The 72089-nt window shown below is 33.8% G+C and overlaps 3 protein-coding genes across 9 annotated transcripts; all 3 read right to left on the bottom strand.

Annotated features, from left to right (window-relative positions):
• Window positions 1-21380: 21380 nt before the first annotated feature.
• LOC129898621 (uncharacterized) lies at window positions 21381-33354 on the bottom strand. 5 transcript variants are annotated; one of them, XM_055973231.1, is made up of 14 exons: window positions 33102-33354; window positions 32853-33017; window positions 32036-32134; window positions 31829-31963; window positions 31646-31714; window positions 31388-31484; window positions 31148-31250; window positions 28645-28855; window positions 28372-28485; window positions 27648-27779; window positions 23708-23788; window positions 23305-23421; window positions 22981-23133; window positions 21381-21608 (listed from the first exon to the last, which is right to left on the bottom strand). In XM_055973231.1, exons 1-13 carry the CDS (start codon window positions 33207-33209, stop codon window positions 23023-23025), a joined length of 1542 nt encoding a protein of 513 aa, XP_055829206.1. In that variant the 5' UTR covers window positions 33210-33354; the 3' UTR covers window positions 21381-21608; window positions 22981-23022. The 5 variants fall into 5 exon arrangements, with proteins under 5 accessions (XP_055829206.1, XP_055829205.1, XP_055829209.1 ...); XM_055973230.1 differs by lacking the exon at window positions 21381-21608 and adding an exon at window positions 21646-22443; XM_055973234.1 differs by lacking the exon at window positions 21381-21608 and having other exon boundaries at window positions 22910-23133; window positions 31829-31930.
• Window positions 33355-40098: 6744 nt separating this feature from the next.
• LOC129900470 (mini-chromosome maintenance complex-binding protein) lies at window positions 40099-46678 on the bottom strand. Of its 2 annotated transcripts, XM_055975453.1 has the most exons (15): window positions 46571-46678; window positions 44911-45050; window positions 44712-44825; window positions 44514-44627; window positions 43771-43902; window positions 43611-43655; window positions 43324-43434; window positions 43079-43237; window positions 42422-42496; window positions 41831-41944; window positions 41529-41731; window positions 41298-41433; window positions 40862-41089; window positions 40514-40581; window positions 40099-40431 (listed from the first exon to the last, which is right to left on the bottom strand). In XM_055975453.1, the coding sequence occupies exons 3-15, from the start codon at window positions 44757-44759 to the stop codon at window positions 40308-40310; spliced, it is 1557 nt and encodes a 518-aa protein (XP_055831428.1). In that variant the 5' UTR covers window positions 44760-44825; window positions 44911-45050; window positions 46571-46678; the 3' UTR covers window positions 40099-40307. The 2 variants fall into 2 exon arrangements, with proteins under 2 accessions (XP_055831428.1, XP_055831427.1); XM_055975452.1 differs by lacking the exon at window positions 46571-46678 and having other exon boundaries at window positions 44911-45235.
• Window positions 46679-47504: 826 nt separating this feature from the next.
• On the bottom strand, window positions 47505-52102 carry LOC129901200 (uncharacterized). 2 transcript variants are annotated; one of them, XR_008769789.1, is made up of 2 exons: window positions 51703-52102; window positions 47505-47942 (listed from the first exon to the last, which is right to left on the bottom strand). XR_008769789.1 is itself a non-coding variant. In XM_055976321.1 (2 exons), exons 1-2 carry the CDS (start codon window positions 51879-51881, stop codon window positions 47614-47616), a joined length of 369 nt encoding a protein of 122 aa, XP_055832296.1. In that variant the 5' UTR covers window positions 51882-52102; the 3' UTR covers window positions 47505-47613. The 2 variants fall into 2 exon arrangements, 1 of the variants encoding a protein (XP_055832296.1); XM_055976321.1 differs by having other exon boundaries at window positions 47505-47803.
• Between the last annotated feature and the right edge of the window lie 19987 nt (window positions 52103-72089).

Consider the following 72089-nt stretch of genomic DNA (forward strand, 5'->3'; position numbering starts at 1 on the left):
TTTGCTTAAAAATTAAGTGGCGACTCTTCGTTTTTTAAAATTGATTTTTTCTCTAAAAGTTAAAATTAATTTTAAACCGTCTCTTTTCGACATAACATTGCTTAACAGACAAGAAGGAGTATCACAGGGGAGGACTGCAACGAATCCGGGTATTTGAAGTTACGAAGGTGTAGCCGGAGCACATATTGGTTTTATGGCTTAAAAATATTATGATTCCTAGATTCAAAATTTAATTATATTGTTATTTCCATTGAAGAGTCCAAGGACCTGGACACCATGACCATAGAAGAACTTACGGGTTTCTTCCAAGCACATGAAGAAAAGTTGAAGAAATTAAAACAAGAGTCATTGAACAAGCCTTGCAAGCAAAACTTTCTTCGAAAAAGAAATATGAAAGGGGTGGTTCACAAGAAGAGGTCATGAGCGTGGAAGAAGTTGTGGTAGAGGAGGAAGAGGTGGTAGTCAACCTCCGACAAAAGAAAATAGAAGTCAAGACTCCAATCAAGGAAGAGGCCGCGGAAGAGGTAGAGGATGGATGTCAAATTAAGGAAAGTATGATAAATCAAATATTGAATGTCATACTTGTCATAAATATGGTCTGTTTTTCTGGAATGTAAAAATAATTTGGAGGAGATAAATAATTTTGTGGAGCGCAAAAATGAATATGAAGATGACACTTTACTCATGGAATGTAAAGAAGAAAAAATATAGAAAAAAATAAATGATACCTTGATTCCGATGCAAGTTGCCATATTTGCGGGAAGAAGCATTTATTTGTTGAGTTTGAGGAATTTAATGGTGGCAACATCACTCTTGGAGACTCTTCAAAAGTTCAAATCAAAGAAAAAGGTATGTGTTATATCGAAAAAAGACAATTTAAAATTAATTTCAACTTTTATAGAAAAAAATTCAATTTTAGAAAAAGAATCGCCACTTAATTTTTAAGAAAAATCAAGAAACCTTAATTTTAAAGACCCTAACAGATTTAAGTCTTAAAATTAGAAAAATTGGATAATGGTTCAAATTTTTACTTTGAGAAGGTATTAGCATTCAAAGTGGCTGCTAACATGCGGTTATTCGATGATTTGAAAATTATTTGACTAACTTTTAAAAATATTAATTTCAAAGGAAATAAAGATTTTAAAACTATTTTTGAAAAGATGATCAAGCTTATACATTGAAAATAATATGAAAAGAAAGTAAAGTTTATCAAAATGACTAAATAAAGGTAGAAAACCATTTAAAAGTAAATTAACAAGAAATGGTTTATCTTTATGGGAATCTAATTAACTTAAACTAAGCTAAGATTAATATCTAAGCAATCATAAACAATATAGGTAAATCAATTATTACAATCCGAATCAATAAATAATAAATAACATATGGAAATATGGTCGAACACTTAATTTTTGTACGCCTGGACTAAGTTATTGGGTCACCTGCGTTTTGGGCTTTTGGCCCAATTTTATTGTATATCACAACTGTATATACATTGTATATCAGTGTATACAGCCACTAATTTTCTTGTATATCAGATATACGTGTGCTAAATATCAGTAGATTTTTGCTCCAACACCTATAAAGACACTTAGTAAACATGTTAATAATGAATAAATATTATTAATAATAATAACACTAATAATAATAAAATCCATCTTATAAATATGAGAGGCTTTGAAATTCGACGGTAATTTCTTTATTGGCCAATTTTAACTTGTGATACATAATATATAATGTAAACTTAAACTAAAATTTTCGTCTTTTAAAATTGAGAGACCTCGAAACCGACGGAGATAGTTTTTATTGGCCATTTTTAATAGGTGTATCTACTTACTATTAGTTATTATAGCAACAAAAAACAAAGATTGGCACAATTATTTTCAAGAAAAGTTTAGAAGAGCAACAACCAATCAAGCAGTGCATATATAATCATAAGTATAAAATAAATAAATAAAACTAGACAATGTAATAAAACAAAATCAGATTGTAACATCCGTAACTCACATCACTTAGATAAGCAACTAAATTTTTTTAATAACAATCCAAAACAAAACAATGAAGATTAGGGATAAATAAGGTAATAATTATTGATAAAAGAAATTGTAGAAAATCAACCACCAAATAACAATAATCAATTAAACAAGTTACTAAAGAATTAAAAATAAACAACAATAACAATATGACAAAGACTTAAAGAAACTTTAAAGAATAACAAAATTAAGATAACAATTATAACAAAATTAAACAAAATACTATGATGGTAAAATAACACTATGACAGTAAAGCACAATAAAGAAAATGAATTTCAATAGAAAATTACCAAAGCATCATAAATGAACTAAATTAACCTACTAAACATATAACAAATTCAGCAACTAAAACACCAAATCAAGAACTGAAACTAATTTAAGTATTGCTAAAAACAAGGCTAAAAATAAATCAAGAAAAACAACAAAACTTGTTGCAAAATAGATATAGAAAGATGTCAAAATAATGACCTGCAAATTACATTAAAATGTGAGAATAAATAAGGGAAAGGGAAGTAGTGGCCCACGATAGTGTTGTGTTGTGGTCTAGAGGTGTTTCTTATTGGAGTTTCGGATGGATGAAGATCGCTGGAAAAATTCACCGGAAAATTTTTCAATGGAATTTTCACGTAAAACTTATATCAAAAAATCGCTATTGAAGAGCTCTACACATTTATACAAGGGGTATATCATTGAGATGAGCAAAATTCTATAGATCTAAAAAAGAAAGTGATGATTAATGTTTGATTTTTCTTAGATCTATAAAATTTGGCTACAAATGGGGCTAAATAGTTTGTGGATTTGTGTAGAGGAGGGCTGAAGGAAGATGTGGTGAAATTTTGAAGAAATTTTTTGACGTCGATGAAGGCAAAGATCGCCGAAAAAATTTCGATGGAGTTTTGACGTAAAAATTAAATCAAAAGATCACCCTTGAAGGGTTCTACATGTTTAGACAAGGGTTATATCATGGAGATGAGTAGAACTCCGTATATCTAAAAAAGAAACTGATGAATAATATTTGATTTTTCTTAGATCTATAAAATTTGGGTAGAAATGAGAGTAAATCGTTTGTGGATTTGTGTAGAGGAGGGTGGAAGAAAGATGTGGTAAAATTTTAAAGAAATTTTTCGGCGTCGTAGCGGTAGCGGCCGCCGACGGTGGTGGCGACAGTGATGCAGCTGCTGTTTGGAGAAGAAGAAGAAGATGGAAGAAAAAAAATTGGTTTTCTCCCTCTTTCAAATTTTTCCCCTCCTCAATTTTATCCATCCCTGTCTCATTTTATAAAACTATGGTCTCGAAATCATGTGCTCAAAATTATTAGCTAATTAACTATCTGGATAAGAAAATATTTATCTGCGTTCCAACATATTGTTATATTGAGCTAAAAAATACTAAAATAAATAGGAAACAAATGTAATCAACGACACATATAAAAAATATAATTTAATTAAAAAATAATGATTTAACAGACAAGACAGCATTAAAAAATTCGATTGACTTTGAAAAAAATATTAATAATTAAAATTAACTAACATTCAAAATTAATTAATGAAAAATCCTAATATTTTGAAAAATAAGGATAATTATCGATAAATTATTCTAAAATTGAAGAAAAAATATATTTTGATTTATTTAAAGAATAAAAACTTAAAAGTATTAATTTTACAAAAGTCGGACCAAAATTGAGTGTCAACAGCTATCCATTTCTTTTGATAGAATATATAAAAGAGATCATGAACAAAGAAATTGACCAATCCAATTTTGGTCGTTCTCATGAACTTCAGATAAGGATGTGATTTGATTGAAAGTTCCACATTATGTTGCGTCCTTGTTGACGTGACCTTTACTTATGGTTGAATTGAGAATGCACCCTCTTGGTTGTTCTCAAAAAAAACTACGATAAAACTCATTAGTAAAAACAAAATTAAAGAAAAATGTAGTATCTCTTACGATACTTTCTGTCATCTTTTTTGCATATTTTTGTGGATATGTTGTTGTCTTGGTGCTTCAAAATCATCCTTTCTTCAAAGTCATGCATGCCGACAACCTTCATCTGATTGTTGAAGCATGGTGTGAGTTCGTTGAAAGGACAAACAATATCCATCGACAAAATATTTGGCAAAATGAGTACATTTCCATTGGTAGGACATTTGACAATGATCCATCAGTAGGATACAAATACATGTCCAACTGTAGGACGAATGAAGATCCATCGATCGAATGATAGTGATCCATTGGTAGGATAATGAAGGTATGTACATCGATAGGACTAATGACGATCCATTGGTAGGATGATGTTGCATGTCCATTGATAGGACGAATGACGATCCATCAATAGGATGATGTTGCATGTCCATTGGTAGGACGAATGAAGGTCAATAAGTAGGATATGATGTATGTACATTGGTAAGACGAATGAAGGTGATCCATCGGCAGGATATGATGCATGTCCATCGATAAGACGAATGAAGGTATCCATCGGCAGGATATGATGCATTGTCCATTGGTAGGACGAATGAAGGTGATCCATCGGTAGGATATTTCAGCAAAATAATTTTCTGTCCATCGGTAGGATGAATGAAGATCCATTGGTAGGATATAAATACGTGTACATCATAGAACGAATGATGATCCATTGGTAGGATGATGTTGCATGTCCATCGATAGGACGAATGACGATCCATCGATAGGATGATGATGTAGCCTCAATAGCCTTTGCACATTGTCACATTTGGTATCAATGTGACTGAAGAATATTCTTTAAATGTCAATGTCTCATCAATTTACGGCATGACAATGGATATTTGGCAATTTGCACTTCAAATCTCCTCTGATATTTGATGTGTCTTACGTGTGCCCTTCAGACGTTTATAATGCTGGAAAAATGTCGATGTTTCTCTTTGACGAAATGAACATACAATGACCCAATAAAAATGCAATGTCATCCAATTGGATGATTTGAATGATGTACAACCCTCTTAAGCTCTAGATGAAAATGCAACGAACACTACCACCTCTGGTAATGTAACATGAATGACCCTCTCAGAAAATAAAAAATGCAATGTCATCCTCTTGGATGATTTAAAAAGTATACGACCCTCTTGGCTAATGAAAATGCAATGTCATTCTCTTGGATGATTTGAATGATGCACGACCCTCTTGCCAATGCAATGAAAATGAAATAGCCATCTCGGTAAATGAAAAATACGATGTCATTCTTTTGGATGATTTAAATGGTGCATGACCCTTTTGGCAATGCAATGAAATAAAAATGAAATGGCCCTCTCGGTAAATAAAAATGCAATATCATCCTCTTGGATCATTTGAATGGTGCACGACCCTCTTGGCAATGCAGTTTCATCCTCTTGGATAATTTTAATAGTGTACGACCCTCTTGAAAATACAATAAAAATGAAATAGCCCTTTCAGCTAATGAATATGCAATATCATCCTTTTTGATGATTTGAATGATGCATGACCCTCTTGGTAATGCAATAAAAATGAAAGGGCCCCTTTGGCAATACGATAAAAGTGAAATGAACATTGCCACCTTTGATAATGTAACATGAATGACCGTCACGGTAAATAAATATGCAATGGCTTCATAACAATCCAACTATAACAAGGGTATGGCTTGATGATTGTCCATTGTAACGAGGTGGATGACTCGAAGATTGCCTACTGTAATGAGGTGGATGACTCAAAGATTTTTCACTGTAATGAGGTGGATGACTCGAAAATTGCCCACTGTAATGAGGTGGATGACTCTAATATTGTCCACTGTAATGAGGTGGATGGCTTGATGATTGTGAAAGAGTCATCCTCTCGATGCTTTCACATGGTAGTAGTAGTGGTGGTGGTGGTGGTGGTGGTGGTGGTGGTGGTGGTGGTGGTGGTGGTGGTGGTGACCATTTGAATGGTGATAATCTAAGGATGATGAAAAAGAAAAATATGGTGAAAGAGTTACCAACCATTAACCATCCTAGTCAACTTTGTGAAGGATGTATTTTTCAAAATCAATCAAGGAAAAGCTTCCCCAAAGAGTCATTGAAAAATGCACAACGTCCTTTAGAGTTGATTCATATGGATGTGTGTGGACCTATTAAGCCAACCTCACTTGATAAAATTAATTATTTCCTTCTTTTTATTGATGATTATTCTCGAAAAACTTAGATATATTTTTTGAAGAAAAATTTTGAGGTGTTTGAAAATTTCAAGAATTTTAAGAGCACGACGAGGAAACAAAGTGGCTACCAAATAAAGTCACTTCGGTCCGATAATAGTGGAGAATTCACTTAAAGTGAATTCAAGGCTTTTTGTAAAAATAATACAGTATTGTTTGATCGTTCTAAGATTGCCTCAACAAAATAGTGCGGTAGAGAGGAAGAATCGAACTATTCTCAACATGGCAAGAAGTATGTTGAAGAGCAAAAATAGTCAAAGGAGTTTTGGGCTGAAGAAATTGCTTGTGCGGTGTATTTATCAAATCGATGTCAAACCAAAAGTGGTCGTGGAAAAACACTACAAGAGGCTTGGAGTGATTTCAAACCAAAAGTTGCTCACTTGCGAGTGATTGGAAGCATTGCTTATGCACATGTGCCGGATGAGAAGATATCTAAGCTTGATGAAAAAAGGGAGAGGTATGTTTTCGTTGGTTATTCACAAAGATTTAAGAGGTTGTTTGATTATTGGATAAAGGTTGAGTTATTCAGGCCTAAAATATTGCATAAGCTTTACTATGTTTGATAGAATTTCTGTGTAAGGTATAAAATTCAACATACATAATACTATGTTTGGTTAGAAAATTAAAAAATCACATAACTAATACATGTATAAGTTATGAGTCAATTTATGTATTATTTTATGCGGGGTAGAAGATGAAATAAGTTATACCTGAATAACTAATACCTACATAAAAATATAAATTAACAATTTTATCTTTCACTCTCAATCAAATATAATCCACATCTTTTTAGAAAACCACCGCTATGCCTCCGATGATGAACGACAGTTCTGCCGCCAATAGAGACCATGTCGCCGCCGCCGAAAACGAGTGGGAAATTCGACCCGATGGAGTGTTGGTCAAGAAGCGTAACCCCAATTCAAAAAATTGCACTCCTCCACCTCCAATTTAGATTCGTGTCAAGTATGGCTTAATTGATCATGACATCAATATCAGTTATGTTCACATTCAATTCAATTGGGATTTACTCTGAGAAGAGTAGTAAGTCTTAGTAAAAAAGTTATCTTTGCTTATTAGTTTTGAGGGGTTGTGTGGGTGTGAAATTTCTTCTTTTCACAAGTTGATTTGGGTTGGTATCTATTCTGCAATTCTTTTTTGTATGTAGAGAGTTCTGTTAGATTCCCCTGTTTCATATGATAATATCCACTTGATCAATAATTGGGAGTCACTACATAAGGTTCCATCATGCTTATCACCAATTTCTAGATTGTAATATTTTGTCTTGTTGATAGACCATGATATTAGTAGGTATTCATATGTTTTGTCTGGACCTCGTGAAACTTCGTAATCTAAATTTTTGATTCAAGGATATAATGGCAAAAAATAATTTATTTTTAAGAAGTATATAATGTTTATTAATTTTTAACATAATAAACCAACACTCAAAGAAATTATTAAACCCTGCATAACTTAATCCTGCATAACTAAACCTTGCATTATTAATACATGCATAACTAATACATGTATTACTAATACCTGCATAACTCTAACCAGCAACCAAACAGCCTTTAAAGGTTATAAGTTATATAACCCAAGAAATGGCAAGGTTACTATCAACAGAGATATTGAACTTGATAAAGATAGTGCTTGAGAATGGAAATCTGAAAAGCAAGATTACTATTTTAGTCCATTCCTAGATGATGAACATAATGAAGTTATGGATCAGCCTACTACACCATCTACAACATTGATACGCGTAAATTATACCTCTGTAAAAAAGTATAAAGTAGTCGTTGATCAAATATAGATGAAGGTTAGGGTCGATTCCACGAGAAATATGATTTAGACTTAGATTAATAGTTTATTATTTATTTTCGTAATCGGATTATTAACTTTTATTTGGTCTTCCTCTTTTCTTCGCATGTGATTCTTTTCCCGTACTTTCTCGCTCTTATGGAGTTGTTATTCCCTAGGTTATGGGGAGCCTCTCGCCACAACATATTAAAATAATAAGTTACTTCAATTGCAAGTATCAAGTAACAAAGTAACAATTTAATGTGTTTTAATTCAGCAAAAGATGAAAATAAAGTTTATGTGTTCCCTACGAATCCTTAACTATGTTGAACCTTATATTGGTAATCATTTTCTAGTGTGTTACATGCAGAATCGGTAAGTTAATTTCACATAGGTTCTTGAATCGAAAAATAAGTGATTATCACCCTGTAACTTGATTCGTCTATGGGTATATGTTTTACTAACTCTTACCAGTGATCCTAGATTAGCTATCCATTGATCGTTCAGGCTATGTAACACCCCCTGAAATGTTATTGATTCATGGATCCTTTCATTTCTGAAGTCCAAATGAATTATCAATGTTTTCTATTTAATTCAAGCATGAAACTTTATGTGTTTTCATATCATGCTTCCAATTGCATAGATTATTAAATATTTGAAGTTTAATCACCTATCTTATGTTAGTTTATGTTGGCTCTTAAATGCATTGAATTTGAATTGTTGATTTATTAAAGTCCTTATATGAAGACATAAAAAGGTTTTAAAGTATTTTTATCATATTATGATCTCTAATGCCTAAAGTATTTTGATCATAATTATGTTCTCTCATGACTAAAGTATTTTGATCATATTATGATCTCTAATGCCTAAAGTATTTTGATCATAATTATGTTCTCTCATGACTAAAGTATTTTGATCATAATTATGTTCTCTCATGACTAAAGTATTTTGATCATAATTATGTTCTCTAATGACTAAAGTATTTTGATTATATTATGTTCTCTCATGCCTAAAGTATTTTGATGATATTATGATCTCTCATGCCTAAAGTATTTTGATCATAATTATGTTCTCTCATGACTAAAGTATTTTGATCATAATTATGTTCTCTAATGACTAAAGTATTTTGATTATATTATGTTCTCTCATGTCTAAAGTATTTTGATCATAATTATGTTCTTCCATGCCTAAAGTATTTTGATTATACAAATTATGTTCATTTTCTTTAAGCTTTACTCTAAGGTATGCAAGACCTCAATGAGAGTATTCCTACCTATAATACCTCCTAAAACGTTGCATGTGGTATTTTAATTCTCGATGAAAATAATACTCTCTCTGTATTTTGGGCATAACCTTTTATAGGATAGTCCAAATTAGGTGATTCAAATTTTTGAATAACCCTAACGTCATTATCTACAACTTTTATGAAGACCATATCTTACGATTCAGAGGGTAAGTTGGTCAAATAAATTAATATTTGCAAGATATGGTGCTGTGACGAAATGGAGTGTTTGTCGGAGAAAATTCATATCTTACGGTAGGATGCTTTAAATTTGTTGATTCTTAAACCACATAAAATTAGACTTCTAGATCTACAATTCTTATGTAGACACCAAATCCTAATTAGAAATTTATCATGTTCAAACGTAGCTCCGAGGAAGGATATTCCGTTAAAAGAGAGTTCATCTCACCTACCATGAAAAGATCTAGAACAATTTGAAATCATTCATGACATCAAAATTCTCCATTGAAATTTCAAGATCATCCTTTATGATTATGTTTATTTATTGTTAGGTCCCTCCTCCACACCTATAAATACCCACCTTATTTCCTCATTTTATTCATCAAGCTTTCTTAAGCAACTCTTCTCTCTATATACTTCTTTACTCATTCTCAAATATAGTTTTAGTTTTAGTAGTATAAAAATACTACTCTGGTGATTCTTATACTCCGGGTAGTACACAAAACGCTCCGGCAAGAAAAAAAGGCTAGGGGTCCAAGAGTGTTCCAATTCGGAGTAAAGCTTCGGCTTTAAGATATGTAAGGCTTTCATAACATCGGATTGAGTTCGTCCATACGCCCAATATTTAAATTCATTATAATTGAGTTATAGTTGATTTGTATCCAAATCTTGAATTCTAAATGAATTAATTCTTCTTCTATTGAGTTAGATATATTTATGCATTAATATTAGTGTTATTGTTATCTCTCATATTAATAGAATTATTGTTCATGGCTACTTTCCCATGAATCCTAATTGATTTGATGTTCATGAATATTTTTACACATGTTTTGAGTAAAGATGTTGGCTTTTTAATATTTTAATTGATAAAAAGAGTAATATGAATTAATACTATATATGTATTTTATTGAGTTTTGAAAGAGCAAAAGAGTTGAGTTTAAATGAATTTGAGTAAATAATGTTTTGAGAAAGATATTTTTATGAGATGTAAATGATGTTTTTGAAGTATAATGATTGATGAAGAGGTAATGAGATGAGTTTGATGATTTAAATTAAAGTCCAATGAGACTAGATAATGAGATTAATATGAGCACATATTTTGGGAGTAGTATTGAGCATCGAGTTGGGTAAGAGTTTAATTGACTCAAACCCCAGAACTACGTAGCCAACGTAGGATGGAGGCTATGCCTCTTAAGTTCCAAAAAGAGTACTTTGATGAGTGGATCCAAGATGGTGATGTCCTTTACCCTGGCAAGGTATTGGATGGATGTGGCAACAACATCGCTTCGTTGTATCATCACTAGCTCATAAGTGATGGTTGTCGGTTAGAGAAACTCCCAACTGAGTAAGCATTGCTTATTACTATTATTTTTATTATTATTATTTTTAAACTTGCATTACATATTGATGTTGAGATGATGTTGAGTTCTAAGCCGAGTCTTCCTGAGAGGAGTTTCTTGATATTTGTCCTTACTTTCCTGCCATTTTACATACTCGTACATTCCACGTACTGACGTCATTCGACCTGCATCATTTTATGATGCAGATACAGGTGTTAGATATCCTCAACAGGCACATCGTTGAAGATCATTTATTTTCAGCTATTTGGTGAGTCCTTCTTGTATTCGGAGGAACTCCTTATCCTTTTTTTTTGTTGAGTGTGATGTTTCTTTTGAGGTAGCCATGGACATGTCATTGAAACCATCTGATAGTGTTAAGAGGCTTCATAAACAGAGTTTGATGATGTAATTGGAGTAGTTCTCCTTTGAAATTACTTCTTCTAAGGATTATTTCTTTCCTTGATGTTGATGGTGAGCCCACATAAGTATTCTTATTTTCATTTAAGTCTTCCGCTGATGAACGAATGAGTGATGAGACCAAGTGGTTCTCTCGAAGGCTAGAGATGGTTTCTGAGTGCCGGCCACGCCTAGGGTACCCTCTCGGGGTGTGACGGGCTATTAGATGAGGGTTGATAGCCTCAAATCTTGTTGTTTAATCCCTTTTTCCATCTGTTGCCTCCTTGATCTGGCAAATAAAGATAAGTTCAATGTGTGCACTCATTAAAAATCAATCAAAATAAAGAGAAAAATAATACATGCATGCTCACTATTCAAGAATTATATTTTATTAAGTCTACATCGTTAGTTATTCATGGTTCCCACAATCCTAGTTGTGGATTTAGCTACTCATAATCGAGTTATCATAATTCATAATAATGTGGTTAAAATAAATCATGCACTTACAAAAATGAATATGATAATCTAGAATCTTCAATTGAATTGGAAAGTAAACGTCGATGATAAAAATCCAAGAATTAAACCCAAAAGTAGCTTATGCTTAAATCCTAAATTCAAAAACGTGCATAATATCATTAAAAATTCACAAAACGTATTTATAGACAACTAATCCTAAATAAAATAAATCTAGCAAAGATAGGAATTTTAGGTCGGTTAAAGTCATACGACTTGTTCCTACAGATCGTAGGATAAGTGATGATTCGTAGACCTCAATCATAACACAGTATTAAGTTTAATGCATCAACTCTGTTCTACGACACTTTCTACAGCTCGTAGCTTAAATCGTAGGCTAAGTCTTGTACTTCAATTTATCTGGTCATCTTCTACGATCGTTTCTACGGTTCGTAGAAACTATTACGGCTCATAGACCACACTCATAATTTTAGAATTGTCTTCATATATTACTACTTCTATGACTGCCATCTATGGCTCGTAGGTTACTTTGTAGAAGCCAAATTGCACCAGTAAGTTTACTTTGTTTTCCTCTTTTAACGCTACAACCTATTTTCCTACAAAACAAACACAAATAACATCAAATATACTAACATATGCTTAAAATACATGTAATTTCTTAAGTTTTAAGCATTACAAGTACCGTAAAATCCACGGTATATCAAACACCTCCACCGCAAGTTCAAGAAGTTGGGGAATCAAGTTCAAGAGGTGTACCTTGAAAGTCTAGAAGTCTTCGAGACTTGTATGACACAACAGAAGAAGTAATAATAAATTTAATTTATTTAACTCACCTTTTTGTTTATTGATAGACGGCGAGCCAATACGTTATGAAGATGCTGCCAGTAATCCAAAATGGAGAGATGCTATGGATAAAGAAATCAAAGCAATCAAGAAGAATGACACTTGGGAGTTGGTAAAACTTCCAAAAGGAAAAAGCACCATTGGAGTCAAATGGGTTTACAAGCTAAAGAAAAATTCCAAAGGAGAAGTAGTGTCACGCCCCGGGAGGGTACCCTAGACGTGGTCGACACTCGAAAACTATTTCTGGCCTTCAATTGAACCACTTGGTCTAATCACACTTTTATTCAGTCACATTCTATAAGAGGAAGACTCAAATCATAAGAATACTATTCATAATAAGGCCAAAGGTCAACCACATCTCCATTCAACAACTAGTAAAAATAAAACTAGTCACAACGAAATAATTCAGCATCATCCATACTCTAGTCTATGAAGCCTCTATCAACAATATAAGAGGTGTCAATGACAGATTCATGGCTACCACAAATCAAAATAAAGGAAAACTAACTCAAAGCTGAAAAGATAACTGCGGTATCCTCCAAAAATAAGGAGGACTCACCAACTAGCTGGAAATGAATAGATCTTCAACGGTGCGCCTGTTGATGATCTCTAGTACCTGTCTCTGCATCATGAAATGATGCAGGCCAAATGACGTTAGTACATGGAATGTACGAGTATGTAAAATGGCTGAATAAAACAGACATCAAGGTAGAATCAAATCAACTTGGAACCTCAACTCTGAAGAAGAAATAACTCAATCAAGATGTCTTGAGTCTAAACAAGAATATATGATTTATACAAGACCAATCCCATATAATTCAACCCAATCCATCTCAATCCAACTCAGAGTACTATCAAGACCTATATGGGAGTTTCTCTATCCGACAACCATCACTTATGAGCCAGTGATAGTACAACAAGCCGACGTTGTTGCCATGTCCGTTCATACCTTGCCATGGTAAGAACGAATCAACAAATCATGGATCCATAACCAATCAAGTCCTATTATATCAGGACAGTAATTTGGGAAACATCCGACTTTAACAGTCCAATCTCTTCCTACGTTTGGCGACGTAGTTATTGGATTCGAGTTATTACTTACTCTTACCCAATTCGGTGTTTGATACTCCTCCCAAGACTCAATTCTCATAAAACTCTATCCAATTAATTCAATCTAACCATATCGACCAGTCTCATTTGGACCCTTGTCAATTCATCAATTCTATCCCAAATCAAGCCTCTTGACCAATCATATTATCCAATCAACTCCAATCATATTTTTTCAAGAGTAGTTTAGATATGTATTTATGACAACATTTAATTCTATCCAATCATTTCTCCATTCATTTAGCCAATATTTTGGGTCTAAATCATGACTCACCAAGACTTTAACTCAACAATTTAGGATACTCAAATATTTAAGTTTATAACAAAAATATGTTTAACAACTCATATCAATCAACTCATATTAAACATGAAGCATTTATCAATTTCTCAACTTATCAATATCAACATAACAAAATCAAGTTAATAGATGTATAAACTCATTAGGACATAAATCTATCAAGAAAACCCAATTTCTATGAACATTCAATCTCAAAGAAGATATAGGGCACATGGTAAATTCAATCCATATTTTTAGTAGCCGTACATACCTTAGAGTAGATTTTGAATAAACCTTGATGTTAGGTCTTCAATGAAAAACTTGAATCCTTGATTATTATTTATTTTGGCAAATCTTGTTGGAGATTATTTGGAAGAGAGGAGGATGAAGATTAGGGTTCTTTGGAGGTGAGAAGACTGCAAAAGTGATCCCAAAACATTCCAAGTTCGTATATATAGGTATTAGGTAATTTTCCCAAAATACCCCTACAAAATCTGGAAATCAGTTAAAGTTCGCTGCAGGTCCTCTCTGTTCGACCAAGAATAACTTTTGACTCCAAACTCATAAAAATACAATCTTGGTGGAGTTAGAAAGAAGACTCAAAGACCTTTAATTTGATAGGTCAGGGCTACCAATTCGTTATATTTTAGGAGATATGGTCGTTTGAAGTTCACCCTTATACGAACTCATTCGTAAACTTAGTCGAGAGGAATTCTTTGGACTTGGCTTGATTTTTGGGATCCCTTATGACCCTAAATCACATCTAATATACTTTAAATACTTATGAATCAATCATAGATCATATATACAATTTGAAGCCTTCGAGTTCAAGCCTATATGCATACGAAGAACGGTCCGAATCTTAGCGTAAAGATTTTGAGGTGTCACAAGTAGAGAGGTGCAAAGCAAGATTGGTAGCAAAGGGATATGAGTAAAAGGCCGGTATTGATTATGATGTGGTGTTTGCATCAGTTGCTCGTTTGGAGACAATCCGCTTGATTATTTCTTTGGCAGTTCAGAATCGGTGGAAAATCCATCAAATAGGTGTGAAGTCAGCTTTCTTGAATGGGATTTTGGAGGAAGAAGTATACATTAATCAACCTTTGAGCTATAATGTTGAAGGAGATGAAGATAAAGTATTGAAATTGAAGAAGGCTCTTTATGGCTTGAAACAAGCTCCACGGACTTGAAATTGTAGAATTGACAAATATTTTTTTAAAGTGTCCACATGAGCATGCACTTTATGTAAAAATTAATGAAGATGATGACACATTACTTGTTTGTATGTGGATGATTTGATCTTGACAGAAAATAATTCAAAAATATTTGAAGAATTCAAAAAATCAATGAGAAGAGAATTTGAGATGAAGGACATTGGCCTAATGTCATACTATTTTGGCGTTGAAGTGGAGCAGAAGAATAATGGCATCTTTATTTCTCAAGGAGAATATGCAAAGGAGATTATCAAGAAATTTGAGATGGAGAATTACAAGCCTGTTAGCACCCCCGTGGATTGTGGAGTTAAATTGTCCAAGCATGAAGATGGAGAAAATATCAATTCCACATATTTCAAGAGCCTTGCTGGAAGATTAAGGTATTTAACTTGTACGAGCTCCGATGTTCTTTTTGGTGTTGGATTTGTTAGTCGCTTTATGGAAACTCCAACAACTTCTCATTTAAGAGCAACCAAAAGAATACTCCGGTACATCAAAGGTACACTTGATTATGGAATTTTTTATTCATCTTCCAAGGACTTCAAGCTTGTTGGCTATTGTGATAGTGATTGGGCTGGTGATGTTGATGATCGAAAAAGTACTACCAGATTTGTTTTCCTTTTTGAAAATTCTGCATTTACATGGAATTCCAAGAAGCAATCAATTGTGACTTTGTCAACATGTGAAACAGAGTATGTAGCATTTTCCTTTTGTGTTTGTCATGCAATTTGGCTAAGGAGCCTACTGAAAGAACTTCACCAACTACAAGAAGATGCAACTAAAATTTGTATTGCTAACAAATCGGCGTTTGCATTGGCCAAGAACCCGGTGTTTCATAAAAGGAACAAACATACAGATACTAAGTATTATTTCATTAGAGATTGCATATCGAAGAAGGAGGTAGAACTTGAGTTTGTGAAATCTCAAGACTAAGTTGTGGGCATTTTCACCAAACCGTTGAAGATTGATATTTTTCAGAAGCCGCGGATGGCTATTGGAGTAGTGAATCAAGTTTAAAGGGAACGTTGAAAAATAAAATTATATTAATTTAGTTCATGAACTCGTAGATTAATGTATTAGGAGATACATGAATTGGTGGAAAATTCTAGATTAAGTCTAGTGGGTTCTTATTTATGTACTTGGAGGATATGAAGTGTGAAATTATTAATAGTGATACATGTATACTAGGCTAGATACATGGATGAATTCACCTATAAATAGTCATGTAATCTAGCCATTTGAATTAAACCAAGTTCAATAGAAAATCATCTTTCCTCCATTTCTCTTCTTGTGAGTTTTGAGTATTATTTGTGTTGTCTTGCTCTCCCAAAGATCCAACATATAAACTTAGAGATAATATAGGGGTGACAGAGACTCAGTTTGAGTTTGGGTCTATACCTGGTGTATTTACGAGAAAGGCTTTGATAAATAAGATAATATTCCTGGTTACTAGAGAATTTGTGGAAGTCATTAACCTTTGGGGAGTAGTGGAGAAGGAAGAAAGATGCATGATATGTAGGAAGTAGCAGGAACAAATGTGAGACTAGTGGAGAAGATATGGAGAGTGTGAGAATCAATTATTTATTGAGTATGTACCTTTTGTCCTAATTATGGATGAGGTAACCTATAGTATACGAAAAGAGAGTTGATTTTGCAAATGGTATTATGTTAAATTGACACAAGTAGCTATATAGGGTTAACAAAAAGTTGAGAAACTGTGGAAAAGTAGTATGGAGCACAAGAGTTTTATGATAAGTAGAAGCAGATTGAATATTATATAGCATGTTTAAAGAATCTAGGAAATCACTTCTTGTCCTTTTGTTTAAAGAATCTAAAAGGACAAATATCCATTACTTGAAGTGGTTCTTTCATCATTCGTCAGAAGGAGACCCTTGATTTTATATATGATCAATTGAGATACTAGGGAACAATATTCATTTCTTCATTCAAAGCGAATTCTTAGCTTATTTTTTAACTCAGTCTAGAATCAAAGACTAACCACAAAATCACAGAGAAATTAAATTTGTAAGTTTGATTCCTTGTATTAAACACACGTGTGTAAGAAATATTCGGTTGTATGTAGAGTGTAGGGATGGATTGATTCACAATTCACGGATGAAAAAATGGCAATAGGAAAGCATATACTCCCCTTTCCTATTTGGTGTTGACGTCTTTCGTACGAGAACATGATATTGCAATATTTAAATCATACTAGATTTACCGCACGTGCACTGCACGTGTATGCCTATTCTGGCGCGAAAGTCTAATGCTTTTTGAAACAAGGGATTGATCAACACACTACTCACGGGTAGAGTTGATATCCCAAAAGTCCCTAGATTGTAAAGAGGATATTAAAGTGAGGAAACAACAAATATACTCAGCATATATCTACGACAAACACATACAAGAGGCTATCTGATACCTTTGTAGATTAAGACTCTAACGTCACATAAGCCAATAACAGGTTGATCATCTTTCAGGTTTTGCAGAAAGGTATCGTCATTAACTGCGAAATCTCCCCATAGAGTACCAGTTGTGGCAGCAAAAAGGATATTGAGTTGAACAAAAAAGACGGTCTAATATTCTGAATGCACACTCAATTAGGTAATACGATACAAACATTATTTGAGACGGAGAAGGAACCAATAAGATACATACATTAGTTTAGCAGGAGACAGAACTCATTGTTTAGTTCCACTATCAAGATAGTCATCTATTTTGCCTTGGCTTTCATTTTGTTATTTTGGATTTGGTAAAGTTCTTTGTTGGCTTTCTTTCCCCTCTTTCTTCACAGCCTCACGGATTTTTCTTCTGCTTCCACTATAATTGGTGCTTCATCTGCAAGTGCATTAATTTTTGGAGCAATGGTTTTATTGCCCCTCCTTCGCAGCGTCAATGATTTAACTTCTTCATCCGTATAACAACCACTTTCTGCAGGACGATTACCATGGCTCATCTTTATTAACTGTCTACAATTTTGGCCTTGAAAGTTGGAGAGTTGGTTAGAAGGAACTGTGTATCAACTAGCAACCCTCCATAATATTTACCAACAACACTTCTGTAGATTTTTTCATTACCTTGGTGTTTTTAAAATATCCTTCTCTTTGGCCGTTATAACTTCTCGCTTGCATTTTTTATGTGGTTAGTCACCTATAACACGTAAATATGTGAAGGGATTTTTGTTTTAATTTTATTGGATTTAAACTCGATAGAACTGGTGCGAGATAGTTGCACCCATAAAGTTATCCTGGCTAGCTTGGTTAGTTATAATTTGAACAGTAGTTATGGTAGTGTGGGTAAATAAATACTGCTAAACATATTACAAAAACATGTAGTGTACAAGGCGTGAAGATGTAGTACTTTTTGAAATATTGGATTGATCAGCACACTGTTAACGGGAAGATTTGATAGCCCGAAAGTCCCTATATTGGATAGAGCATTTTAAAGTGAGGATTCAACAATTAAACTCTAAATACATTGTATAAGAACATACAAGAGGTTCCTCTTTCAGCTTTTCCATCTGCAAAATCTCTCCATAGAGTGACAGTTGTATGCTTCAAGCTGGAATTTCAGTTAAGATTAGCATTGTAAACACATCACTATAGTTCTATGGAAGGCACGGGGAACGCACAATTGCAACATACAGTTCATTTGTAACCACAATTTCTCGTCGTTTGCTAGGCCTTTTTCAACGAAGGAATTCATAGTAACTAACACACAAAGCAAATCTATATAGAGGAATTAGTGTTAGCCAGTATATATTTGAGCATGTGAATAACTGATAATTCGGGTGAAGAGTTACCAAATATGTAGCCGCAATTTAGTTATTTCTCTGCGCATTCCTATGTTATAAATCCATCAGAGAATTTGTGCGTTGGAACGTCATGGTCAATCTCCTTTATAAATGTGTTGTCAGTAAAGGATAGTTCAACCTCTTTGTGAACCGAAGACTAGTTGGGGTTCACCCGATCTAACTGGCCATTAACAATGTAGTAACTCATTTTTGGAAGCAAGAAGCCCTGCCATGTTTCGATATGCTTATTAAATAGTGTTGCTTGGAGCTTTGTCCCTTAGTATTAATTTTAGAGATGGGTGATGTCATTTGAGAAGTAAATATGAACGACAGTGTATAAGCTAATTAAAATTGTCTTCGTCAACTAATATTAAAGTTCGGAAAGTGTCTTCATGCCTTGTATTCTTGTAAGGTATAACTGCACCCCTACGAACAACTAAAACTCTCATCAATCGAGTGTTTTGATATCTTGTTAATGGGTGACTCTACTTTGATAGTTTTGTTTCAGTGGCCATGTTTAGAGGTACAGACGGAAATGTGATTATTAATGTTAATTTCAGGCTTTGATGTGTATTAGTAAATGCAAAAGGAAGAATAAAGTATATTATATTTGCTTTTACTTTTATCGTAGATAACTAATATGAGTAGGAAATATTTTCAAGAAAAAAAAGGGATTTTCCAATATTAATAAACCACCTGATGCAGTATAGGCACAAGAAAATTGTGGTGCTTTCAGTTTTTAAAATTTAGTACCAGTGGAATTTATTTTTGAATGATCATGATGGCTGTCAAGTTTAATTGTTGTAAAAGTGAATGACCAATGTATAGATACTAATGCGATAATGCCAACATTGGGAACAGAGTAAGTTTAAAAGTGAAGAAATTGATAATTGAAGAGTATCGGGACTTTGGTGTGGTGTGTGTCTAAAGCCACTGTAAGGTAGTTGTGGGAATAAATGTAATCTGTACACAAGCATGAATATAAAACAAATAGTTTGGAGCTTACTTGTTAACACCATTTTAATGACTGCATTTATCATAGTGTCCGTAGAATTTAGTTTTTTAAAAAGTGGATGGACGATGTGTAGATAATAGTGCGAGAATTCCAAAGTTGGAAGCAGATTATCTAATGTGAGAATCCCAAAGCTGAAAGCAGATTGAGTAAAAAAGTGTGGCGGATTTAGGGATGAAAGATTTAGATCCATTCAGTTGCTAATTTACAGAGTATGAGGACATTGATGTGGTGGGTGGAATAGATGTAATTTGTGTAAAGACATGAGTATTAAACGAACAGTTTGGGACTTACAACTCGTGAATGGTGTCGAGAAATTTTGCCTTGCGTGAGAAGGAACAATGTGACTGAAAAATCTGCGTATAAAGGTAAAGCGACTAAGACGGTGCTGATGAAGGGTTGAGTAACAAAGGTAGTATGTTGGTGGGTGAAGATGTAACTGGGAAGTTGATTTTTAATGGGAGGCTGCGTTCTATATTTGATTTATTTAAAGGGAGAAAGGGGAGAAGTTGCCTGGACGTTTGCGACTATCCAAAAGGGGAGAGGTGCATGAAAGAGTTTGTAGCGTGATGGTGTGTTTAGTTAGTGATTTCTATTAAGTTAGGGGTATTTACGTAATTTAATTTTTAATTTAGAGAGAGATAATGCAAATGCAAATCTTTTTGTTTCATTTATTTGTAACAGTCTCAAATGATTTCTGTACAAATGGGTTGGGGATACACTTAATGCTGGCAAAATGAATAGAAATTTTTATTAATTTATTCATCCGTCCAACCCATCAATTTTAAAAAGAGAATGGTTCTGTTTGTTGATTTATTTTATTAGAAGTGGGTAAAATATGGATCATATGTATATTATCTGCTGTTAAAAAATAAATTGGATAGCCAACCGGTCAATAATGAATCACCAACATCCTCCAATAATTTTCTATTATATATCTTACACGTTGTTATTGATGCTAAAATGCTACATTTTTAGGTTTATTTAACTTATGTAACAGATTGCAGTGGAAATGAAATATTTGAAATATACAGAGATGCCACTTTCAATGATGGACACCGGCCCTTGTCTTAAAGTAGCATCGCACTTCCTTTTTAATTCTCGTCTGAACGTGGCTCCTTAGCTTATATATGGGTTCATCTTCTACCATCTCCAAAGAAGTTTTTTGAAAAAAATTGTTGTTTTCAATGATTATTATGTGTTGAGAGATTACTTTCAAAAAGACATCAAGCGCCTTTAGTTCTGTTTGAAGATCACATGTTGCTTCAAATGTTTCAAAGGTTTAGCTCCTCTATTTCAAATATCACATAATTTTAGAACTTGCAGTTTGTCTTTAGTATTCAGGAAGGCGTAGATAATAAATATGGGTAATCATATCATTTCTTACTCAACTCATTTTTATCCGTACTAAATATAGGTAGGTTAGATATTTTCTCACATTTTTAACCTACCCATTTTCAATCCAACCTGCCTATTTGCCAAGCGTGTTAGTGGAGCCTGAAACCTCCCCTTTTTTTTTCCTAGTATATATAAATTGTTTTCCTGGTCAATAACTGAGACTTGAGATGGCTATGGAAGGGGCACTTGTTATATAAACATTCTTGTTTCCATCTTCTACTGCCTATGAATTTCTGTTCAGACTCTCCATTTCTCACATACCTATCATCCATCGGCATGTTTATGAACCTGATAAGCAGCCAATAAAAATGAAACATGAACTGAATCAGATGTGGGATACAGAGTTCTAATTTAAAGGGCATCCACTGTTTCTTTAATAAGAACGTATTTATATGTAAATCGAGATGAAAGCAGTAAAAGAATGGATAATATCACGAAAACTTTTTACTCCTATGAATATCCAAAGGAAATCAGTACAGGTTCTCGCAATGTGTCTATATTTTGCCAGCTCCAATTTGTCGCAAACTATAGTAGTATGCAAAAAAGAGTCACTGTTCCCAACAATGGCCGAATGTTGAGCACCATTCACAGCTATTGAGACACTGCCACTAGACCAACCTGTTGAGCACCATTCACAGCTATTGACACTAGACTTGGTGTGATGGTTCTATCACTGTCTTTGTTCTTTGCTCCATTTTCTATACCAGCAAGTACAGACTACTACAGTCTTACTGAAAAGCAAATGGCTGCCAACTCAGTATAATGGTTGACCTAATTTTCGTTAACCCCATAACTTGGACCGAATAAGTGATAAATTTGTATACTGTACCATTAAATATTAGAATGGATGTCTTGCAGGACAATGTCCTACCCTAGAGATGGATCTCAGATTGACCAATAAGAAACTAACAACCGCAAAGACATCAAAATCACCCAAAAATGTATATAAAAATTGTGACAATCGAGGAAATATAGTTGATTTCCTGATTCACTTCTCCAAATAGAATATCTGTGTCCAGCTTTTAGGTCGATCCTCAACCACTAGAGTCGTATCCCTACTCTGGAACAAGCAACTTTAACTGCCAGAACTTGAGACATCGCCCTTGAACCGCATATATTGAAGCTAAAGAACAAATTTTCACGTCAGTTACTTGGATAAGGACTATTTTTTAATAAAATCTCAAAGAGAACGATCATTATTTTCACATTTAGGAGGGTTCATACTTGACCTATAGCACAGAACAGGGTCATATTAAACAGCAATCACCTGGCACCCAAATCCAGGCTGCCTCTATTATAGGTTCAGTCTACCGAGTTCGAAAATTGGAAAAAGCTTAGCGCAATGGATTCATTCATTAAGAAGGAACCAAAGATGAACCATGCCATTGATTACTGTAGGCACACTTCCAAAAGTCAAGAATAACTTGACCTTAGCTCAGTGTCTCCCCTGAGTGTAGATGAGGTTCTTCTTGAAGTTTTTTTTAAAGGCCCTTCTTCAAGTTATGTGATCACTATTGAATATTTTGATACGAGGGCTTTGTTGAATAGCACAGGTTAAGATCCGAGCAACAAGGAAACACCACATTCAAAGGAGAGACCATGCTTCATTCTGAATGGAAACTGATCCCAAGAAGAAAAGGAGGAAAGCGGCTATTTTTACCATCCAGGTTCTGAAAGATACAAAAACTCTTTGTGTTTGGCATTATGTTCCGTATCTTCTACATGTTTCAGTGGGTTGAGACGGATGATCCGCTGATAGTTGCCTGTATCGATGTCCTAGATAAAATGCCGTCAGTATCCACATCAAGCAGACCTGAAAGAAGTGCCAAAGTTACGTTGAACATTCAACCTTAATTTCTCTGAGGCTTTTCAATCACTAAATAGAAGTGTGCATCAGTGTGTATCCAATCATCTGGAATTGTATAAACGAAGACAATAATTTCCAGACTTTAGGAGTAGTGTTGTCAAGGAAGGTTTTACTTACAGGCAGGGCATATAGAGAAACAGCTGATGCCTTGCCATTGAGAGTGCTGAAGAGTAGCTTGTACATTGCAGCTGCTGTAGCATCCCCAAGTCTTTGAACAATCACATCTATGCATACCTGCATAGAAACGTTCGCATACCACAAAAAAGAAACAATAGAATCATTCTACTGCTGGGATATTCAAGTGAACACTTATAACCACAACAATCCTTTCAAGTGTCATGAAACACTTATGCAGTCCTAATAAAATGATGTTAACCTACTAGCTTTGCTATATCCTATCAAAAAGATTTTAAAAATTGGAAATCAAGAAATGCTAGACAGGATATTCACAATTCAAGCTGCTGCTAATATGCAAGATGGAACAATGACAATCTTTCAGGTCACTATTTTTATACCATACCTTTGCTTTATACTTCTCATCCTGTGAGACAACAGTGAAAAGAAGCTCCCTTGCAGGCCTCGTAACGACATATGTGACCACCTAATCGTAAAAGATAACAAAATACAAGGCTCAATTGCATAAGTGTGTATGCCTACTTATCTTTTATTCATCACAAAATCTGTTAGTTCCCAGTTAAACTAAAAAGGTTGAATACCTTATTACCTCCCTAAACTTGGCACGGCTTATTCAGAAAACCTAAACTTTTCTTTGTTCTAATTATCCACCATAAACTTGGTTTTTGATAGCCTCAACGCCCTGGATGGGGATGTGGGAGAGAGTGTGGATACACTCTCTTTTAAGGGCATGAAAGTAAAGAAAATTGAAAAATTAGCTTCCTAGTGAGGTACTTTCCAACCATTAATTGCCACATAGATAGTCTATTTGTTCCAATTGTGTCTTTTTATATTTATGTTAGAATCAGAATCTTACAAGAGTTGTAGTACCCCCCATATTTACAAAGTACTACCTACATCTATGATCTTATGTCTATAATGAGTCTAAAACATCAACAATAGAGATAGGATCATTAGAAAGTAATTGGTTACACCAAAAACACAGTAGCAAGATGCAATTAAGCTTAATCTGTTGCATACTGTTCTCTATGCTCTCAAAACACCTAAAATTCCTCTCCTTCCATATTGTCCACCAAATGCTTGCTAGGACTATCCTCCACCTGCCCCTATTCTTGGCCAAAACCCCAGCCTGTTTCCAGCTTGTTAAGGCCTCTGTAATCTTCCCAGGCATGCTCCATGCTATTCCTCTGAGGTTAAAAAAACAATCTCCATAGTTGTCCGGTGATTCTACAATGTAAGAATAGATGATTCACAGAGGCATATTTTACCCCATCTTTGAACTTCTTTTTATTTCTCCTTTCAAAGGAAAAGTTTGTCTGTTTCAACTGTGTATTTCTTCTTTTTCATACCAAAAATGTAAAAGAATTGGCTGAACACAATTATTTTTAGCCAAATAAAAAAAATTAGTTACAATCATGGGTTCTAATTGTATATTTCTTTCTATTTCTTCTTTGGATGCAATAGCTATTTATTTCTATTATGTATTATTATTCAGGACAAATATGTGAAAAACATAGTTGAAATTTCATTATTCTTAGCCAAATAGAAAAAGTTTTAGCCAAAATAATGAAGCTCCAAAATTGTGTATTTCTTTTTGTTTCTTCTTTAGATGTGATGTCTATTCATTTCAACTATGTAATTTTTCTTTTTCGGGACAAATCTGTAAAAAAAAAAAATGGCTGGAACTTCATTATCTGTTGCCATATAATAAAAGCTTTAAACAATATAATAGAGTTCCAACAGTGTAATTCGTTTTATTTCTTCTTCTTTTTTTGAAACTGGTAACTTTGTATATTCCTCAAAAGAGAGTACTAAAATTGTACTGGTCAATATTTACAACATGTACTTCAAATCCTACTATCTTTTTCCTGAATTGAGTCTAGGATATCAACTATGGAGATAGTATCATTTGAGTATAACTGATTACACCAAAAACATAGTAGCATAAAACAATTTAGTTTGACTTTTTGCATACTATTATTCAATACTATAAAAAGTTCTAGGTCTGGTATCCTGATATATATTCTCTAGTATCCCACCAACAGAAGACCATAGTAGATCACTGGACTCCTCAAGGGTGGAACTTCATCTTTAGAAGATAATTAAATAACTGGGAGATTCATAGGTAGCAGATCTTTTCAACACCATTGGGTAATTTAATGGACTGGAAGGGGATCAAGACATTTTGTGGTGGAAAGGCAATTCGAAGGGCAGTTTTAAGGTGGGCTATGCATACAACTGGCTGAACCACCCCAATCAGCCTCAAGTCAGCGGCCATGGAGAGGAATCTGGAAGTCAAAAATCCCACTCAAAGTGGCCTGTTTTGTCTGGTTGTTAGCCAAAGAAGCTGTACTGACTCGAGACAACTTAAATAGGAGGCGGATACCATTATGTTCTAGATTTTTTTTGTGGGTAAACTGCTGAGACAGGTGAGCATCTCTTTCTACATTGCAAGATCACTGGCCAACTATAGAGGTCATTCCCGAATCTTAAGGGTATGCCATGGACCATGCTTGCCAAGATCACAGAAGCAATCCAGAGTTGGGAGGAAGCAGGAAAGCAGTCCAAGAACAGAGAAAATGGAGAATTATCCCAGCTAGTATATGGTAGGCAATATGGAAGGAAAGGATCTCTATAGCCTACCTGCTTCATGCCAAACATCCTTCCAAAATTCTGTTCTCTCCATTCCCCACTTTGATCTTTGTGTTAGCATTAAACTAATGCCACAGAGATCTAATGGATCTCCATACACTGACCCCATATGGAGTAGTCACTTCTTTGGTCATCCAGTTTTCTTCCTCTACATATTTTGTCTTAATGACTTCCTTCCAGTAGGTTTGCTCTTCATTATTGAACTTCCAGTCTTACAGCCATTTCATCCTAAGATTTTTGCTTTGATTCATCAAGTTCGTTATTCCCGGACCTCCATGCTTCTTTCCCACTATCACTGCATCCCATTTAACAAAGTTTTAGCCTTTTCTAATACTGTTTCCTTGCCAGAGGAATTTTCTTCTCATTAATCCAACCTACTGATTACCCTCTTGGGAATTGGGAATACTGACATCATGTAGGTTGGTAGTGAATCAAGAACATAATTAATCAAGGTCAACCCGCCACCCCTAGAGATATATTGTGATTTCCATCTTGCTATTCTTATTTCTTCTTTAGATGCAATGAACTTTTGTTTCTAACTTATATTTCTTATCAATTTTGAAAGAGTTTGGTTGAACTCTATTATTAGGGTGTGCATTATTTGGATTAACTCGAAAATCAAACCGAACTGATTTTTTTCCTTATTTAATTTGGTTTTTTGGTATGGTTTCGGATTTGAAATTTTGGTTTCGGATTTTAGAAAACCAGTAGCGAAAAATTGAACTAATAGAGTATATATTATGTTTATATATATATAACACATTTCATTCTTGGTACATGGTCAATAAAGAAATCGACTAGCATTAAACAATACCTACATTTTGGTTTGATATTAATATTAGGAGTGCAAGCTTATTCTTGTTGACTAGTTCCATTATGCTAGTGTAGGAGACTAGAAGTGTTTGGATATCTCATCAAACATATATATACTGTTATCTTATCAGTGTTGTCTACTATTTTCAATCATGTGAATTGAATTTAGGAGAAGTATTAATTTAAGAGATTTGACATTATCACTTCTCATTCTTTATAATATTTATTCTTTTCTTGTCATTTAAATATAACTATTCAATTATATTAGATCCGTGTTTTCTTATATGACACAACTGAATAACCGGAAAAAAAAACTGAAAAAATAAAAATGAATCGAAAAGAGCAAAACTGAATCAAACCAAATTTATTTTGGTTCGGATTGGATGACATTTTATCAAAACCAAAAAACGAAAAACAGAAACGGAATAATGCAAAACAAAACCGAAAAATCGAATGCACAGCCCAATCCATTATATTCGGTCAAATAAAAAAAAAATCGCCTAAATAATGGAGTTGCTAACTCTTTTACAAATTTGGCCCGGAAAAGATGATCCAAACATTTAATGAGTATAAAAAGATTTTTATTTTTAAAAATGGCACACACAAAGAATCCACATTGAAGCGCGTGGGTCTCACCTCCATCAGGTGAGATTGGTCTATAGGGAAAGAAGGAGGTAATGAGGACTACGGAAAGTTTAGATGTGGACTGAATAAATTGTGCCAAGTTTACGGGGTGATAATGTATTCTGCCAACTAAAAATTATACAAATACCTGAATGACGTTCCTCCTTTACAGCTTCTCGTCATTATTTTTATTACTTCTCTTTAGAGGTTGGGAAAAAGGTCTAAAGAAAATATACCTTCCTCAGAGTTTCTGAGACGGCCACTACAATCCATGTGGGCCATACTGCTAAAGCAATTAGATTTGCCAAGGCAACAAATGGTGCAGAGCAAATGGCTAGAGTAACACCAGCAAAAGTAAGGATGCGCCCCTGCAACCAAGTGGCGAATAAGGACTTTTAAAACTTGTGACACTGGAGATACAATTAAAATGAACCATCTAACATGCTGTAAAGTGTAGAGAAAAATAAAAGAAAGAAGAGGAACTGCAGTTCAAGACACTAGGAAATTGATCAACTTATAAAACTGTCCTAGATGTCACTTTAAAATTCTACTTAACTGACTTTGCATACATGGGAATTCTTTGTGGATCCTTCAAAATATTCTACTAACTCACTAGGAGCTGACATTACCAACATGATATTAATACTCTTACACACCCCCAAGTGAAAGAAATAGTCTATGGTGGAACTCAGATAAGAAAAGTGATGTGAAATGACAAGAATATTTGGAGTGGAAGAAGCCTTCACCACAGGCACCAGTCAGAACATCCATCACATTTGAGAGTAGATAAAAGAAGTTTTAAATTAGAGTTATTCAAGCAGTATGTAGAGACTGTATACACTTCCACAAATTGGAGAAATTGAATATCGCCTCAATACCCCTTTCCCTCGGACACACACAAGGGAGAAATAGGATTAGCTTTGTGATTGAACTTATGCATGTTATACATCTACACCATACCGTCAAAGTGAGCTGTCCGGCAAGGATAAAAATAGCAATAAAGCTATTGATCTGTGCAAATAATCTCCTTCTACCAGTGGGATCTGTTACTGCAGCAGCAATAACAGTAACTTTCTGCAAAAGAGCCAAAAGGTTGGGGGTGAGGCTGCAGTAACTATAAGCTGGTCTTTCACAAAGACGGTCATCTATGTGAGATCAGTAAATCACATAAATACACCACATTACAGATCATCATCCATTCTGTCACTTAATCAGAGGAAATTCTTCTCATACCTGAAAGTAAAAAAAGGAGGACACAACTGCACTCAGCCAAAGGAATAATGATACGTGCAACAAGTAAGTCGAAGATAGAATGAGCTTTAGCCCATCCAATATAGCCCAGAACTGAGGCTTTGCTACAGAAGCTGGCGATTTTGGGGAAGTTGTTCTCTGTGTGAGCCCTGGTATATTCTCGGCCTCTTCAGCTTGATTGATATCAGCTTCCCTAAATACAAAGCACTAAAGGTTAGAGACTACGACAACAACAACGTACCTGGTATAATCCCACAAAGGTTAAGACTACTCGATTATAATATTCTTCTTTCATTTTGGGTGGGGTGGGATGAGGAAGGGGATAGAGAAAGTAAGCCATGCAAGGACATACATATAAAGTGCCTCTTTTTCATTGCTAGTATGTGTACTCGACTTCATTCTTCCTCCATATCAGAAGATTTATATCTAGAAAACTAATACTGTCCAATAGTTTTATACTTCGCAATTTGTGTCTTCTTTTTGTTTATATACTTATGTTTGATAGCCAAGAAAAATGTTTTTGTACTTTGTCTTTGTTTTGTATAGTGTGTATACATGTACAAACAACTACACCCCGCAGGTACCATGCCTCCAAAATCTCAACCGCGACGATGGGGAGGAAGCTAGAGAGTTTGCTTCCTGCTTGCGGGATACTCCGGACTCGGAGGTAGAAGAACAACCGCAACTGCAGCCTCGCACCACGAGGTTGAAAACACGGCAGCAACAAGCCCACTCTCCCAAGTCTGAAGAGGAAGGGTAGACCTCTACTTCGAGCAGCTCAAGTGAGTCCGGGGATGCTAGTTTCGGACGTACAGGGTCAGCGAGCGACAGGACCAAGTCTATGGACACTACCTCCTATTCAGAAAAAAAAAAGAGGCAACTTGAGATCAGGGGCAAGAATGCCCAATACAGAGAAGAGATCCGGTGGCAGGTCGATGGCATGAGAGAGATATTCTACGAGGGGCTCCGAACCAATCAGAGGGGTAACATCAAAAGGAATGTGTTTGACAAGGTACAGATCAGATCCTCTGATTTGGTAGAGATGCCTGAGTTTTCAGACTTTTTTTATCAATACGGATTGGGGTATATGCGCCAACCTCCGGGCGAATACAGCCCCGTCTTGATCTGTGAGTTCTACTCTGCATATGCAGCCACCCTTATCAGTATGCGGAAGAAAATGGAGTCTGCCAAAGGCCAGCTACCACTGGACAGTGTGCGGATGCGATGACTAGTGATTCTTGAATGGTGAAACTGCATGTATTGTTAATCTCTTCGCTTTGATTGCTTTGGAACGGTTGCAAACATTAGAACTTGCCATAAATCTTAACTTGCTTGAAAAAGAAGTAATGGTTAGGAAAAGAGATTAACAACAGAGATTTGAGGCTAATAACCTCATCTAATGATTTAAGCTCTCACGAGGATAATCAATCCGAAACCATTAACGAAGCTTAATACATAACCATTTGTAGTCCGAAAGGATAGAAAGTGATATTCATCTAATTGGGTCAAAAGACTTTAGTTGAACTCTTATCATTAGTTTTGCATGTATATCGCCGGGATAGATCACTAATCGAATCAACCTGTTAAGTTATGAAATCACGGGGAACACAGTCCTAGCTCACTCTCATTATTTGAACACAAGCAACAAAACTTTCACCAAAGTGGTTACTGATAACACAAGATACAAGTACTTTTACTTTTCATATTGCAAACGCCACTTGAAATAAAGACTACCCGCCGGATAACCGCTCCTGACATATTTCTCACTATTTTCTATGTGGGATTCGACCCCAACCTTGATTGGGTTCTATATTTGACACCAACCGCTTTATATCTCATTTTAGAGGTGTAATTTGGGCGTATCATTGTCCAGAGAGATGCCTTCAATTGGTAAAGTGTAGAGGAAGCACATGTCCAGACTGATTTACAATCATTCGTACGGTATGTTCTTAAGGAGTTAAATAATGTCATCTTCTTTATACTCCTGGACCATCAAACTGTACAGATAAAGATATCAGGTTCATGGTAACTTGTGAGTACAATACCTATCTCTTTTTTCAGTTTGTTCAGATAAAAAAGCATTTCCTGCTAGATCAAACACCTACGTATCCCCCAAAAAAATGAAGGGAGCTGGAATATAGAGATCTATATCAAACTTACACCATGACTCAACTAGACTAGACAAAATTATGTTATCATAGAGAGAACTTTCACTAATAAAGATCCCCATTCAGAGAAAGATGAGACTGCAATGCAACAGAAAACCAGGAATAACAGGGTAAGAAACATGAGACAACCATCCTATGGTTAATAGGGAGAGAAAGAGCAGTAATTGCTTGCATGGAAGGAGCTATCGAGGGAGCTTAGCGAGCTGATTGTAAATTAGATATCCCTTTTCCTAATCTCATCTAGTGGATAATTTTATTGCTAAAAAATCTAGTGATACTCCCTGATCGGGGTAGAACAAGAACAACAAAAAGAAAACCTGATGGGAGATAGTTCTTCAGGAAGTTGTAAGACGTCTTTCTTGATTCCTTTTGATGACTGTGCAGCAAGTTCCATGAGAATTGCTGAAACAAGAAGTAAATCTGCAAAAAAACAAAAGGGAACTACTAAGAAAATAGAAAACAATAGAGCCTCAAGAGAATAATAAGAATAAGGAAGCAAGATAATCATAAAGAGATTTTGTCTCAAAAAAAAAAGATAATCATAAAGAGATACACACACGGTCCTAACCAAGCCATTCCTGTGGCAAATAATGAACCACACAGCTGGCCGAGTGTAGCACCAGCACCAATAAACCCAAACAATCGTGAACCTGACTGTATACAGGAAAAAGTTAAACTATATCTTAAATTGCTACCATGAAGTGTAAAAGCAATATCTTGATCTATTATGGTTAGGGAAGGCACATATTAAATCCCTTGAACGTCCCTTCTGTAGGTCCGTTCAAAATTAACGAATCAATTAGAGGCACAATTACCTCACTATCCATCACATCAATAACTCTAGCCCAAGTTGAAGATATAGTAATAAGATTAAGCAAAGCAACCTGAGAAACAATGAAGCAAGAACCTTATTCAGGAAACAAACATCAAAGAAATGAAAAAAAGAACTACTATTAGAAGTTATTGTAATAGTTGAGAATTAAAGCAAAAGCATTTACCCAAAGAAACAGGCCAATTCTCACTGACACGTAGAACCACCCATGGTTGCTCCAACTGGACGAGTTTGGGGTATTCGTGTGACTCACCTCCACTTTTAATTCCTGTTTTAAAGTTGAGGACACAGAGAGCAGTCCCTGCATTATTGCCATTTTTTAATCATAACAGTTGCATCATCAAAAGGTTGCTGCCAAATCGTGAAGTTGTACCTTGATATTAAATGGTGAACTCCCAGGAGTAGAAGAAATCCACAGGATGTAGAACGCAACAAGTGTGACCCCAAAAAACCTGTGTATCAAGACCAAAGCCTGGAATTTAAAGAAGCGACCATTACAGATGACATTTAAAAAGACCCAAAACAAACCTAAATCAGTTTCTAACACTCCAAATTGGTCTCACCACACAAGAAGGCAGTAAGTAGCTGAACCTAATTCATAGCATTAGACAATAAAAAGAGTGTGTATAATTTGATATCCTTATGTCGTAGAATGCCAAGATTTGCATTCTTTCTTCTCATTAATCATATAAATACAGCCAGATATTTTGGACTCACAGAAGAATTCAATATAACTCTCAAATGACACCAACTAGGATGAAAATCATCATTTATCAAATACATCAATAAAACAAAAATTTTACAGGTATAATACAACACTGTGTTGTAGTCAAATGGAAACCACCAAATGACAACTACATCATGCTTAATACTAATATGGAGGCACGGAGGAGTTATTCGAAATGCAAATGGGGAATAGATTGTAAGCTTTGTTAAAAACCTAATAGAGACAACACACTAGTGCAGAATTACTAGCACTCCAACAGGGTCTAAAACTACCACTTAACAGCAATTAATTCCACTGGAAGTATATTAAATATAGAGTCGAAAGAAGTGTTAAACTTGGTTTCATCTGGAAAAACAACAATTTTTAACATATAATCTGTTATGAAGAATTTTTTATCTATGATTCTCCTCCTCTACTTGTGTAAAAAGACTAAATATAGTAGAGCAAGGAATTAGTGAGTTACCTTGGACTTGGAAAGATTAGGCAATGAAAAGATAAAGGTGGAAAGAGGGGCAGCAAAGAGTGTGAGTATCAAGGATCCCACAAACAAGCTGGGGAGATTCCCCAATCCCAAAGATATAGCCCCTTCATCACGTAAAGGAAGAACCACAAAGTATGAGCTCAAAATCTGCATATATCATTAAATTAATTTTTTTAAAAAAAAAAAGAACCAAGAAGATGTTAATGAGGAATTGATTTGATTGATGCTTACAAAGAAAAAAGTGGATGAGGAGTAAAGCAATGAGGAGAGCTCGTGAGGAAGAAGAGTTACGAAAATGGAAACAAATGCCTCGATTCGATCTCTGCCCACCAAATTCATCTCATGCTCGATCAAGGAATACAAACACACAGAGATCTCACAAAGTTAACACACTGAGGATCTGCACTTTGCGACCCTGTAGTTGTATGGAGGGTCTTCTTTTATTTGAGAGGAAAAATAATATATACAGTAGTGGAGTTGTATATTATAAGTTAGAAATAACAACAAGAAGAAGAATGGTTAATCACTTGATTGGCTTTGTCAAATTTTTTCTTCTTTTTTTTTTTCTCGTCAAGTATTCTAAGTATTTTTAAAAATAAGAGATAATTAATTATTTTCTAAAATTTTGTCTTTAGCATTAATTATTTCATGATTAAGAGATAGATGAATAGATAAAAATTAAAGAATATATTAGTCAAAATATATTTCTAATTAATTTTTCTTAAAAATTGTGCAAAACTTTATCATGATAACTAAAAAAAATGGAGGAAATATTTTAAAATTTGACTATGCAGGATTGGGTTGATATATACAGAGAGAGTCATATATATATAGTGATGAGCATGTTGGGATCAAAATAATCAGAGTGTCGTGCAGAATCTAATAATTGCAAATCATAATGGCGATAAATAAGATGACAAAAAAATAAGAGAAACTTACATAGATATGATATATTAAGAAAATATTTACCATCTATACCAATAAAGATTTTTTCACTGGACACTCATAATATATTTATAATACAATTATATTACATATTTTATAAAACACATATAATATAAGTTTTATTCATGGATAATACATTTATCACACATTTTAATAAACTTATAATACATTGTGTCAATTTCTTACCAAACAAGCATAATATATTTTAAAATACTTGTAATACATTTATATTTCATGCATAATTCACATTTAATACATAACAGATTTATCATAGTATTGTTATGTATTGCTACAGATGGTAATAAATAAAAAAATATCGCTAAAATCAGTAATTATTTAATAAAAAATACTCACCCAAGTAATTTTTCTGAAAAAATAAGAGAAAAGTAAATACTCAAATGTGGAGGAGATTACCTCCTTAATAATAACCAAATATGCAAGAAATTTATACTCCTGAAGTAAAAACAATTATGGTAATAATTTAATTTTTCTTTAAACAAAAATTAAAATTAAAATATGATAAGAAAATCAGGACAAAAATCCTAACAGAGCCTATATCTTTGTTGGCTAAAGGACTTACTTGAATGTCAATTATTGTGCATAGTTTTCATATATTTGTCATGATTATTTGTATAATATGCCTTGCTAATGACTTAGGTCTATTTAATTACATACTAGAATTGTATTAATAATCTTTGTATATGTCGATTATTATAAATCAACTTATTCTTGTCATACAATGTATTTTTTTATTACTGATCTTGGCTTTGTGATATGTTTATTATATATTGTCACGATTCAAATATGGGTGTGATGGCACTCATCTCAACCCACTGAGATAAGTCAGCCTAAAACTCAACGGAAAGTAAATGCGGAAGTAATTGAGATAAAGCAAGGTTTAACTTAGTCAAAAATAAATAAATAATCTCAAAATCCTCAAGACTGGTTGTCACATATACAAGCCACTAATACATTATCGAAGTACGAAAGAAAATACAGTCACAATGTCTTTGTCTCTAGAATAGGACTAAAACATATTAAAAGAGTAAGAGATGTCCGCTAGATGGATGTAACAGCTACCTCAACACTCTAAATAATAGTCTCGAATGTGGTGGAAACACTAGGAGATTAAGCAAGTCCGGGCTCACAACCCACACAAGTGTAGAAGCAAGGGGTGAGTATCAAACAACACGGTACTCAGCAAGTGGACAACTAAAACTAAGCAAAGCTCAATAGATACAAGTACTCTTGTCCTCCCAACCGAACCTCCTTAACTACAACCTGCATAAAATCTGCCCAACTCTACACTTGTACAATAACAACAGTAATACAGTCCACAAATACTCATCAATAGTCTCGTCAATGAATCATACCAAGTCAAGTTCAGCACACACAGAGCAATATGGGGGTAAACACAAATTCACAAATATCAGAAAGGTGCAATGCAGTGCAATGAAATGATGCATGCATGTCCTATCGGTACACATCCGCTGAATCACAGTCTGGAACCCATGGGGGACATTTCTGTCCATGTAACCTACCACGGAGCATGTGGCCCGTCCCCTCAATATATATATCCTGCCACGGAGCGAGTGGCCCAACCCATTTGTTTCATAATACCTGTCACGGAGCGTGTGGCCCGACCCCTTTGTTTCATAATACCTGTCACGGAGTGTGTGGCCCGACCCCATTTTGTTTCATATCATCTTCAGTCTCAACACAATATGTCAGAACCAATGCAATCAATTCATGTTCATATAATTCACGATAATAACATGACAACAACAATAATTTTTCCTATCTCACATCAACATAGTCATTTCACATGTCCAAAATCACAATATATCAATTCCACCAATACATGTCATTAGATCACCATTTCATACTCCTCATCTCCAGTTTTAAGGTCAATCATACAGTCAATAACTCAGTTCAATTCTCATTACTCCCCAATACACATAACACGGAAATACAAGCATCTACAAGCTTAAACTGAGGTTTAGAAATTCACTTGCCTTAATTAATCAAGCAATTACTCTGGTACTTGAGCCTTTCCTTTTCGTTGGGCCTCCAAATAAGTATAATCTAATCAAATAAATAACCACAATAAGATTTCGAAACTAACAACACCCATATTATTATATGTCTAGCCTAGACCCAAAACTTACCCAAATCTATAATCAAGTTCCTAATGTTGATGTCAAATAACATGTCAACTCTCATATTTCCAAATTTTAAGCCTAGGGTTAGGTTCCAATGTCCCCAATATTATAAATTTAATAGAATTCATAAAATATAATATACCTAATATTTAATTCTCTATCTTAATATATCAAAATTCGGGAACTAACTCATTCTATGTCATTGAAGTCAAATCTGAAATTTTCTTTCTGATTATGTTCACTCATGTTAAATAAACTCACATGTCAAATTTCAGCTAAAACGGATCGTTATTCGACCCCAAAATCAAGATTTTATGTGAAGAACCCTAGGGTCATATTTTCTTATTTCAACATTATTTCTCCATCGATATACCCTAAAAAATATGTTCATAATCACATGAAATTTTAATGGAAAGGATGAGAATAATTACCTTGACGCTTTGAAATGAAAATCCCTATTTTTCTCTTCTCCTTTATTTTTCTTTTCTCCTTTTTTTTCTTTCTTCCTCCGTATTTTTTTTTTGTTCGTTTTTTTTTGTTCGTCGCTGTCTCTCATCTGATGGCATTATATATATATTTTATTTATTTTTCTTTTATTATTATTTATTTTCTTCTTTTTTTTTTCTAAATTAATCATCTACTAAAAGTGACAAACCCTACTAACATATTTTATTAAATATAAGAAAAGTGGTATAGGGTATTAAATAAATTAACACTTTAGCCCATCAGTTAAATTAATTCTCTAAAATTATCTCTCAACTAATTAACCAAAGTTATTGAATAGTCCAAATAATCCATTAAAATTTTACAGGAAGGGTCTCATATGAAAGGAGGAGGACTCGTTCTCAAAATGACCTAACGGGTCATTACATATATATATATATATATATATATATATATATATATATATATATATATATATATAGTTGTGATGTGTATATTGAGGATTGCAATCGTTTTGTTAATAAATACAGTAATAACAACTGCTAAAAGTCCAAATTAAAATAGGGATGAAGATTATTGGGAGTTTAGTTTGAACCCATATACAGAGACTATTGGGAGTTTGATTATGACATTGATTTGAAGACTTCTGTGTGATCATTGACATGATCATGGTGTGCGTGTGTAGAATCGCTCACAAGTCACTAACTTGGTACCAGTGGCGGAACCAGGATTTTCATCGAGGGGGTTCAAAAAAATAAGTAAACACGCTAATAGTATCCACAAATAAGCAGATCGGATCGGGTCATATATGAACGGGTCGGATCAAATATAAGCAACTAGATAAAATTCAACTTTAGCTCAACACTAACAATAAAATAGAGAAAGTACGCGTTTGACATAATATTAAAATCAATATGAGAAAATGTATTTTTAAAATTTTAATTATGGGTTCTGTCGCCGTCATTGTTGTATAAATACATTATTCAATTTTTGAAACTAAATAAGGAACACAAAAGATTATACTATCCAAAAAAATATATTAAAATAAGAGAAATAATTAAATAAAAGTTTAATAATGAGGATTTTCTTAATTCTTGATTTGTACGTTAAAGGCATATTTTTTCTTAAGTTGTGGTCACTAATCTGTAGTAGAAGGATAAGAGAATATTTCCAAAATCCAATCCTATTTATTTAATCTTACTTATAATCATATTATTCCTTAATCAAATAAAAATTAAATGTTTGACTTAAAATGAGTATGAGAGAATTTTTTTTTAAATTTTAAATATGAAAACTCAAAAAAAGTTATAACTTTTACTTAATTTTATAAAAATAGAAAAAAATTTATTGTAAAGTGTAATTCATTTTATGTTGTGCTCTAAAATATTAATGTAAAATAATTAAACACATATAATATAGTTTAATATTACAATATTGGGGTTGGACGTTTCATTTATTAAGCAAATAAAAATTAAAATTGGCTGAAACTAAAATATGAAAAAAAAAATGTTCCTACCCGGGCTCGAACCCGCAGACTTAGCTCCAGAATTTGCAATTTCGTGAACCCCTTTACCGCTGGACCAAGTCTTTGGCTTGTGTTCAGGGGGTTCATTATTAAATATATACTCATAAATCAACAAATTGATTCTATACATACGGTGTAATTTTTCGACGAAGGGATTTCGGATGAACCCCCTAGGCTGCATGTAGGTCCGCCCCTGCTTGGTACATTACATTAATTTTGGTTGAAATTGTAGTTATGAGAATCAGAATATGAGATTGATATTGTGATATGAGGCCCATCCTGTTTCATAAAGTTTGTATTTTTATTTTAGATCATAATCGATGTAAGTTTTGTGATTATTATTTGAGCTGCTGATGCATATTTTTTGAGATTTATTTGTGAAAGTAAATTATTTGAGGGTTCTACACTCTACACATGTTGTCTTTTGGTTATATTATAAAATTAATGAAATTAGTTATTTTTATTTAACGTTCATCACTATTGTATTAGGGACGGTCGATGATACTTGTTGAACATTCACTGCCTTTTTTCTTTTCTGAGCTTTGTGTATAGGTTCTAATTTGAATAATGGTGCGGTTCAAGAGAGTGGTTAGAGGTTGTTCCTGCCTCCAACAGTGAGCTATTGCCTATTAGCTGAGCTTTGTGTATAGGTTCTAATTTGAGTAACAATGCAGTTCAAGAGGGTGCTTAGGGGTTGTTTGTGCCTCCAACAGTGAGCTATTGCCTGTTAGCTGAGCTTTGTGTATAGGTTCTAATTCGAGTAACAGTGCGGTTCAAGATGGTGCTTAGAGGTTATTCGTGCCTCCAACAGTGAGCTATTGCCTATTAGCTTCGTTTGCAAAGTAACGTGAAGACTTTCTATCCCTTTACTTTATTGTTCATCTCTTTACAATAATATTGTGTATTTCGAATAGTTATGTATTTTCTTAGACAATTATGCCTTTATCTTTAGTTGCTTATCAATTGTGATACTAAATTTCGAATTGTGGTACAGACTTCATTTTATTTCTGACATTTTTATCGAAATTATCTTGTTAAATTTCCTTAATTCTTATTGGATTTATATCAAATTAGAATATTGTGTTGTGGTTTGCCTTGCATGGGAATGATAAGGTGCCATCAAAATTTATTTAAATTGGACTATAATTAATTGGTAGAGTTGTTGTCATGTGACCAGGAGGTCACGAGTTCAAGTCTTGAAAACAACCTCTGACAGAAATGCAAGGTAAAGCTACGTACAATAGACCCTTGTGGTCAGGCCCTTCCCCGGACCCCGCGCATAGCGGGAGCTTTAGTGCATCGGACTGTCCTTTTTTAGACTATAATTAAAAAAAAATTGAAAATAATTTTTGAAAAATATTTTCCTTTCTTATCAAACACACCCAAAAATTTATTACCTTTTTGATTTATTTGAAAATTTGGGGAAACCCTCTGGCAGAAAGACTTTGTGACTTTAAGTGTTTAAAATGGTAATATCATCGATTTCACTCTTGAAATATGAAATTTAACGCCGAATTAATCAATAAACAATTCAGTTTTCACCTTTTGGCAAGTGAACAAAAGAATGATAAATGTAGTAGTTGATTACTTGTGACTTAATATCAACGAAATAAATATAAACAAAAGTACTTGCAAATTGATAAATATCAATAAATACTTGTAACTTGATAAATGTAGTAGTCGATTACTTTTAACTTAATATCAACAAAATATAAGGTGGAATAAATATTATTATTGGTATTTTGTCCTCAACTTTTTTCCTTACAAAGTGAGCATGAGAAAGGCGATTGATGATTGTAAGGTATCAGTATTATATGTGATGGTTTTTGGACAAATGAGTTTATAGTGTAAACATAAATATTATAAAGACCAAACACATATACGATCCCTTAAACTTGCCCGATTAGACACTTGCCTCAACCTTGTTCCAATTAAGCAGTACTAAATACAATTTTGCTATTTGAAATACATCTGAAACAGGTTGTGATTAATTAATTACACAACATCTGGAACAGGTTACGATTAATTGATTACATCATATATAATTTTCTGTTGAAGATACACTTGAGGTTTCAGTTTGGGAATCTGTAATTTCAGTTCGAGTCGTGCAAAATGCTGAAGGAAACTGAAGTACCTTATTAAAACCACTCCATTTATCGGTTGGTTAACTACTCAAATAAAGAACTTGTGCAAACTCCAGCTCAAACAAGGTTCTATAGATATGATAGGGCGTATAACAAAAAGAAACAGAAAATTAACATGACCTTAATTGGAGAAATGCTAAGCAGAACAACAGTCCACTCTACCAGCAAAACTTGCAGGATTAGGCACATCATCTTTTATACAAAGTGAGAAACTGCTTTACAAACTGCCCTGTAATCGCTCCTTTCGGAGGCGCTCTAATTCTTTGGCCATTTGCCAATGTTCGAGTGTTAAAGAGGTTTCACCAAAACTTAGAGATACAAGACGACCCATTGTCAGCAACCTGCAGAACAAAAACACCGGCTTCAATACAATCAGTGGCGTGACATGAACAGCAAATGAATTCAACTAATACTGCAACTGACCTGCTGAAATCTAGGCCACTTAAGTTTCTATCTGCCTGCCTCGCAGCTACTAAGTCATCTTCTACGAACTGTGATATGGCAATCAATAATTAGTCAAAACAACTTTGGAAGATTTAAGATCACCACTTTGGATCACAAACAATAAAGCATAAGAGTTTCAAGGGGACTTTTACCAAGGAGAGTGATTATTGATAATCATTTATCAAAAACAGGGTAACGCAAAAAAGTGTTTAAATGGAAAAATGTTCAAACCAATCTAAGATAACCATTTTATTGTAACCCCACATTTGCGAGTTTCCAGGTAAGTGTTTAAACTCATCTTCTGTGATGTCAATCATAAATTCTTACCTTCTGCATCTCTTGCGCAATAGAGTGTGACAATGATCTCATAGTAGCGAGGTACCATCTCCAAGATCGCAGAACTTCTATCTCAACATCTTGAGCAGCATCTACTGACAATGGACGAAACGGTAAAACCAAATCTGCTGGGAGTATATTGGATTTCCCCTCAGAAAGAACTAGCAACTGAATGTCAGCAGGCATGTCCATTTTATAATAAGTGAAGTCATATTCAACCTAGAAAAAAAGAAAAGAAGAAAGACTGGCTATAAGATGTACTCACAGTTATGAAAGCAACTATGAATAAACTCCACCTGCATGAATAATCTTAACCTGATAATATTATCATACTATATTATTATCTATCGCTTTTGCATAGACTACTGTCATCCAATACACGGACACAAGAGAAAGGATATTTGCAAGTTCATCAATCCATTGTTACCTTTTGCCATTCCAACAAGCATTTCAGGACTCTTGCATTCTCAATCCCAGTAGAATTAAGTGTCCCTGCTTGTAATTGTGTCTCATCAATAGTTAAATGAGAGCCTTCAGCAAGTTGCAGGATCCCTGATGCCAGCCTGAAGCATTCACCACAAAGTTACACAAATGACCAATGATATTCAACTGAACATAAAAATCAGTAAATCTGGTTTATCATATTGAACTGCTGTACCTATTAGTTTGATAATCTTTTTTTGGGGCAAGATGAGTTTTGTTAAGGTAATCCACTGTTAAAGGTACACAATGTGTGAACGGTAGAAGGTTCTTGAGCACAAGATTAAGACGATGACCATAAACAGACAGGGTTTCCTTGTTAAAACATGTTAGGTTCAAGGAAAGCTTTCCAACGGCAATTGAATCCACTCTAGCATGCACCTGAAAAGAAAAGGAGAATGTACATGATATTAGTATCTCACATAACAAAAGTCTATAAAATATCCAGCTACAGGTAAGAAAAATGAGTCATTTTCATGCCTTAGACAACAGATGCAATAACATGAAATTAGCTGCAACACCATCATTTCCTAGGATCGTCGTGAGATGCCCTAATAGAGCTTCCCTTATTGCTTTCATCAGTTGGGATTTAAGCTGCAACAATCATAAGTAGAACAAGGATCATCATTCACAAAAAAAGTACTTAGTCTACAATGCAAGAATATTTTATGCTCACAAACCACATTGGCAACCCTCCTACGCTAACTCCTCCTACCCCAAAAAAAAGACTACAACAACAACATACCCAGATCTGGAGAGGGTAGAGTGTACGAAGACCATACCCCTACCTCGTGGAGGTAAGGAAACTGTTTCTGGAGGTCGGCTCGAGTATAACATATCCGAATGATGAAAAAGGGAAACCGACAGTGGAGAAACAACTAATAAAGAAACAGTAACCACAAAATAATGCGATAACCTAAACACAATCAACAAGTGATGGTGGAATCAAAAGCAAAACACTATAAGAAAACGGCTAAACCCCTCGAAAAACAAGAAAATACTCCATACCTACTAATCTTCTACCCTAATACGCGACTTCCATACTAGGTAAAAATAACAAGAGCTACATACCTCGAGTGTGGGTGAACCTGTAATAAAGTCTTGAGTGGAAAGCTTCCTGTGAATAAGGCAATGGAGTCGAGGTACCTGAAACAGAGAAGCCTCTTAAAGTGCCTTTATTACCACAGTGGTAGAAACTTGGCAGCAGGAATACATTCGCATTAAAGTATTCAAACCAAAGAAAGAATAAAAAGGAAATAACAACTGGAAGACCAGTCGGGAAACAAAACACTAATAAAGTTAAACCAGATATGGTGTACTCGGAGACTTGAATGTTTTTACACCACTGGCCTCTCAACAGAATCAGTCTTGATTTAGCTCCTACCAGATGTCAATTTATTCTTGGTTTTAGCTTAAACCACTGTAGCCATCAAGTGATCTAATAGATATAGATACCAGGAGCAATTGCAGTGGCTTCCCTTGCACAGAAAAATGCAGTACCCTGATCTATGTCCTTGTATGTGCTATAGAATGGAGTGAATTCTAAACTGTGATGTTCCCTTTTACTTTATTCCCCAAAACAGAATGACATACTAATATTCCATAATCAAGTAACAAAGCCAGTGATGACAGATAATGATAATTATTCCACAATTCTGACACCCTAAAACTCACAGTCCATATGATTAAAGAAGGCCTCAACAAATAAAAACATTAAAGGAAAAATACCTTGCTTGGAGGCATCTGAATCCGGGTATCATCATCCAAAATGCTCTCCAAATCATTGTTATCATTTTTGTCTACCGGAAACTCCGGATCAAATGTGAAGACACCAATGAACTCAAAAACATCATTTAGCTTCAAATCAGATTCAGGAGAGTCGTATATCTGTGAGATTACAAATATACCAGTAAAATTTCAGCAAAAAAGGTGCACGGGCAAACTTCAGCTTAAACTAGCAACTCAAGATTTACCTTCACAAGACATGGTAAAGAAGTTCTGTCAAAATATGGAAGCACACTCGTAGCTGAACCAATGTCTGCAGTTGGAGTGTCCCCTGGATTGGAAGTGATTCCATCCTCACGCTGTTGTGTTAACAAAAAATCGAGAAGCTTAATCAGATGTTGATGGATAACAATGTGATAAAAAGAACCAACGAAACCAGAAGTTTACATCCACAATTTTCAAGTCAAGGACAGCTAGTGATTGGTAGTTGAATAGAGTAAGATATAGAAGTAATAACAAACTCAGTGTGACATACCATCTTTTTATTGGATGTGGAAGCATGAACCTCCTCATTTGTGACCTATCAATAAACAAATCATTAAAATGCCTTATATGCATATGCCTATTAGTCAACTAGTTGATTATACTAGCAAAAGTTTAACTTCGGTACATCCAGACAAACAAATGGAACATACTTGCATATCCATGTCATTAATTGCTGTATCATCCTCCCTATGGCGTTTCTCCCTTTGTGGAGATGAGGATATTGAACTTGGATTGAGCAGGGACTCAGAAGAATGTTCAATCCATGAATTCTGCCCTGGAACCTAAAGCAACACAAGAAAACCAATTAAATAATTATGTTCCTCAAGAATAAAAACAGACGTAAACATGGGTTTCTTTTTTGAATTTAAATAGTAACAACAGGATACTGAGAACCACATTGTCTAGCAAAAGAATTACAGCATTAAATCTTCTTCCATAATCCAAAAGATAAAAAATGATTTTCATCATCTATCCAACTACTATTCCACCATAAATGTAGATTTTGAAGACATGTTCTTCACAAAAGAAAACCGTGCTTTCTTCCTTCAAATCATCACTTATTTCCTTCCAATCAGATGTTCACATGATACATAATAGAATCATAATTTAACATGAATTTCAGAAATTTTTTTATCCCACCAATGTGAAAAAAAAATTATATAGAAAAGGAGATCTAATTGGAACAAAACAACTCTCTAACAAAGAGATTATATTTCCTACTCGGAATCAAACTTAGGAAATTTCATCCTACCAATGAATTAGAGTATAAGATATCGTTTCAATAAATACTCCCTAAAAACAGGTTACCAATTTAATTTATCATTACTTTTAACAAGTAATGGCAGTATGTCTAGTGGATAAAAAAGAAAGTAGCAAGGTTTTCAAGACTCACAGGAACACAGTAAAGTAAACGCCGCTCCCACACTCGCATGTCAGGTGAAGAATCCGTAGCCATAGGGAATTGAAAGAAGTCACCAAACTTATTCGTTCTCCAAGTTTCTCCATCCTTGAATCAGATCATTAAAAAAATGGGTAAAGAAGACACAAGTACTCTGTAAGCGAGAAATAAAGCACAAAAATGGTACTGTACCTTGTATGTACCAACATATAATTCATTTCCTAGCATATCTTGTATCATTCCCCGAAATCTAACAAGAGTATTAGGTTGCACAGTTGTAATAGTTGAAGGATTCAGAAATGGAACCTATAAAAACAAGATACTACAACTAATCAGCTACTATCTCAAATATAAGGGAAAAATAGAACTGTCGGGTGTTTCAGGACGAAACCTGAGAAAGGCCGCCATCGTCAAAGAGGAACTGCCTGAATAGATCAGTGGCGCCCCAGTCCTTGCCGTCGAACACGGCTGGATCGGAGCCTGTAGCTACCGCTTTATCAAATGTCAATCGGACGGCTCCCAGTGGATTTGCTAGGAAATCGTAAAGTAGTCCCACCATTGTTGATTGTATTCACCGGAAAAAGAAAAGCAAGAGAGTTATAGGGTTGAAGGAGAATGGCAGTTGATGATTTCCCTATAAATTGTTCTAAGTAGGTGTGCATTTCCCGCCAAGTTGTGGGATTTCCCGCCAATTCGGCCCGTTGGGGGTTTAAGTCCACTTATAAGTTTTGGGCCCAGGTTTAGACCCTTACATAGAAGGAAAAATTACACAACAAAGTCAAACATTAGCTATATTTAATGAACACAATTATAATTTTAAAAATTACAATAAATCACTAAATGTTAAATTATAACAAATACTATGTCTATAATCAAACTCCTAATATAAAGCCCAATTTCACTCCCCTCAACCTTACTAGATTTTTCCCACTTTTTTAGTGGGGCTTTAGTTTTTTGCCTACTATCAGCAAAAATATACATAAAACTATCTTAAATTACTTTCTTGAACCTCAATTCTCAAGCACATCTACCAGTATACCTACTAACCAATCACTCTAAACATCTGTATTTTCTCAATTTTGAATTCTTCGTTTTCTCTTCCAAAACCCTAAACAAATTTCAGTTATCAAAGGGGTCAGATTTCGTTGCAATTTACGCTACATCCAGCAATAAAACAATCCCAGTTGAAGCAAGCCTTACAATCCGAAATGGAAGAGAAAATTACTGGACGACTACAACAATTCATTCTTATGGAGGAAGGTTGTATCAATTGAAGCTCCAGATATTCTGTCTAGCATGAAGGATTGTGAGGTAAGTCTTTTTGGCAAGGTGATTTCTGATAAAAAGAAAAGAGTAAATTTTCAAGGTGTCAAGAACACTATGCCTCTGGCCCGGGGAAACCAAGTAAGCTTGCAGGTAAAGGAAGTCGGGTGAAATTTTTTCTAGTTCATCTTTAAGGACAAGGAAAATATGGATAAAGTGTTATTTTGTACATCATGGTTATATGAAAAATATCTCTTTAATATTCATCCTTGGGAACCAGGATTGAAGAGTATTCTCCCATGTTTAATGTATGTAATATGTGGGTTCAATTATGGAACATCCCTTTGCACTGGATGTCTAAGGATGTCGGGTGCGATTCCCGCAAATGAAAGCAAAGAAGGTCAGTATATGAGGCTTAAAGTCATGATGAACATTACCACGCCACTGTCCAGAGGTAAATTGATCAAGTTAGGAATGGATACTACGTGGGTTGAACTAAGATATGAAAGTCTACCTTATGTATGCTATTATTGTGGTTTGTTAGGACATAATGATAAAATTTGTGTGCAAAGACCGAAGGATATACAATCAGGTTCAATTAAGAATGATCAGTTTGGGACGTGGTTAAAAGCAGAAAAACATGGTTTTTCCTCGAAAAATCAGAATAGCCAAGAGGTAACCTCCACTGAATGGCATCTTACTGTGAGAAATCATAACTCTAAAATGATCGTGGGAGGAAGAGCGACAGGAACTTCAATCGAACTGCTAAAAAATCAGGGAAAACCAACCTCAAAATACTGCCTTCCAGATGTTGGTATTTCCAGAATACCGACTTCCAAGCTGATGTCTGAAAAGCTTGATCGCCTCTCAATACCGACCTCTAGAGGTCGATATTTACAGACTTTCGGAGGTCATTTTTTATTTTAAGTCAAAAATTATGAATTTGAAAATTTATTTTATTTGTTTTCGACTTCCCGATGTCGCTATTATATATGTGTTTATTTTTTATTTTTAATATTTTAAAATATGTATTATATTAATACCGACTATAAGAGGTTGACATTATTTATTTTATTATTTTAGTTTTTTAAGATTCCGACTTCCAGAGGTCGATATTTTTTATTTTATTTTTATTTTATTTTTTGAGATTCCAACTTCCGGAGGTCAAAATTGTTGATTTACATTATTTTAATTTTTTATATTCCAACCTCTAGTGGTCGGTAATCATTTTTTTAAAAAAAATTTCAACTTTCAGAAGTCGGTATTATTGATTGTTATTTTTTACTTTTTGCAATTCCAACTCCAATAGTAAGTATTAATTAATATTAATTTTTTAATTTTTTTTTGAAATTTTGACTTACTAATATTATTTTTTTAATTTATTTTTGAAATTTTGACTTTGGGAAGTCGATATTATTCAAAAATTTTATTTTTTACTTTAATAATTCAGACCTTCGGTGGTCGGTTTTCTGCAACAATAGTCAGTATTAATTAATATTAATTTTTAATTTATTTTTGAAATTTTGACTTCGGGAAGTCGATATTATTCAAAAAAAAATATTTTTTACTTTAATAATTCAGACCTTCGGTGGTCGGATTGTAGCAAATTGCTGCTATTTTTTTTTGCCCACCTGTATATTTCAATCAAACTAGCTCAAAGAGCTGCCAACATGATATTTTTCTATATTTACGTTACACTACTTCAAAATAAACTTAAACTAATTCAAATTAAACTTGAATTCATTCAAATTAAACTAAAATAGGATCAAACAATTTAAAAAGTATACAAACTATAAATACAAAATCTGAAATGTCTAGGTAATAGATACAACTATTCCTCATCACCCTCACTCTCCTCTTTGGTTCCATCCACTTGACCTCGACGTGTATCAACAAGACATGGAGAAATAATATTTCCCGATTCCAAAAGAGAATTTAGTTGAGCCTGAAGCGTTGCATACCTCTTGTTTCTACCTCCTTTGCTACTGTCATCTGCTCGTCTCTCTTCTTCTCTCTTTCCTCTAATGCAGCAAGCTCGACAGTGAGCAAAGATATCATGTGACTTCCACTAGTCCATCAGAGTGCATCAATAGAAAACAGAGTAGTTCTCTTTAATGAGGCACCAAACTGTTATTGCCAATTTATGTCACATAAGAATACCTGCAAAGCACATATAGATTTTTCTCTACGGCTGAAACAAGTACATCGATGGAAACAACAAACAAGTTGAAGATAAAGAAAAAGAATATACGAAATACAGAGAAAAACTAAAGACAAACTGACAGCAACAACATAAATCCAACTTTTAAGCCCAAATAGATGATGTGACATTGTTAACAGACATGTTGTGAAGTAAATTACTATCACACAAGGATCAATGGATGCTAAAATTCATTTAAATTTTATCCTAAAGAAAGACATGGATGATCCAAACCAATATTATCAAATTCCCAATAACCAAATTCATATGTAATTCTAGTGATATTTATGATGCCTCATCATGTATTTTCAATTAACCTATTAACATGCACACACAAACTTAATAGAAATTAAAGTACCTTGTTCAGACATGAGGTTTTTTATTCAGACGTGATAATAATTAAGATACCTTATCTAGACATGAGACTAAAATTCTCTCTTTTAAATCTTGTATGTACTCCATTCCTCTTATTTTAGTCAATACATTTCCTACTTTTTGATGATCAGCATGAGGAAGAGAGTGGTCCATCTCTTCTACATCTCTTGACATCTTTCTCCACAATACTTAGTTAAAATAGAGCAAAGCAGTTAGTGTAACACATCATCACAATTTCTTCTATTTAAAAACCCTCCAACCATTTTATTTTTTAAAATATCGATCTGAGAAGAGCTTAAATGGAGTGACATGGACAACAAAGATTCTTATAGCCGATCCCAACTTGTTTGACATTGAAGCATAGTAATTGCTGTAGAAACCCGCTAACCACCTCATTAGCATGAAATTAAAAAAAGAATACAAAGGTAACTTAAATTTGATGTGGTTTATATCTAAGAAATACATTCTTTCTTTTCTTTTGGGGGGAGAGGGTGGATTTTAATTCTTACAAGCTAAGTGCAGAACCCCGAGATTCTCTAATCACAATTCACAAATGACAAGAGAATCCCGAAGAAAGATTAGCCTACTTGAGCACCAACCTGAACCAGTGTAAAACAGAAACTAGCAAAACTAAAGTTTTCAACAGAAATATAAAACTCAGCCGAAAAGGTTGAATCTCACAAAACTCGTGCAGTGACCAATAATATCTCATTGATGATAGATGATAATTGATATATAACAACCAATTGTAGGGCCCTAATAAACCATTCTCACAGTTACAATAATAGCATGAAGTGCCATATTGACCATGAACAATTAAATATTTATGGCCCAAAACTCATATATAAGAACAAATTCTCACTACCACAAGTGAGGATCATGCTAGCTCAGAAATGTGTGATTCATGACCTTATTGAGTTTTTTCTCAATAAATTCAGTAGGCAAATGCATTTATCCTTTCATACGAAAAAAATGAGACAAGACGCACCTATAATCAAATGGACGAAAGTTATCTCAAAAGATCTACAATCTCATTGAATCCTACCAGACTTAGCGAAAAATAGATCATGATAAAATAAAAAGATCCATATAGACAACATAAATTAGTTGGGGTCAATGCTTGTTGATATTTGTAAACTTACATTAGGTCCAACATTCAGTAGTTGTCTTTTTAATCTTGTTACAAATTTCTATTAGTAGAAAATGTAGAAGACTTCTAATGTTAGAACCTAAATTATTGAATATTGGCAAAAGACAGGTTCAGATGAAGTGAAGTAGAAAGTGAATTCATAAAACCAATACCAACCAGTTTGGGATTGAGGTATAGTAGTTGCTTTTAAAGAAAAAGGACAAGCATCAAAGAAACTATGAAAACAAACCAGTCAAATACACTAACAAATACCTTTTCAAAAAGATCAAGGGCACTAAAAGAAATCTAACATTCATATCATAAGAGGGCACAAAAAAAATATATGTACATACAAAAGCTATAAATTGTACCACACATATGCGCCACATGCTTGATTCAGCTCCTGAGTTTTCAATGAATCAAGCATTAATTGATATATAAATGTGAGAAAAATGAAGTCAAGAATTTGATTTTTTTCAGATGTATCAACAATGACAATTCTTTTTTTGTTTTTTTACCCCTCCCTTAGGAGCTCCCACCTTTTTTGCTCTCTTGGTGACTCGAGCTCACAACCTCTGGGTTGGAAGTGAGGAGTGCTTACTCATCAAGGATAACAAGGATATCACCAACATTGCGCTCTCAAACAGAACAAGAAAAGCCTCTTTGTGACCCTTGAACTGCACGAACCAATTAATGAGTAACCTCAATAACCTCAAATCTACCCAAACACAAAATGGAGTTGAAGAACTCCCTATTGTCATCAAACTATAAAAATAGATCATGGAAAGCTGGATGCCAATGGTGAAGGGGATTGAGCAAATAAGTTAAAGAAGGCCAACAGGCACGAACAAATAAGTTAGATTTGATACTTAACAATCTAACTGCAACAGGCAATTGAGAGTGCGGACTCCCGTTCAACAAAGAACGACTAGAATCACTCAATTGTTCATAAAAGGTGTTTGCTTCTTCATTGGGAGCTTCTTCTACATTTTCCCCAAATTCAAAATCGAAGTGCATCCCAAAAGCATCATCAACCATATCCGATATTATAAAACCTTGGACATAATTATGCTCCGTAGATCTACTACTTTCACTGACAACAAAATTATTAAACATATCATCACTTTCAACTTCACCATGATTAGTCCAAATTGTATACCCTGATTTTAACCCATTCATCATAAGATGCATAGAAACATTCTTCGCTATTTGATATCTCACGTTTTCACAATTAATACAAGGACACCTAATTAATCCTGAATTTAAAAACGTATCAAGTGTCTTTGCATGATTTACAAAACAAGTGACACCACCTGCAAATTCTGGAATCATACCCGCTTGACTATGATTATTTCCATTATACATCCAACTACGCTTAGGTTCCATCTACACAAACAATAATGATAATTTTAAACTTTATTTCAACTTACTTTAGCAACTAAAACACATTATTTCAAATAATAAATCAAACTAGGGGTTAAATAAACTTCATTTCAACTTACTTTAACAACTAAACCACATTAACTCTAACTAGTTTTAACTATATAACTTTATATATAATTCCTCTAAGATATAATTGGTCCCACCAGACTTCCATTTTACAGCTAGCATACTTTTGAAAAGCTTCATCATATAGATTTACAAAACTCTTCATGAAGCTGTACATGTATAAGGGAGAAATGTGGACAACAGAGTCCCATTATCAATCCCATTCTATCCCAAATACCTAGCTTGAGGATTATTGATTTGAGTCACAACACTTTGTTACGATCAATCCCTGATGAATTCTTTCAACATTATACCTCTCTACAATCTGTTTCCTTTGCCAACAATAATCTCACTGGACAAATCCCTCAATCTTTAACCTTTTGCTCAACACTCGAAAGGGTTAACTTCTTATCCAATCGCCTTTTGGGTCAATTGCCCTCAGTTTTATGGTCCCTAAACTCTCTTCAATCTCTTGATGGTTCTGAGAATTTATTGGAGGGTGAGATTCTTAAAGCAATTGAGGGTTTATATTCTTTGAGGTCAATTAATTTACACAAAAACAAGTTTACTGGTTGGCTGCCTGAAAATATTGGCAGCTTTGTGCGGCTCAAGTCAATTGATCTCAGTGAAAAACCAAGCCAAAATTGAAAAAAACACAGTGCAGCAATAACACCATTAGGTGTTTTACCAAAAGAAAGTCCCGAGACAATCGAGCAAATAACCATTACCTTTGAGATTGCTCTGTTGCGACGTGAGGCGTGATGTAACGTGCGGTGGGTTGCGACGCAGACATGCGACCTGCTGCGACTGCGATGTGTGAGTTGCGAGCAGCGTACACGAGCAGAGACTGTGATTGCGAGCAGTCTTCTGCCTCAATTAAGAAAGTTTTAATGGGTCCATTGATCATTTTCAGTGAAGTCAGTCTTCTGCTTCACAAGGCTTTGGCCCTCCATCTCAATGGGTACCCGAACAGTTAGGCCTTCGCACTCTCACGCTGTTGACGCGGGCACTGAAAAGAGAAAGAAGAAGAAGATGAAAACAAAAAAAATAAAAATGTGTCTCTCAGTCCTCCTCAATTCCTTTCACATGAGAGAACACTTCAGAGTTTTGAGGGATTGGGGAAAACAATTGCCGGCTAATAATAAAATTATTGACTTTCGGAAGTTTGATAATTTTTTTTCAAAAACAAAAAGTTCTAAATTGAGGTCGATATTGTCAATTAAAATTATTAAATATCTTTAATAAATATCGATATCGAGAAATTGATATTATTTAAATTAAATAATAATCTAAATATATCGACCTCTTGAGATCGATTTTATATATATCTCCAAATATAGTAATAGATATTGATTACCTTATAATATCAACATATTTAATACTTGAATTGAACGGTATTTCTTTAATTAATATAAAGTATTCTTGAACCATTAATATATAACATTTGATTCGTTAAACTACTTGACGTGTGTATATAATCTCCTACAATCAACGTATTTCATACATTTTCAATGGAATATCATTTTACCTTTTGCATGCTATATATATTAATATAAGTATCCGTGCGATGCGCAGTTAGTATTAAGAAAAAATAATTTTCTTTCTTTCTTCTAATATCAAAATATTGTTGGTAGTTAATTAATTAGCTATGATCACCAACAATATTAATTTTATAAAAGACACTATTGAGATTTTATTAGGAAAAATCTTTATTTTTTTATTTATGCACAAAAATTAAATGATAAATTATTATAAAATAAAAATATACATATATAGATTGCGTCATGATTAACCTTCAATTATATTCCTAATTATGATTATGCATCACATGTATCATTAATTCAATTATAAAATATTAAAAATGCTGGAGCAAATTTTGAGGTTTTTTGGCTTTATATTTAAAACTAATTACGCGATTTCGTTTACATTTTTATATATGAAATTATGATATATCTTATTATCTCATATTTAAATATTACTTATCTACCTATATTTTTATGATGATAATTTAAAATATTTTTTTTTCGACTTTTTTTCATGTAAATAAAGTGAGTACTAAATTGACATTCAGCTATTTTTAATATTTAAGCATATGAAATTCATATATATATTCTCAACCCAATTTAAGTTGGACTTATATATCTATATTTTTACGTTGAAATTTAGATTTAGATTAAAATTTGTTCTTCTTTTTTTATTTTTATTTATATTAAGTGAACTCTAAATCGATATTAAACCTTGTTGCATTGCCTGTTAATATTATAAGAAGATTAACGTGCAATTTATTTTTACTTTCTGCTTAATTTAATATCCCTGCTTACTGTTCTCTTTAAAATACAGATGCAGATTTTTTATTTAATGTGGATTTTTTTTATCTCGTCAATTAAAAAAATTAGCATTTATTGAATTTACATTAAAACAAAAGTTATAATGTATAACAACATATATAAAATAATTTCTTTTTTTAGGTTAGCTAATTGTCGACTAAACTTATTCACAGGTCTTTAAATTTAAACCTTTTAATATTATTTAAAATTTGCTAAGCGAATGTTATCATATTCTATGAAATTTTAAATTAAAAAATAATAAATATAATTCAGATTACTCTATGTAAATTTTTTGGTCACATTTCCAATTATTTGTTATATTTTAAATAAAAATAGTAAAAAAATGTAATCGCTATATCCTTGTGAATGAAATTCCATAAAAATAATTCTACAATTTGTTTAAATATCGCTCAACAAATAATCCATAAGATATCTTTCCAAAGGACGACCAAAAAGAAGGACACGTAGATTCAAATAAGAAGACGTTTGTCAATTACTAATCATAAGGTGTTGGTTTCAAATCTGTATTTAATTTCTCTCTTAGCAAAGAATATAGACAATAACAATTCAATTTCAAATCATCATTTCGTTTCTCTCTTAGCGGAGAATTTACGTACACAAATGTTTCTAAATTTCAAGTCATCTTTCTATTTCTTTTCTCTCAATCAAATCATCAACCACTTGTGACAACATATATGAAATTTAAGTAGCTTAAAAAATCTCAAAAAATCTGTCCCTAATTTTATGCAGCGAATTTTCTCTCTTATAAAATTTTACGTCAAATATTTTTATATTTTTATCTCAAGTGTTTTAAATATTATTATTATAATGATCATACTTAACATTTTTCATTTAATGTATTTATAATGCATTTAATATTGTTGCTATGATATGTAAAGCTAAATACAAATGGAAAAAAAAAAAAAAGAGACTACCTCTTTATATTTTTTGTAGTAACCTTTAGCATAAGAGGAAAAATATTATAAGAATGAAATCACGACAAATGAATAGATCAAAAAAACGTGAACCATACTTATGAAAATGCCCCGTTAAAATTGAATGTTTACCCTCATAAAAATTAAATCTGGGAATCTATCAAAAAAATGATTTAAAACAATATATATGGAATCAAAAATTCTAAATATAAACATGGATATTTAAGTTTATCTGTCTTTGACAATTTCTTTTATGTTTTTCTTGAATCTTGTAGATGTAGACATGTGAATTATCCCAACCCCATCATCTTCTGTACCAAAAGTGAATGATCAGTTGCAAATGAATTATTTTTATAAAATAGTAGCAATAATATTAAATTTTATTAATCTAAAGATACACAGTTTACTATGTTCAATATTTTTATGTTGAAGGACAAAAAAACACATTCTATGTCAATTTTTATAGTAAACATAATATGGCTAACAGTTGAAATTTGTTTTACAATTTTGATTTAACTTTAATTTTAATCACATAATTTATGTCAAGTTAGTCCTTTTAACAATTTAAATAACACGTTTAAGATATATAAGCTATTCAAATCAGTTTTTGTAAGTAAGAATCCTCGATAATACTCTTCAAATTTATAACCTACTTTGATATTTTCTTGTACCATATAATTAATAGTAACTTTTAATTAATCTTTGAATCTTCAAAGTTCTAATGCGTGAAGAATATGGCCATGTTTTACTTGAGCGATTGTGGATATGTTACATTTTTTTCAAATAAATTTATTGAGTTTTAAGTGACAACAAGTTGTGGATATTTAATTTTATTTTTATTTCAAATTATTAAAAATCGGTCCCTTTATTGTTGGAGAACTGTCCTTTTATTTATTTATTTTTTCAGATTTTTCAAAAATATATTTCCACGACTCCAAATCTTATTTTTCGTACATTGTTTCATTTTCTTTTAACAGTATCCTAATTTTGTTATTGTTTGAGTTTTTTTTTTTTTGATAAATTTTCATAATCTTATAATTGGTCAATTCAAACTCAAAAGATCATGATAAGATCATCAAAGTCCATTAGCAGGCAAAACACACGTTCATAGACATGCGTAACTGTAAAAATACGGTCAATATTAGATAGATTTTAAATAGAAAATTTAAATTAATTTTTTAATAAATACTATTTCTTATGATGCGTGATTGTTTTTACCTCGTCTATTATATATAGATATAAAAAAAATTAAGTTTTTTTCTCTTTAATATTTTATATTAAATATGAAAATATAATTCATTAATATCTTATATAAAAAAATAATTATTTTCTTAAAAATATTATCACGTTGCTTGAAATTCTTTCAATTTGATTCAAATTATTATTAGATATCAGTTATGCGATATCATGAACAACATAATTTTTTCACATTATACTCTAAAAAGATCTCATCATATTATCATTTAATATTATTTTTTCCTTTTGTTAGACATTTATCTTTTTTTGTGTTACCAATTATTATAACATGATGTGCTTCTTTATTAATTTGCATATCCACTTACAAATTGTTTGGCCAAGCTTTTGGGTATACCATAGTATTTTTATTCTTCTTTTTTATCATACACATTTTTTTTTAAATACTAACAAAGTATCTTTTCAAATAAACTAACACAGTGTTTGTAGGGAGAATATGTAAATTTTAGCTTTAAAAAAGATAAAAAATATTCTCTCTCTATATAAAGAGATAGATGCATTCATAACAGTCAACAGAAAGCAAAAAATAAATAAATGACATAACATAAAATATTTTTTTATTTGAATAATACTTCTGAAGCAGTGATAAGGGTAAATAAAAGAATTATTGTCTATTCATGCTTATTTCTTGAACGAATGAAATATATGAAACTCCTTTATATATCTCAGGATTTTTCAAAGTTCTTAATATGTTTGGTAGAACTTTGCTAAGGCTTTTCACTGTTTCGAAATATTTGATTTTATGAAAAGAGCACTTTATAATAATAGTCATAGATATAAAGAAAATCAATTTATTAAGAAAAAATTAGAAGTGAAACAGTTTTAATATGATCATATTTTATACTTATTGCGTAGATTATTTTTTAAGAATTTTGTATATAGTTATTGTGATATAATATTTACTTGAAATCAAGTATAAAAAATGCACGTACCTTGACAACGCAGACTTTCAACAGGGGTAATTTTGTTACTTTTTTCTCAATTTGTTTTTTAATTCCTTTTTCTTTTAAAAATAAATAACAAAAATACAATGATAAGAAAATAAATAAAAATAGGAAAAAATATGCATCATGTATTATTTTATTTGATATTGTATCAGTTTTACAAATGATGCTAATTTGCCATGTATTAAAATTAGATTAAATAGATAACCATCCCAATGATATTAAAATTATAAGAATTTGATTATTTTCTTAAAAAAGAACAGTAAATAATTAAATAACTATAAAAAAACTGTAAACATTTAAAATAGCTATCAAATTTGAATTTTTAAAAAATCTATAAAAATTAAAGGAAAAAATAACTAATTAGATAGATAACCATCAATTTGATTTTAAAACGGACAGAATTTGAATTTACAAAAAAAAAACTGTAATAATTAAAATAACATAAAAAACAGTAAAAAAAGTAAAGTAACTATAAATTTTGAATTTTAAAAAAAACTGAAAAAATTAAAATTAAAAACTAAGGAGGATATTTTCCCTCATTTTAAAATAAAGTATAAATAGCTTTTTGATTTTAAAAATATGACTACACTACTTTTGAATTGAAAGTGATATAGTTTTGTATTTTATAATAATAGCATTAGTGTGTGTGGTTCAATTGAAAAAATGGGAAATGGTGGTAAATCGTGCAAGTATCACGTGTATTTTAGAATTGGATTAAATAGATAGCCGTCAATTGATGTGATTTAAGAAAGGTTAGAATTTGAATTAATAATTAAAAAAATTAAAATAATTAAAATAAAAAAATAGTAAAAATCTAAAGTGACGGTAAAAATTTTGAATTTTTAAAAAAGTTGTAAAAATTAAAAACAAATACTAACTGATTGTTACCTAACTAACTAAATTTTGTCCTAAAACTAATACATGTCTTGATCTTATGCAGCCACTTGGCATGATCATATGCTAGATTTTCTTTCTTTTAATATATATATATATATATATATATATATATATATATATAATATATATATATATATATATATATATTGTGTGTGTGTTACTTGATTTGTTATACTATTCGATGAGTAGAAAATCAATGAATTATCGCTTACCTTTAGTTGCCTATGATACGTTCACTACACGGGACATCTATTCAAGTTTGAACATACAAATTTTAATAGAACTTGCTTTATACAATACTTTACGTTGTTCTCTTGTCTATTTCATAAAACGAGATAAGATATTAAAGGTTATACGTACAAATTAAATAATTAATTATAAATATAAAATTTAATTTGTTATGACATTTCTACAAGTATCACCTCTCATTTCATAACAGATATGCTAGCTCTTCACCTTTACATCATTACATGAGATATTAAGTTCATGATTTGATGTCGGAATGATAGAATTTGTTACACTACTCTAGAAATACATAATTATCTCCTAATTAATATCAACATATTTTCATACTCTGAATATGGATTATGGATGTTTCTTTGTCTATTCCACGATTTTTTTTATTTTATAAAAGCATACAAAGTTGTTACAATTTTAAATATAATTAATTATAAGCGTAAAATGAAAATTTAGCGTTATGCACAATAAATAAATTATGATTAATAGAAATATTTTTAAAAACTCACCTCCGGATGTCGATTTTATTAAAAGTAATAAGATAAAATAAAATATACCGACCTCCGAAGTCAGTATCACATTAATTTTTATTAAAACTAATTAATAAAAATAAAAATATTGACTTCTAGAAGTCACTATATAAATATTTTAACGAAAATTAATTTAATTAAATGCAATTAAATTTTATCGACTTCCAAAGTCGGTATTGTAGTTTTTTGATTTTTTATTTTACACATAACCGACCTCCGAAAGACGGTTTAATTAAACTTTATTCAAAATATTTTCTTATTTTGTGTTTTATATTTAATTGGGATAAAATGAAATATTTTTATTTATTCATTTATTCAATACCAATTTCAAGAGATCGATTTTTATTGAATTAATTTTTTTTGGGAAAAATTTCGACCGTCAGAGATTGGTTTTAAGGTTTCCCGCATATTTTTTGCATAAAAACTGACTTCATGAAGTCGGTTTTCTGAAGTTTTTTTTCTTTTTTCTTTTTAACAATACCTACTTTCGGAAGTCGAAAATTACCGACTTCCATTGGAGGTCGGTAATTTTTAGGTCGGCACTCACTATTTTTTTAGTAGTGTTTGGAAGAGCAAGCTAATGTAACTAATAAGCAGACTGATACAGAAAAAGATGAAGGAAAGAGCATTCTGGGATTGAACGAAAAAGATAACAATGCAACAAACATTGAAAATCTAAACAAAATGCAGCCTATGGAAGCAAATTCACGAGAGATGCAAGTTGTTGGTGTTGGAAATGAAACGGGAGAGGGAACTTTCAGCACCATAAATCAAGCTACCACAAACTCTGATCAGCTGGAAATCCAAAACAAAATTGCTGCCATACAAGGAACAAATGAGCAAGTATGTATCCTTGATTTCGATCCATATATTAAAACATCGTCTAACATTATAATTATTAAGACTCCCAAAGAACATCCTAGCCAAACTCAAACGATAAATGATAATTATAATGAAGGGAGATCTAAGAGGAATTGGAAACAGATGGCTAGATAAATTGATGTTCTTGAAAGTTTAAAAAATGAAAAGGAGATAAACACTTTTATTGAACATTTGGAGGCAGTGGTTGTTACAAGAGAATATATGCATATTACTAGGGATAAATAAAAAAGTGCTACAATTTTATACATAGATGTAGCTACAAAAATAAAGAAATTTGTGGTGGAGTGGGAGGCTATCCCTAAATGGCCTCCTTCACCAAAATGAGAGATATGAAAGGAATTGTCGAGGCTTGGGGGGATCTGTCACGATCCAAAAACTGAGGTCATGATGACACACATCCCAACACCCAACCTGGTGTGTGAGCTAAAGAGTAAAACTCATATGAGACTCCAAAAGGAAAAGTCAGGCCACAAAATAAATAAAAACTGGACTCAAATAAAATATCATAAAACCTAGTGTCATAAGTATAAGAACATCTAATACAAGGTCTGAATCTGGAGTACACCATAAGTCTCTGAATATAAATAAAGACTACAAAATGAAAGATAGAACTAGCGATCTGGATATTGGGATCTCACCACTAATCTGGAGATATGAAGCCCGCTAGAAACATCAGCTACCACGCGGAACACCCTAAGATCTGCATCAAAGAGGGACAGAGAAGTAGGGGTGAATACAATTCAGATGTACTCAGTAGGTTTAACCGACTGAGTATAAGAAATTAATCAAACCTATGAAATAGACTAAGGAACGCTTTCACCTGCACACAGAAAAGTCCCATTCCGGCTACGCTGCCGCCAATTTATATAAAATGACGCGATTAAAGTAAACACATAGGTACAATTCAATATCACAGTTAATCAGATAAGGAAAGTAATCGAAGATGCAATGCAATACAATGAGATGCTACAATGATATGGTGGTACGGTGGAATCAAGACTGTCACATAGCCTGTCGTATACACCTGCTGAGCTATGCTACCAAGTAAGACCCACCGGGGTTTTGCAGACCATATACCTCATCACAATCTCAATGTATCAACTACCTTACCACCCAGCTTGTGGTCAAGTAGTCATGATACTAATGTCTCATCCGCTTACCACCTAGCTCGTGGTCAAGGATAGAAAAATGTGTTATATTTTTTGTCACGATCCAACTCCGTAGGCCGCAACAGGTGCCCGAACTGGACACTCGCGTATACCCTTGCTAACCATAAGTAAACCTGTCTCCTATTTGAGTCATAGTATGCCAACAAACAAGATAATATATAAGCCGACGAGGCTATCGTATCATATCGGCACAACTGTACATACACACATATACACAACCCACATACATGTCCACAAACCTCTAAGAGTAAGAACAGTAACATAAGGCGGGACAGGGCCCCCGCCGTACCCGTGAACAAATAAATATATACATCGAGGGTTAATACCAAAATTAGGCTCCGGCACTATGGAGCACTTCTGAACTGCTGAGTGGAACTCCTACGCTGACGGATCCCCAAAGTGTGCATCTGTACTTGTGGGCATGAATGCAGCCCTCCCGAGAAAAGGGGGGTCAGTACGATATATGTACTGAGTATGTAAAGCGTAGACATCATAAAGAAATTATATTTGGCGTAGGGATGCAGGGGCAAGTGTGACATCTAATCATTTACTGTACCTATAGCTTATAACATAAGGTTGTACATACTATCATCACGTACTATACCCGTCCCGTTCGGGGACTTGGTGTAATGACTACATTACTCTGTTATCATAAGCATCTGTATACTATTAGTGCTATCTCATATAATAATGCCGAGGAACGTTCGGTTTGATCCATATATTATATAGTAATGCCGAGAAACGTTTGGCCCGATCCATATATCATATAGTAATACCGAGGAACATTCAGTTCAATCCACATATCATATAGTAATATCGAAGAACATTCGGCCCGATCCGTATATTATATAGTAATGCCGAGGAACGTTCAACCCGATCCGTATTATATACCGTACCCAGCCCTTTATAGGAATCAGTGTCATCATATCATCATATATCATACCCGGCCCTTTATGGGACTCGGTGTCATAATCATCATATATTGTACTCGATTCTTTATAGAACTCGGTGTCATAATCATCATATATCGTACCCGACCCTTTATGGGACTCGGTGAAAGATATATTACAGTATACACGAGTAAGGTAGTGAGTAACCATATACAATTTAAATCATTATTAGAGACTCGACAATGTAAGAAGATTAAGCTATCGTTTGAGGACCAGAATAGTAATGTAGCCATCTCGAGTGCCTTCTAAATGCCATTAAGGCCTATACTACTTAGGATCTCGGTAACCCTAGACATGTACTAAAGTAATACTAACAGTTCATAGAATCAGGGATACCCATCGTCACATCGTCCTTAGGACTAGGAGCTTATGTATCCAGTACTTCTCAACCTATGGAGTTCAAGAAAAGTAGTTCAACCTACTACAAGAGTTTGATATTCAGAAGTGAATAAGAGATACGAATTACATTTAAGACTTAAGAGTGGCATTACCCCGAGCTCGTATCACATTTTACTTGCAATTAGGACATGCCAAAGGAAGAGAAAGAATAAGCTTTACATAGTCTCTACTTTTCCTCATGGAGTCATCATTCACATATATCGTACCCGGTCCATCATGGGCTCGGTATCATAACCTTCTTATTGCATTACCTTACCATCATATCCCCACACTTATGTCAAAGACATATCAAGATGAAAGAAGGGTAGCTTTACGTACTTATGCCAAAACACGCTAAGAGAAAGGAGATAACTTCACATACTTACTACTCTCCATCATATAGAAGCCTTGAGAGGCAATAACTCAACTAGTATAGGAATTATACCATCGAAAAGTGAATAAGACTTATGAATCATACTTGGAGTTCTATGAATGGAGTTATCCCTACATTTCGCATATCAATCACTTAAGGCTAAGACATGCCAAAAGAAAAGAAGGATAGCTTCACACACCTCTTAGGGATTACTCTTACACGTTCGCCTCGTCGTCTCCTGAACCTATTTAACATGAAAGTAATACTAAGGTTAATGACCTTTCACTTTTCAATTTCCAACTCTACACCCAAGTACTCATAGGAGTTATTTCCTTATCCATTACCCTCGACTAGTTTGTTACTAGTTCCGAATCTACCGAAAATCAGGCAGCATCTCCCCTATAACTTCAACATCCCTGAGATTTCAACTCGACCAAAATATCAACAACCATACCACCACCAAAAACCAGCAGCATATTTACAAGTAATTCACTGCAACCCTACACAATACAAGCTCCAAACGACTAGCTCCAAACTACAATACGAAAATAGAGTTTTTAATCTTTATTTCGCAAAATCTTTAACCATACCAAATGGAGGGTCGTGTGGCTACAACCAGCAACACCCAGACCCTTGTTAAAACAATTTGGATCCCTGCAACACGCAACCCAACCAGCTGCACCCGCAGCACCACAACGACAACCCACTACTTGACTTCGATTTAACGCTAGCGACTTTAATTTAGTTTATTTCTAACGTCAAGCATCCTTATGCAATTCTTCCACTTCCAGCCTCATTGCATGTAATATACCCCATAACAATATCATAAACTTAAATTTGAAAGGGAAAGCCTTACCTTGTCCAAAACTCACCAAAACTTGTCGAAACTTGCCTCGGAAGTTCTTTTAGCGCACCTAAAATTTCGTGGCTGTTGGATAACATTTTGGGATGATCCAAACCATAAATTTTCATTACTAACACCTTCATAACATTGTGGTTAACCCTAGGTAATTAATTCGCAGAATAAAATTGGAGACTTACCTTTTTTCTCCTCCAAAACCGAAGCTCTCTCTTCTCTCTAGCTCAAGTTTCTCTTCTCTTTTCTTCTAGACTTTTCTTGATTTTTTTTTGATAAGATGAACCTTAAAGGATAAGGGTGACTTAAAATTCATCAAACATATATATATGGCCCACCTTAAGGGGTGACACATGTCAACCCCTAAGTGGTGACACGTGTCAAGCCCTTATAGGGCCAACGCATCACCCCCTCCACTTAGGGGCTGCGACATGGCATGTGGGGGCCCACCCCCTTGCTGCAGCTTTTGCCACATGGAACTCCCTCATGCTTCCATGTGGCACTCTCTCATGGACTGCCATGTGTCACTTTCTTTTCCTCCTCGTGGGTTCGTAATCTCATCTTGCTTTATGAACCTATGTAATCCTTACTACGTAACCTTGGTAAGTACTCAAGTAGCTTAAGTGTGTAAGATTTTCAAATTGGTAGCTTACATAAGTAAGTCGAGTCCTACGACTCATTACTTGGCCTCCAATTCCTTTCGAATTCTCATAACCACATTTCCAATCTTTCCTTCTATGGGTGCCACATTCTTCCTTCCTTAGAGTTGTTTGATAGCGACATAGATTATCCGGCTCACATGACAACTTATAAGAAACTTATGATCCTTTCAAGAAACTTAAGAAACCTAAATAAAACTTAAGAAGCTTAAGAGGTTCAAGAAACTTAAGAAGCTTAAGAAGCTTGAGAACCTTCTAAGGTACAAAAGTACGGGGTGTAACATTTTCTTTCTCCAAAAAGAATTTTCACAGTTCTCAACTTCTCAATGATCAGTGATAAGATGAATAAGGATGAATGCATTCACAACATATAAGGCATGGTGACAATATTCAATTCGACATGTAATACAAGGTTCAAAGTTCTCAAAACTTAACCTAAACATGATATTCACCCTCAATAGACGGTAATGGGAAGGAAATACCTCAAATTAAGTGTTCACCTTTTTTCGAAAATATCTCAGTACTCAGGTATGCTCAAAACCCCCAAATCAACCCCTCAGGCGGTCATTACAAGTCAAATAGTCTCCTTATGTCTCTCTCACAGAAAAATCATGAATCACATACTCTCAAAGCAGATAAGATAGCATATAAAACCCCCACATGGGCTACACAACACAAATAAGCCCCACACAGGCTACACAACACAAATAAGCCCCCACATGGGCATCACAATATAAATAAGCTCCCATACGGGCATCTCAAAGAAATTAACAACCCCAAATTATACTACAACCCTCATTCCAAAGTCTACAACATAGAATCAATTAATTACCCCAACTCACCCCCAAGAATGATAGCCAAACCTACCTTGATTGTCGAAACCACACACGAATGCTCCTACCAAATGAGTAATTCTCAAATTCAATGTCCGAAATAACAACCCACTATCAAGAATGAAACATACATGTCATAAAAATTAGGATAAAATAGTCTAAAAATCGCTTGAAATTCAAAAAGGGCAAAGCTAAAATTTTATTTGAAAATTATGTTCTACACATCAAGGAGAGTTTGTGGTTGAAAACCTCATTAAAATCGAGTAAGAATCAAGTTCCAAATCATGAAAATATAATTTTTTCAACTTAGAGAAAAAACCCCAAAATCCACCTTTGAGATCTTGATTTAAAGATGTTTTCGAAGATAATAATTTAAGAAATTGATTAAAGAATCGATAAGAGAACTTATCTACATGAGTTTTCTCAAGAAATTGCTTTCAAATTCTCCCTTTAAAGCTCCAAATATGATAAAAATAGTGAAAGATATTGAAATGGGAAGAAAGGGAGATTTTCAGCCAAAAACGTTACTGTTGACTGAGTGTTGACCGACTGCGGTCAATTCGCACTTTCACCCTTCAAAATATATTTTTGATCCTCAAAAACTCATTCAAAACCATATAAACATGAACTAATAGTGCAAATTGATTAGAAAACACGTTCCAGAGCCAATGAAATTGTCAGATTTCCAAAAATGGTTGGTGTGACCAAAATACCCTCCCGGATCCCTTATTGGCCTAAAACTCAACTTTTGGCTTAAAAACTCAAAAAGACGATTAAGGTCCCGGGGCTCTAAGTCAATGTTTAACTAGACCAAACTCGACGTTCCGAATGCAAAGGAACTGACAAAATTCTCATGACGCTCGGATCTCAAAATGTTGACCGAAGTCAAATCAACTTAGTTAAAACTACACTTTTCAACTTAAGACCTCAAATTCACGTATCAATCTCAAATCTTATTTCGACGACTTCCCTAGAACAATTTCCATATTTCGAAGCTGATGGAACTGAGGGAATTCTATTTCGAGATTCATAACTTCGATTGGTATCAAAAGCCACTTCTTAACATCTTAACTCTATAAGACTCAAGAACCTTCCCAATTCACAAACTATTAAGACTTTAACATATTCAACCACACAAACTGATCAAATAACACTCGAAGGCACTAACAAGAGGGGTAAAATGGTAATTTCACAAAAATTTCTAAAAATGACCCTCAAGTTTATTACAGGATCCTTGTGTAATAACCCGTTAGGTCATTTGGAGAACGAGTCCTCTCTTTCATAAAATACTTTTTCCGTAAATTTAAATTGGAAGTTTTGGACTTCTTGGTAACTATGATTAATTAGTTGATGGGTGATTTTAAATAATTAATCTAATTGGTGGGATAAAGTATTAGTTTATTTAATATCCTATACCAGCTTAGTTATTAAAATAAGTTAGTGGGGTTTGTGATTTTAGTACATAATTAGATTGAAAAAAAAGAGAAAGAGAGAAGACGCAGGAACTCATCTGCGGCGTCAAGGAGAAAAATGCTAAAGTGGCCATTCAGGTACAACAAAAATTGTTTAGAATGGTACATTGTTAATCTTGGATAAATTGTAGGATTTTGATTAGGTAATAATAGCTTAATGATTATTTTAGGAAAAATATTATTTTTGCTTTTTTTTTGGTTAGTAGTCACTAGAAATTTTAGGGTAAACAATCGGACAATGATTGTAGTCAATCATTGGATTATGATTATGAGTAATCATTGGATAAAGTGATAAAAGGGTTTGTGGGTTTAATTCTTCCATAGCAACTACTATTTTGGTGGGTTAAGTTTCAACTTGGATTTTTTTTGGATATGATGGTTTAGTTCTCAATTTTGATATACTAGGTTAACGTAATTAGATATTGGGTGTATTGTGTTATATGAACACCATTATATTTATGTAATTTAGAGAGATGGAGACTTAACCCTAGGTTTTTGAAATTTGAGAAATACAGATTAATATATTAATTGACATCAAAATTACGAACTTGATTATAGATTTGGGTGAGTTTTCGGGTCTAAACTAGATATATAGTAATATGGGTGTTGCTAATTTCAAAATATTATCGTAATTATTCATTTGATAGGATTGCATTGATTTGGAAGCCCAACGAAATGGGAAGACTCAAATTCCGGAGTGATTATTCGACTATTTGAGGCAAGTGAACTTCTAAACCTTTGTTTAAGCTTGTAGATGCTAGTATTTCCTTATTATATGTGTTGGGAAGTAATGGGTGTTGGACTGGGTTATTGATGGTATGATTGACCTTAATAATAGAGATGAAGAGTATAAAATGGCAATCTAATAACGTGTATTGGTATGATCGATGTGATGAGACTATTGACTTATCTTGGACATGTGAACATACTATATTGATATGAGATGTAAAAATCATTATTGATATCATGCTATTATTGTGAATTATATGATATGAATTAGTTGTATTGGTTATGATATACTACGTTGAGATTGGAAATGATATAAAACAAAAAAGGATTGGTCCACACGCTCCGTGGCAGGTATTATAAAATAAAGAGGTTAGGCCATACGCTCCGTGATAGGATATGTATTTTGAGGGGATAGGCCACACACTCCGTGATAGGTTACATAGACATAAATATTCCCCATGATTTTTGGACTGTAATTCAGCAGATGTGTATCAATAGGACAGACATACATTATTTTATTGCATTGCATCACACCTTTTAGATATTTGTGAATTGTGTTTACCTCTCATTGCTACGTGTTTGCTGAATTTGACTTGATATGATTCAATTGTTGATATTATTGTCGTATATTCATGAACTGCGTATCATTACTATACGATATGTAGAGTTGGGTTAGTTTTTATGCAGGTTGTAGTTGAGGAGGTTTGGTTGGATGGACATGAGTACTTGTATCTATTTAGCTTTGTTTAGTTTTAGTTATTTACTTGCTGAGTACCATGTTGTTTGGTACTCATTCCTTGATTCTACACTTATGTAGGTTGTGAGCCCGGACCTGCTTGATCTCCTAGTGTTTCCTACCATATCCGATGCTATTATTTCAAGTGTTGAGGTAACTGTTACATCCATCTAGCAGACACCTCTTACTTTTTAATTATATTTTAGTCCTATTCTAGAGACAAAGACATTGTGACTGTATTTCTTTTTGTACTTCGATAATGTAGTAGTGGCTTGTACATGTGAAAACCAATCTTGGGGGATTTTCAGTTTATTTTACATGTTTTTGATTAAGTTAAAGTTTGATTCATTTCATTTTCTTCTGCATTTACTTTCCATTGGGTATTAGGCTGACTTGTCTCGGTGGACTGAGATGAGTTCCATCACACCCAGATTCGGGTCATGAAAAAATGGTATTAGATCCCCAAGTTCATAGGTCTCACGTGTATACAAGCCGATTCTAAGTAGAGTCTTGAGGATCGGTACAAAGATATCTGTACTTATCTTTAAGAGGCTATGAGGACTGTTAGGAAATCTTCCCTTTTGTTCTTTCACTTTACATCGTGCGTGGTTACTTGCATTGGTACTTAATTATCGTATGTCCTTTTTGATAGATGGCTAGAACCAGAGCTACTACTAGTGGTAGAGGAGGGAAGGCAGTCCTTGAGGTTGATGTTGGGACCTCAGCTAGGGGTAGAGATAGAGGCTGAGCTAGAGGCTATGGTCGTGCATTTGTGGCAGGTAAAGATCGTGTCCGAGGAGAGGTACTAGCTAGAGGTCATGCTAGAAAGGCTTCTCTTGAGCCATAAATTGATGCTAGAGAGGACCAGGTCCCTCTAGAGCATGCTACAGCACCACTGCTTCAGGCTACTTTGATGCGAGTATTGGATGCGCTCGAAGATTTTACTTAGAGTATGGGAGTAATAGGTATACTCGAGGGTTCTCAGACTAAAGTAGAGGCTTAGACCCTGGGGTAGCATCAAATTCCAGTTGTTCAAGGTCGGTGGATAGCCACTTATAGGCCCTAGAGCTGTTGAGGGTGGAGTACAAATGGGGTAAGCTTAGGGTGCACCTGTACTTATGTTAACTGATGACGAGTAGTGCAGATATGAGAGGTTTCAAAAGATGGACCCACCATAGTTTTAGGATGGGAAGACTGAGGATGCACACGAATTCCTAACCATGTGCTGGGAGTTATTAGAGACAGTGGGATTAGATGAGAGCCACATAGTTCGATATACTATATTCCAGTTACGTGGACCAGCTAGAGAGTGATGGAGAGTGTATCTGAGTTCCAGGCCAGTTGGATCATAGCATATGACTTGGGATGAGTTTCCTAGTGCCTTTTATGACCATTTCGTCCTCTAAAGTGTGAGGAGGAGAGCCGATTACGGTTTAAGAGTTTAAGACAAGAGGGTCTTATTGTTGCTGAGTATGACACTCGTTTCTACCAGTTGTCTAGAGATGCCATGGCCATCCTTCTTGATGAGACAGAGTGGATTCGCAGATTTATGCGAAGATTGACCTATTCCATTCATACAATAGTGTTTCGACCCACCCATGAGGGTAGTTTCTTCTAGTCCATCGTGGGTGCCGCAAAGAAGGTAGAGTTGATAGAGAGAGGGGATTTCAGGGACCTCAAGAGAGTCTGTGGTTCTGGTCAGTTTTCATGTACCTCATTTTGAGGTAGAGGGTCCTATAGAGGAGGTGGTTCATTCCAGTGTAGAGGACCAGTTCATTGTAAGACCTCGTAAGATGAAAAAGTCGAATGAAAGAAAATTTTTCAAAGGAATTGAAACTGACCCAAGTCTACGAGTTGTAGAAGTTATACGGGTCGTAAACTCAACCTGTAGAGGTGAAGTAAAGAATTAGAAATTTGGCTAAGGAAAAAGTGTGGTTGATGAGTCCATTAATGACTCGTAGAGAAAATAACGACTCATAAAAATTAGTTGTCGTGGAAAGGTATGATGATCCACAAGTGTCAACATCAGGACTTCATCTACGACTCAACAAGATGAGTCGTAGAGAAGTTTATGACTCATAGAAATGAGTTGTGATGAAACTTCAGAGACTATCTAACTTGTAGGTTTTCAGACTTACAAGACGAGTCATTTTGATGACTCTTAAAGAAGACTACGAGTAGTAAACACGAGTAACAAAAGATCAGAGACTTATTTTTCAAGTCTTTCTTAGGACCTGCAGGACGAGTCATTCCTACAACTCATCACTTCTTCTACGAATCATAGGATCAAGTCGTAAAAGTGCTCGATTCAAAATTTAATGAGGGCTAGTTTGGTATTTTCCATACATTCTAATAATCTATGTGGATGTTTTTAAGGACTAGATTCATTACAAATTATATCCTAAATACCCCTAAACCTCTTTTATTCCCTCTTTATTCCCCAAACAACTTCTATACTTCTCTCCCAAGATTCCTCAAGAGTTTATCAAGTTTTGATTAGAGTTTCTTCAAGATCAAGTCTCCTTCCTCAAATTCAAGTCTAATTTAAATTAAGGTATGTCTGGATTGATTCATGAATCCCTTCCACTCATGGAGTCCAATGTTTATTTCAAAAAATCTTATGTAATCTCATTACTTTTAAACTTCAATTTTGATGGATTGTATTGGACTGATTCAATTTTATTTTAAATCATTATTTATGATCATTATAAGTATTTCCTACGTAAATTACATGATTTCAAGTTAAATTATAAATGTCCATGCATAAAACTATTTATTTTTGATGAATTACATGAAGTATGAATATGAAGTTCAATGATTTCAAAGTATTCTATGGTTTTCAATCAAATTGATTATGTATTCAAGTTTTACTCTAAACTCAAGTATGAATTATAATTACGAATCTCAGTTATGATAAAATTATGAATTTCATGCAAGATATGGAAAGGGTGATTTAGGGCCCTATGTGGTGACCTAGGAACCTCATAATTTGAATTATGGAAGTATGATTTATAATGTGGAAGGACAACACTCACATTGTAATTATGTTATGAAATGAGATACCATGATTTTCAAACCTATGATCATGTCTATGATATATGTTCATTATGATTTTTATGCTATGTATATATTCCATGGGATTTTACTTAGCACCGAGTATACTTGAGGTGGGGGAACTACCAAAAACATTAGTAGTAGCCTCATGTATCTAAAGCTATGTGCCACCATAGTTTGTCTTATGGCTTAGCTAGTTGATCTATATATCGTGTATGTATATGACCCACCTAGCGGGGTAGAGTCTACCTTGGCAAGTAGATTGCCCTTTTCTTCATTGTATGGGGAGACAACAGGATTCTATGTTATAGCCCACATGGTCTTATTGTTGGTAATGGTTCCTATACCACATATGTATATGATTATTATATTATCTATGATCTCAAAACTATATCTCTTAAATGCTTTGATCATTATGACTTTCCTTATAGCTTTACTTATCCTCTTTATCATGTATTTTCTCGATCATTGCATCTTATGATTTATATTGCATGTCATGACCATATACTTAGTACATTAAAATGTACTAATGCATATTGTTACATATATTATATCATATTATAGGGGTTGAGGTTGAGGATCATATCCATTCATGTAGCTAGTAGAGCTTTTTTATCAGCGGAGTTGTGGTGAGTCCTCATCTATCGAGGGTTAGTTATGAGATGTTGTTTTCTTACTTCCAAAGACATTTATTTATTTCATGTTGAGGGTGAGCTAAGGACATGTCTTAGCTCCCGCCCATGTTCATGATTTGAGGCATTAGTTGGACAAATATTTGAGTCTACATTGTCAAGTTACATTCTTCTTTATGAACCATGGTTTAGACTCTCTTATGATATTTCCGCATTTACTTTACCTTATGCATACTTTATGATATGTCAAGAGACTTGGTTGGATACTTTTGGGGTTTAGATCATCGTATTACGACTAGGCCCTAGGTTGGGTCATGACAAACTTGGTATCAGAGTACAAGGTTTAAGATGTCCTAGGGTGTCCAACATGCCGCGTCAAGTAAAGACTTATTCATGGTTATAAAGCTCACTACATTTATGAATAGGAGACTATAAGATATTTTAGGAATCTTCAATTCTGTCATGATCTATGTCGTGCGATAGAGTGTGTTCTAAGACTTCTTTTCCCTAACGGTTATTCTTTGCAATTTTCAGCAAAATGCCTCTAAGAAGGCCACCATTGCTAAGGAGGAATAATGCTAACAAAGTCCAATATCTTCTAGCTCCTCAAGGGAATGGCCTTTTTCTCGAGCAAGTGAAATATACGGAGTTTTGGACCGCCTTTACCATGCTAGCCTAAGTAGTAGCCAACCAAGGGGTTGCGGCTCCTCTTAATGCTCTTACTCCGGCTTTTAGAGTGAGGGTCTTTTCACGAATGAACCCTCATTAGTTTCATGTCTCAAAAGTTGATGAGGATCCCCAAGAGTTTATTGATGAAGTCTACAAAATAGTAAGTATTATGAGGGTGACTTCGAAAGAGAAAGCAGAGTTGGCGGCTTGCTAACTCAAGGGTGTTGCTCAAGTTTGGTACACTCAATGGAAGTTGGAGAGGGTAGATGAAGGTCTTGTTGAATGAGAAGTCTTCAAACTTGCTTTCCTTGATCACTTTTTTCCTCTTGAGCTAAGAGAAGCTAAAGTGTTGGAGTTCTTTAATCTTTGACAAGGCAATATGGGAATGAGGGACTACGCCTTCAAGTTTAATAAGCTGTCCAAGTATGCTCCTTCATTAGTTGCTGATTCACGTGACCAAATAAGTCAATTCATATCGGGGGTGTCCAACTTGGTTGCTAAGGAATGTTGTACGCCATGCTTGTGAAAGAAATATACATATCTCGGCTCATGACTTTTGCTGAACAAATTGAAAGAGAAAAGCTCAAGGAGATGAG

This window comes from Solanum dulcamara, chromosome 8 (assembly GCF_947179165.1).
Source record: "Solanum dulcamara chromosome 8, daSolDulc1.2, whole genome shotgun sequence".
Classification (NCBI taxonomy): domain Eukaryota; kingdom Viridiplantae; phylum Streptophyta; class Magnoliopsida; order Solanales; family Solanaceae; genus Solanum; species Solanum dulcamara.

Excerpts from the sequence above, each read along its gene's own strand:
- LOC129898621 (XM_055973231.1), bottom strand. The coding sequence starts at position 33,209 with ATGAATTTGGTGGGCAGAGATCGAATCGAGGCATTTGTTTCCATTTTC. Across the intron at positions 28,486-28,644 it reads CCTCCTTTTTTTACTTTCAG|AAAGTTACTGTTATTGCTGC; the intron begins GTATGAGAAGAA and ends GCTCTTTTGCAG. Across the intron at positions 23,134-23,304 it reads TTTCTCTATATGCCCTGCCT|GTCTGCTTGATGTGGATACT; the intron begins GTAAGTAAAACC and ends CACTTCTTTCAG.
- LOC129900470 (XM_055975452.1), bottom strand. The coding sequence starts at position 45,078 with ATGGTGGGACTACTTTACGATTTCCTAGCAAATCCACTGGGAGCCGTC. Across the intron at positions 44,628-44,711 it reads TATATGTTGGTACATACAAG|GATGGAGAAACTTGGAGAAC; the intron begins GTACAGTACCAT and ends ATCTGATTCAAG. Across the intron at positions 40,582-40,861 it reads TTGCGCAAGAGATGCAGAAG|TTCGTAGAAGATGACTTAGT; the intron begins GTAAGAATTTAT and ends GCCATATCACAG.
- LOC129901200 (XM_055976321.1), bottom strand. The coding sequence starts at position 51,881 with ATGATCAATGGACCCATTAAAACTTTCTTAATTGAGGCAGAAGACTGC. Across the intron at positions 47,804-51,702 it reads GCAACAGAGCAATCTCAAAG|AGGAAAGAGAGAAGAAGAGA; the intron begins GTAATGGTTATT and ends TTGCTGCATTAG.